The sequence below is a fragment of the Lissotriton vulgaris genome, chromosome 1_1 (assembly GCF_964263255.1).
Source record: "Lissotriton vulgaris chromosome 1_1, aLisVul1.2, whole genome shotgun sequence".
Taxonomy (NCBI): Eukaryota; Metazoa; Chordata; class Amphibia; order Caudata; family Salamandridae; genus Lissotriton; species Lissotriton vulgaris.
The window spans coordinates 270,051,747-270,123,835 of NC_141685.1; the positions used below are offsets into that span (position 1 = coordinate 270,051,747).

The window sequence follows — 72,089 nt, forward strand, 5'->3', positions numbered from 1 at the left end:
CAAGGGGCGATTTGTATCAACACAACAGGAGTTTGCACTAACCTGTTCTACATTTGAAAGTGGTGGGAGTTTCATGGGTGGAGCATGGCATTTGTGCACCCACCAATGAAATTGTACATAAACTCTGACGTGTATGTGATTTATTATGCCAGTATTTAGGTTTGATAAGTGTCTTTCGCTTCTCTGCCTTTTGGCTAAGATCAAGTGTACACTTGACTTTCCCTAGAGGGAGGACGGTCAGCTGGGATGTAATCATTGCACTTTCTGTGGCAATAAACTCGAGAGCAGTGACGAGAGGAATGACGGTAACGTCATGCGTTTTTAGTAGCCGGATGGCTGGACTGCTGGGCGGCTCTCTGTGAAGGGGGCTGACTGGCAGGCTGGCTGGATGGTGATTTTTTTCGTAGGTCAGCAGGAATGGCTGGACTGCTGTGCAGGTCAGCCATGACTCACAGCCGGGCTGACGTCCTCAGTAGAACGGCGGCTACCGAACAGCATGAGCTGGAAGGCTAAGTCAACCCCCTGTCTGGCAAAGCCCTCCTGGGTCCGACCAGCGCAAGGCTGACCAGCTAATGGCTGACTGCGGATTGGTTCACCGCTTTCAGCTGGGCTGGTCAGCTGCTGGAGGGAGAGCCAACAGACCAGGGTGGCTGAAAAGATAAGCCATGCCTAGTACCCCCCACGCTAGTAGGCCGGGGGAGTCAGCCAGGACGAGAGGCGTGGCTGGCAGGTGTGGCAGACTGGCAGGACCTGCTGACCGAGGGCTAGATGGGTAGGACAAAAAAAAGTGTCTTTTAACAAAGTTGTTTCATATTAATTATAATCTCAACTAAGCACAATATATTATTTAGAAATGTTGCCTGTGAGAACTAACCACTGAAGGACGTAAGAATTATGGCCCTTATTTATGAAAAGTGATGCATCGCTGTGAGAAAACAGAGATGCGCCACTTTTCATTGTGACCCCGATGATGCGTCATATTTACAGTATGACTCGTCATGTGGCAAGGAGTTAGAAATACGTCAGCATTTCTGACGTATCTGTAGGCGGAAAAAAGACACATTGCTGGAGTGTGTCACAAAAGTGACGTAGCTCCAGCAATGGGCCATTACACATGAGCAAGTCCAATGTTAAATGTGCCTGCGTCAGTCTTATGCCAGCCATTAGGCAAGCATAAGATATTGACAAATTTGCATCCTAGAAGTGGCGCAGTAAAATCTTATAGATTTCACTGCGTCACTTCTACAACCCTTTCTTGCGTCAGAACACCCTTCTGCATACATTATACCTGGCACAGGTATAATGTTGCGCAGGGGTTTACAAAGTGGTGCATCTACCTAGATGCGTCACTTTGTAAATATGGTGCAACATGGTCATTTTTTACACCGCTGGTTTGCACAAAAAGTGACCCACCAGTGCTGCAAAAGTGACGCAAGTCCTCATAAATAAGGCCCTATGTGCCTACTTTCCCATGGGTTGGAGGGTTGCTCATGTAGTTACAATCCCGCTAGTCAGAAGCACAATGTGCAGTACCACAGTCATTACTAGATGTCCCTATAGAGCTAGCTGCACATAATGAAGTAGCATAAGTCATTACTAGATGTCTCCCTGGTGCCAGAAGCACAAGATGCAGTATCGCAGGTTGTTACTAGATGTCACTGTAGAGTCGGCATCACAAGCTGCGGGACCACAGGCTGTTACTTGATGTCCCTGTAGTAGAGTCAACAGCAAAGGTGCAGGACCACAGATCATTACCAGATGTACTTGTGGTGTCAGCAGCACAAAGTGCAGTGCAGCAGGTCATTACTAGATGTCCCTATAGACTCAGCAGCGCAAGGTGACGTACTCCAGGTCATTACTAGATGCTTCTGTAGAGTCAGCAGCATAAGAGGCAGCACTGCAAGTCATTACTAGATGTCTTTGTAGAATCAGCAGCACCCCAGGTGGATAAAAGATGTCCGTGTAGCGTCAGCAGCATAAGGTGCAGTATGGTATTTTATTGCAGTATTTATATAGCACAGGGTTCTCCAACATTTTCTATAATGAAAGCTACTTCTGTTCAATAAAACTAATTGAGAACTGCTAATATAATGTGTGTTGTAATAGAGTTCACATCAGACGAGATTACACTAGTGACCACCATAAGCAAGGTTACTACCAGCAATCATTTCAGTACATCAGGCATGGCTGTCAGCAGTAATGTAATAAAGGCTTTGTCCATATGGATTGCCTCTAGTTGGGTAATACATAACTGCCATAACTGCAGTACATCTGACATTCCTCGATAAACGTATTCAACCGGACCAATGTGGGTTTGTGACATTCCTCGATAAACGTATTCACCTGGACCAATGTAGGTTTGTCCCAGTCTGGAGCACTTCATTGAATATCCGTAGACTATAGCACATAATGTGGGCATCCAGGATCATTTTCCTAATGCTGGGTGTCTATCCCTAGATTTACGACAGGTTTTCGATACCCTCAGCTGGGAATATATGCTCTCCACCCTTACTAAATTTGGGAGCCCTGCATAGCTTATTAAGTGGGTGAAAATCTTACACACCTCTCTGACAGTGCAAGCTCGCACAGAGACTCACATTTCAAATCTGTATGCAAGATAAAGAGGGAGGAACACAACAGGAATGCCCATTGTCCCCAATATTATTCGTACTTGCACTCGAACCAATAACACAGAAGTTATGTGGTGATGTGATGGTGTGCAGATTACCAGCTCAGTTTACCATACTCACCTGGTCCCATAAATATACACACCATGAACAGGTAATCCAGCTTCTACCTTCCTGCCTATGTATTTAATTTAGGACTTTACCTGTACACCTCGATTTACCAATCCTTTTCACCTGTACGTAATGTCCTAAGGGATCAAAGGGAGTTAGAATAATAGGTAGCAATAAAACATTTGCCTTTCATAAAATAACCACAGACTCGAGAAAAGTTTAAACACTTTATCTATGTAAAGTCTTGTTGGCATGAGTCCATACAAGTGCAATTAAAGCCTTTTCAAGTAAGAAAATAATAATTAAAGCAATGATCCGAAGGAAGGTGATGAAATGTCTTTTAGGCATGAATACCTGGGAAGGGTGAGAAAGGGAAACAGTACAAGGACATACCCACTCAGAATATATTTACCTAGAATGGTGTGAAGACCAACCCTGGCCACGGGCTGAGACTAAGACAGGGCTCCTGACTAATCCGGTGCCAACAAGACAGGACAGGTGCAGATAAGGACAGAACAGGTACAGGTCAGGACAGGTTCCCTCAGCTCAGTGCAACACCAGGGTCACATCCCTCTCTCTGTCTGCGGCTAACACTCGGACCCCGATTGGGTCATCGATTCTTCTCCCTCAGCAAATTATCAATTCTTCTGACAGAGTGCTCAACTAGTACTCTGCTCGCGATCTCCTCCAGCATTGTTTTGGTCAGTGACAGGTCTGTGACAAGTCAGACAATCTAACTGACTAAACCTACCTCAGTTATACTATTTTCCAGGGCAATGTACCACCCCCCAGTGTTGCAAATTTGTATATTCCCTTCATTTGATTGGTCAGAAGGCGAGAAGAGGTCATCACACCATACCAGTATGAAGTAATTTTTCTTTCTATAATAATGATCAATGTTCCCGCCCATGAATTCTTTATTCCACCCAGCAATATTAGTTACAATTTATACAATGTTAAAACAATTTTGCAAGTTGTCTTCCTCTTGTAAGTTCACAAGGTTGAGTTCCCTGGCGCATCGCAGGCAAGACTGTCATTGGCATTAGTTCAAAGGCACTGCTCGAGGACTATTGGTATTTTGCTCATGCGCAGCCGTGGCTTCAATATGGCGTTACAAATCATTCTTCATGCCCAAATACGAGCTAATAGCAAAGTCAAAGAGAAACATCTTAGAATGCGAAAATAATGAATGCACTGTATACCACTTATCTCTACTCTATTCCCATTACTTTATTGTAACTATAACGTTAATAGTTAAGCAGAACAAACAAAGTTTAGTTTAAGCAGAAGCAGGTGTATTAGTGTGTGAGACATGAAGCGGCCATCTTGGCACTAGTGCGCAGCTGCAAAAAATTCCCACCAAAAGCAGAAAGTACATCACATCATGTGGATGTGGCAGACGCATGCGCAGATGATTTCCAGCGTTTTCGGCAGCCATATTAAGTCATTCGAGTTACTGTTAGTAAAAGCACATAAGAAAGCTTCCCCTAGATACAAAAAATGTCGTGTGGAGCAGTTATTAGTAATACAAACATGTTGATTAATACGTTATATATTATTTCGAGAGGGCTGAGTCCAAGCAAGTTTTGTTACGTATGAACCTTGCATCAATCCCCTCTTTGATGGTATTTTATACCATCACAAATGAAAGAACCAGATGCCAACTTCAACACTCTCCCAATTCAATTTCTTCTATTACTTTAGAATGTCCCTATTCTTCTGAAAACCCCTCATTCTTTTGTATATATCCCTTTTCATTTCTTCAAGCTGATTTTCATCGAACGTTCTCTTCTTTCATCTCTCATTTACTGCATACCACTTTTTAGGTTTTGCCTAGGGCACAGAGCTTTAGCTCCGCCCCCAGGAGAAATCTTTAGTTTTCAGTATGGGTGCCTTGAATACGCCCTCTGTTCCATTGGCTAGCTCCATATATGGAGGCTAGCCATTGGAACAGAGATCTGTCCGTCAAGGCCGGACCAGATTCGGGGGCGTTCCCGAGATTTTTTCCCTCTCCACCCTTTTTGCCTCGTCATCGGGCGGTGGGCGGGGTTTATTTATTTTTTTTGTCCACGTTTGTTTTGGCCATTCTGCGGCCGTAAGAAGTCCAGGTGAGTGCTTTGTTTTTTTCTTGTTTCTTGCCTTATGTCTTCCCGCCCCCCTCCCGCTCTCCGTGCCTGTCCGTGTGTCTGTTCCCGCTCCCCCCCACCCGATTGCTCGCAATGAAGCGTACCCCTGGCGTTAATATCTCCTTTTCACGAATTGTCCCCATCGCCGCCCGGCCTGCGACCAGGAAGTCAGGCAGGCTGGGGGCGGTACTGCGGGACACTCGTCATTCCCCGGGCCGCGCTCTGATTGGCTGCCGGCCCGGGACCTAAGTGGAGGAAGAAGCAGCCTGCAACCGGCGCCTTCTACGCCGCCGACCGGAGACCGAGGAGAGTCCCGAGGAGCGGGAGCTCTCCAGCCGCCGACGTGACCCGGTGAGTGCCTGAGAAGGAAGGGGGATGCGTCGGGGCACACTGCCGGTGCCCGACCCCCCCCCCCACGGCCGGTGCCAGCGAGAGAAGGAAAGAGGCCAGCGGAGACTACCATTTCACCCCAGGACGAGTCGTAGAGGAGCCCTCGCCAGCAGCCACCTGGTGAGTGCGGGCATCGGGGAGAGAAGGGCACCACTGTTCCATGAAGGCCCTGTCACCCGAGGCGACCCTCGGACAAACTTCACCCGCCTTGTTGGATGTTAAAATGGGAAAAAGGTAAAGGCAGGGGGCTGCTCCAGGGGGACAAGTTGGGATGGCAGAGTGGCGGAGAGGGGCGGCTGAGTCGGGTCTGGCTGCAGGAAGGGATGGCTGGTGTGCCTGGGAGGTTGTGTGCCCTGGATGTGTGTATTGTGCCTCTGCGCTGGCAATGTCTCCCTGTGTTTTGGGAGAGGGCAGCTCGCACCTTGGAGGGGCTCCACAGTGAGGGGAGGCAGGTCGTGAAAGTTGAGCTGGTGGGGAGCCTGAGCCGTGGATTGTTGCCCTCAGCAGCAAGAGCAGGTCCCCCGTCGCACTCCGGGGCTCTCCTGCGGCCGGAGCCTGCTCTTATCATGCCACAATGACCTTCATACAGCTATGAATGCCTGTGTCAAAGATGGCTGATTAAGTGTCACACATTGATACCTGAATGCCCCTCGGGTGTGTTTTTGGATTGCCACTTACAATGTTTACTGAAGGTTAGTAGCTGGGTTGTGAAGGACGCACTTGGCCTGATTCCACACAGTGCTCCGGGGCACAATAGGCATTTCCACCACATTTTGTGACCCCAGGCCACTTCTGTATCACACAAGGTACCACAAATTCTAGCTTGACCCCTCCCCCCTTTTTTAGTTTGGATCAGGTCAGTACAAAGTGTGCACCTTGGAATCCCAAGAGATAATTGCCTCATTTGCATACGTCTGCCCCCGAAGTAATAGAGGGTATGCTGTTGCTCTTGTGTCTGTGGCATATTACAGATGTGGGCTATGTGACAAAGAATTTGTTGGGAGGGGCGCTCATGCGCAATGTACCAGGTGGCACTCGTGCTTGCCTTGTTTGCACCATGACATATGGAAGTGTGGTCCCAGTGAACCCCACCCAACGCAGAGACGGATGAAGTTTCATACGGTGCCCACTTGCCCAGGGACCCCTCACGTCTCTTGAAACTAGGCTGGGTACACCACCCAAAGGGAACAGCTGATCCGAGGGTTCAAACAGTTGGTCCCCCTTGGTTTACATTCGCTCCTGCACTAACATATACACATTTTATGTGACAGATTTTCCCTTTCTTTTCAAAATCCAGAGACATAGCAGCATGAGGCTTGCCAGTTGCCATAAAATCTTCCCTCTCTGTTCCCTTGGGTATCCTGGGTTTTGGTTCAGTGGCTTTTCTATGGAAATCCTGTCTACATTTCTCTACTAAAATCAAACACACTTTTTCTTGTTCATATAGCTTGCATGTTAGATTTTCGTTATGTGCTTCAGCTATATCTATTGTTTTCATTGTTAAGAAAAATTCACCAAAGTACTGTGCATGTTTTGCACTAAAGATAGGGTTCATGTTTCTACGTATAGGGATCCCAGAAAAAATCACATCTATGTTAGAATATTAATACTGTAACTTTTCATTTCTGTAAAATAAACTAGCTAAAATACTACATGAAATACAAAAAGTCAGGGGTAAATGATGGTATGCCACCCCTTCTGCTACTGACGTGGGCAACTTCATGCACACGTAACAATCACTAATTTCCATAGTGTTTACATAATGCACTAATAGATTTGCAAATACATTTAGGTCTGTCTCCTTTCTATTTCTATTATAGTGTAATTCTATCTCATCTGGTGCTTCTAAGTCTTGCAATAGATTTTCTACGTTTTCATGTGTACTAGTGTCATTTCGCTGTATAGCAGCCATCAAGTAAGGTATTGCTACTGTCAGTGCTAACCATGCTATGAGTACTATCAATATACTACATATGCAAATCCTACAACATGTCTTTATACAATTTATTTTCGAGTTTCCAGGAACTCTATTATCAGCCATTTTGAATAAGGAGAGTCAGCCCCTCTCTGTAACTTTTACACAGAATAAACTGTGATTTAATTTTCAAGTTGGTCTCACTTCTTCGTCGACTGGATCAGTAATCAGTTCTTCATCACTTTCATCACTGATATCCAGATTTTCAAAGTCCTCAAGTCACATAAGTCCATTCGGGACCCCTGAATTTAATATTCAGGCTTTTCAAGATTGGACTTTTCCTTCTTGGTTGACTTGTAGAAGGTTCAGTTTGACTTTTTACTTCGTCTACTTGATCAGGCTCTTCATTTATTCTCTTAAGGTGATATTTTAGTCTTTTGACGAATCTTGGCCAAACATCACCTTTTCTGAGACTCTTAGCTGGCACTGTGCTCTGGTTTTCTTCAGATGTTCTTTTGTTTTCGTTTAGTTGTGGCACCATTTCTTTATGTTCATCTTCTGTTTTCCTCTCTATTTGACCTCGTCCAGGGCGTATGACCTCTGTTGTTTCTACCTGGATGAGTTCTTCTACAATAATCTGACCTTGTTCAGGATTTTTGCTGGATTTGGCTTTGACTTTGTTCACTTTCTTCTTCCTGAACACATTTTTCTATACCTGTCTGGGCCTGCTCAGGTCTTATAATCTCTTGATTGTCTTCTGCCTGAGTGTTTACTCTAGTACCTGTCTGTCCCTCCTCAGACTCAGGAGTGCTGTTGTTGTTTTCTTCTGTCAGAGTGTACTGTTCTTTCCTTATCTGGTCCTCCTCAGAATTACTATTGGCTTTGATTTCTGTAATCTGAGTGCGTTCTTCTATTCCTGACTCGTCCTCACTATCACTCTGTCTATCTAGATATGTTTGACTTCTGGTTCTCACAATCTCTTCAGGTATGTCAACTACTGGGATCCACTCATCCTGACTGGTGCTCGGTTGTTCCTCAGTAGCTACTTCAGGATTGACTTCTTGGGACCCGTCAGCTGTACAACCTGCAGCCCCTACTTCATCAGGTTCAATGAGCCTTTTGGTATGACTGGCATGAATCCAATTTGGAATTCCTATGTACTTTACAGCTGTGGTGGTAACCAATATGGTGGTTTTTCCCCATCTTGGTGCTAGGCACGATTCTTGAGTGAGTTCCTTTATCACTTCCCAATCACCTGGATTCAAATCATGTGCTGGAGTTGATTGTCTGGTTACAGAGTCTTCCCCAACCTGGTGAGAGACTGAATGCACTTGATCAGCCAGCTCTTTGCAGTACTCCAATACCAAATCATCAGTTATGTTTATCAGCTTGTGTCCTGGTACCTACGCCTGCCTCATTGCTCTTCCCATGAGTATCTCATTGGGACTCAAGCCTGTGTTTTTGTCTGGAATGCTTCTGAGTCCCATCAGAACAAGAGGTAAAGCATCAGGCCACTCCAATCGGGTAGATTCATACATCTTTCCCAATCTTGATTTGATTGTGCCATTCACTTGTTCGACCATGCACAGTGTAGCTTTTGCTCAATATTGAATGCTACATAGATTAGATGAATTATTTCATTATTAAAATGAGACCCTCGGTCTGATTCAGTCGTTACTGGAAAATCAAAATGAGGAATGAGTTCTCTCAACAGAAGCTTGGCCACAGTTAAGCTATCATTTCTCCTTGTGGGGTAAGCTTCCACCCATTTTAAAAACAGGCAGACAATGACAAGGACATATTTTAATCCTCGTCAAGCAGGTAATTGAATGAAGTCAACTTGTAATCTTATAAATGGGCCTTCTGCTTTTCCAATTTTCCCGGGGCAAACTACAGTTTTTCTACCAGGGTACATTTGTTGGCAAATTAGGCATCTCTGGCGAAGACTCTCTGCTACATTTCTGAACTTCGCATTAAACCAAGTTTGTCTGAACAATATTATCATAGCATCTCTACCCATGTGTGTCTCCCCTTGGTAAATCCTAGCCATAGGAGCAAGAATACAGTCTGGTAACATAGGTCTTTCATCTGAGTAAACAATGACACCATCTTCAGCACTTTTTTGACAACCTATTTTTGCCCATTCATCATTTTATTTTTGTTCTGCCTCATTCTGTAAGTCTCTCACTTCCTCCCACGTTCTCACACCTTCTAACAACATAAGTTGGCAGCTGATTCCACATGCATCGATTTTCTTGTTTACTGCTATTCGAAGTTTTGCACAATATTGGGTCACTTGGTCAGCATATCGGTTACCTGCTGTCACTTTGTCATTTCCAGATTGGTGAGCAGCACATTTGACCACGGCCACTTCTTTTGGCAATTGAATTGCTTCAAGTAATTCTTTTACAAATTGCCCATTTTTAATAGGAGTACCTGAAGAAGTCATGAACTCCCTTTGCATCCAAAGTTGGCCAAAGTTGTGCACAACCCCGTAACAATACTGACTATCAGTGTAAATGGTTACTTACCAATGTTGCCCAATTTTACAAGATTTTATTAAAGCAATCAATTTGGCTACTTGTGCAGACTTGACTCCTGGTAACTAGGATGCTTCGACTATACCGGCCAATGTGCACACAGCGTAAGCAGCACTCAGTCCTCCTTCCTCAGGTCTCATGCACAAGCCATCTACAAACAGCTCATATTCTGAATCTTTTAGTGGGTTTTCCTGTATGTCTGGACGTGGTTTAGTACTGTATTCTGTGAGGTCGACACAATCATGTTCAACTTCTTCCCTTACTTCCTCAAAATGTGAGTTAGGTAACAGGGCGGCTGGATTCAAACCAGTACATCTTGTTATTGTCACGTTTTCTACACCTACAATGATTCGCTCATACTTAGTCAGCTGACTAAGAGTTAGGTACTGAGTATGTGTTTGTGTCAACAGAATCACAACTGCATGTGGGACATATACGGTTACAGAATGTCCCATCACAATGTACTCACTTTGTTCTAGGCTCATGCAAGTTGCAGCTACTGCTTTCTTGGCAATGCAGATGCCACTGGGTCCAAAGTGGCAGAAAAATATGCCGCAGGACGTCGCATTAGACCATGGGTCTGGGTTAGGAGTCAAAGAGCACAATTGTCTCGTACATCACAGAATAATGCAAATTCCTTTGAATAATCAGGCATCCCTAATGCTGGAGCTGAGCACAGACTGTTTCGTAATTTTACGAAGGCAGTCATGCTTTCTTCATCCCATTCCACTGGATCTTTTGCTCGTTTCTTTGTCATTTCGATTAATGGCTTTGCTAAAACTGCAAATCCCACAATCCACTGCCTGCAATAACCTACAGCTCAGATAAACATTCTAATTTCTTTTTGTGTCAGGGGTAAGTTCATGTTTCTGATTATTTTAATTCTTTCTGATGTTACCCATCTGACTCCTCTTTCTATCTGGTGTTGCAGATGTTGTACTGATGTGGTACAATATTGCAGTTTCTCAGGTGACTCTGAGGTTCTTTGATTTCTGACTTCGTCCCTTATTTAGCCGCCATTTTATGGTTCGTCGCCATTTTGTGTTGCCCTCACTCAGGCAGCACAGCAAACGAAGAGTTTCTGCTTTTCTCAGCTGCTAGGCGTCTCTCCAGTTAAAGAGTAACTCCTTTACCCTTGTTTACGAAACTGATGTCAGGGTCTGGTCGAGTTCGTTAATCCATGTCTGGGTAGATTGATCCCTGTCTTGACTGACTATTTGCCTTCCCCTATTCTTTCCTTACATTATCTTATCCGACTGGCCTTCGCTATTCTCTCCTTGTGTTCTCTTGTTACACAGCTATCCTTTGAGGCATAGGAATACATCCTGCCACCTGATTTTTGGTCCTAGCACTGATTAATTTGTTGGGAGGGGTAACACACGCGGTCTGAGAAAGGGGCGTATTTGAGACACCTGATAACTTGTTTTCCAACTTTTCTCATTGGTCCGTCTTGTATGCGTAAGGAGTAAATGTTGTAAATATGTTCGTATAAAAGATTGTGCGCCAAGGATTTAAGTGGCAGTCTCCTCAGAATCCATCCTGTGTGTAACTTCTAGGATAACTGTGCTTAGCTGCAGCTAATAAACCTGGATTCCACGCCCAACGGATTGTCTCGTGTCTCTGTTCGACAAGGCAGGTGAATCCGGGGATTTAAGGCGTGTCCTGCGCCGCCAGGCCCATAAGGCCCGGTTCTCCAACACTTTATGTCCACCTACAGCCAAATGATTCAGTAATGAAATTTTATCAACAACGCAATCATTTCATGTTTTAGACGCCATCTTTTCAAAATCTGATTGAAAATCGATGGATTTTCTGTGTACCCTTGAGGAAAACGATTCCAGACATAGACATGCTTGTCAAACTTAAATGAGAATAAATATTTACTATCTGGATGCAATGGAATGAAGAAAAAGGTGTGACATATATCAATTACAGTGAACCATCAAGCACTCCACGGTACCTGATACAAAATCACTGCTGGATTTGGCACTACTGGGCAACATGGAAAAACAATTTTATTAATTTTGCGGGGGTCTTGCAAGACCCTATATTTTCCACTCGGTTTCTTTGTGCCAATTATAGGTGAATTACATGGACTTCTCATTACTTCTTTTAGAATGCCTTGTTCAACTAATCGCTCTGTTTCTGCTGTAACATCTGCCTTTATTTCTGGACTCATTTTGTACTGTTTTGTTTTGGGTAAACTGCACCTTTCCTTACTGTCACTTTTATTGGATCAACATTTGCCATTAATCCTACATCTTTTCCGGTAAAATCCCATATGTCAGGATTTACAGTATTTTGCAACCCGTCTGGTAAATCATTTAGGGCCATCTCTTTAACTTCAATTTCTTGCTTGGCTAACATTATTTTATAAATGCCATCTTCACCTGGTGTCTGAATTTCAAGACCGCTTGGGGTGCAAAAGATTGTGCAGTTCATTTTGCACAGTAAGTCCCTACCGAGCACGTTTACAGGACTGGAATCACACACTACAAACTTATGCATTTCTTTAAACTTTCCAAATTTACCTCCATTCGTTCTGTAACAGGGGTCCTAATCTATTTATTAGAAACGCCCACTACTTGGATCACTTCTCCCGAGAGGGGTAGGTTTGGGAGGTCTGGTGTTCTCACAGTAGAACGGGTAGCACCAGTGTCCAACAAGAAGGTGATGTCATTTCCCTTAACTTTGCCTTCTACAAAAGGTCCTGACTGGTCTACCAGTAAGGATGCGCCAATTACGCACTCCTCTTCGCCCCCGCTCAGGCACCGTCAGTAACTATCTTCTTTGAAAAATGTGTCTTGCAAAAGAAACTGTGCTGTCAGCGTATTTTTCTAACTCTTTCCCTCCCAATTAGTATCCACACTGTATTTGGCTTGACTCCCAAAATCTGGCATAGGGGCAGGTGGTAACTGGTTTTGTTTTACCAGTTGCTGTTGCTTTCTTCACACCTCATTCTGCATCTGTGGATTAAAATGTTCATTTGGACATTATTACTTTGTGCAGCTTTACACTCGTTCTTCCAATGCCCCAATTTTCCGCACCCAAGACAGGAAACTTTTTATTTGCCTCTTCTTTGCTCATTTTCCCCTTATATCTGCCCCCACTTCCGTCTCATTGACGATCTCCTTTTATTTGATTATTTCTTAGCTGACTTAACTAAATTTCCTGTTGCTCTGCTAATTTTACTTGTGCCCACTTTACCTTTTGTTCTAAATTCTTTAGCTTATTATCAATTTCATCCCCACAATACTTTGCATACTTAAGGATCTCGTCAACAGGTTTTGCCTGCCAATATATTTTATGGTCTTTAATCATTTGTGAAATCTCTGGCTTTAAATCTGACACAAAACGATAAATAAAATGTGTCATGTCCTTATTATCAATGGTTTCCAACCCACTGTACTGTAAACACTTGTAAAAGGCGCTGATAATATGCATGTGCTGATTCATCTTTATTTTGGGTTGTTCTGTCTATTTTTGTCCAATCTGTCTCTTTCAGGGGTACCTTTCTTTTCAAATAGGTTATTACCTGATGATCCTTTTTCATGCATTCTTCTGACGGAGTTCCTGTTTTTGGATCTCTAGGGTACTCATCATTAGGCCAATCTACAGAATTTTACATTCTGTCCACAAATCTGCAGGTACAACTATGTCGAATAAACCATCTAAGGGGCATATCAGCAAGACAATTATCGCCGCTTTAGCGGCCGTTTTCGGCCGGAAAGCGGCGATAATTGTATCGCCCTATTTGCAAGGTCATGCTATCGCGTGAATCCTTGCCTCAGCGCCCTTTCCCTTAATGCCCAGATGCAAAGTGGGCATTCCTCCCCAGAATAATGGGGGAAATGTCACTGAGGCTTGGTAAGCAACATTTCTCCTATTATCAAGCCACCCGCTAACCTGCAGAGCAATAAGAAAAGTAGTGCTAACCTAGGTTAGTGCTCCTTTCCTTACGCCTGCTTTTCATCTGACTTAGCCATGATATCCAATGGAAGGTGGACATCATTACTAAGTATGCCCTGTCCTATCACCAACGTAGCGCCAAAAGTTGTGCGATTATCGCTGGAATCCCAGCTATAATTGCACATTTGTAAGCTAACTTGGTTGTTTTTATCGCTCTGGAGATAAGCGTTGCTGATAGCGCGCTATCACCACGATAAAAACAAGCGATAGCTGGTGATAATTATCCTAGCGCTAAGTGCACTTAGCGATAATTATCACCAGTTGCTGGTGATATGCCCCTTGATCCTTTAACAATACTTTTGAAACTTTTACAAATCTCTCGACTTGCCTGTACCATTCTACAGGTTTTTCTCTGAGCTTTGGGAACTCATTTCTAATTGATAAAATATCCTGTCGAGTCCATGGACATGTACATACCCTCTTCCTGGAACTTCGATCATTGGGCACAACCTTTCAACCTTTCTGTTTCTTTTAGTATCACGCTACGCGTTGCTTCTGCGTAACCTCATTGCTATATAGACTTCCGGGTCACAACCGCGATCGAACCCGGTCACAGTTAAGAGTGTCGACGTTTGGGAATCTATCTTTGCACGTTTACGGTAAGCTACCCTGCGGCATAAGAGAATGGAATTAATTGCATGCATGTATTGTAATCAGAGCACGATGGCTTGAATCGTAGCACTTAAAATGCACCCGTTCGTTTTATCTATTCCCAGAGCGATCCTGCACAACTTAGATACCCACTTTTAAAAGGTTCACTGAAATGCATGATGCATGCACGAGTCGGTCGTGATACCATTCTCACGGAGCACAGTTTTCCAATATCCGGAGCTTTTCTTCATTTCCAGCATGTTTGATCTTTCACGCTTCCATTTCACAGTCCACTCACTTTATTATATAGTTGCTGAACACTACGAACTCGATGTTAAGTACAATTACTTTTTCTTCATTTATAGAATATATCCCCAGATGAAGGCATGATTTGAATGCCGAAATGCATTGGGATGATTTGAGTGCACTAATGGAATTTTGATGATGAAATACATTCTTGTGAATGCAACGAGAAGTGGAATAAATATTTGAATATCTTTCACGTTCAAAGTGTCATATTTACCTTTCAACTAATCACTCAAGAAACCTTCTTGTAAGGACTTTTTTGGAACCCGGAGGACACATCTCATGGTTGAGAGTGCTACCCCCTAGTATTTTCCACGCCTCCAGACAGAAGGCGATACTCTGGAGTTCCTCACAGACTATTTAAAATCACTAAAACAGCTGTGCGCCCAGTTCAAAACCCTTTGTTTCTTTTAGTAAGTACTCAGATGTAGTTCGATTTGCCTGAGCTTCCTCTTTTTTCTTTATCCATATAGCTTTCCATCTGTCTATGTCTCCCCATTTTTGCAATAACGACAATAAATCTTTTATTTGCAATTCCAGTCCTGACACATTCATGTTTTCTAAATCTTTGTCGGAAAGTTCAGCTCGATATGGTTTCTGAAATACTTTAGATTTACCTACGTCAATTGAATTCTCATGTCAGAGGCCAGATTCATTAATTTCTCTTGAAATATTTTGGTATTTCGAGTGATACTTCTGCATATAAATAACAATTCTTCTTCACTGAAAATGTTTAATCTTTCCAATCTTACATGTCCAGCTATCATTTCTTCTAGTTCGACTCTTAATTTAAAAATGTCCAACACCTTTGGCTGTGATTTTGGCTTATCTATGAGTCTGGACCACCTCTCTGTTCTTCTGGGGTTACTGCAGTAGCGTTAATATTTCTGGTAGACGTTTCAATTTGTACCTCTCTTGAATATCCAGGTGAACTTTTCCCAATTCAGTCACCCACTGGTTCTCTTATGGGTAAATCCATCAGGGAATTACTGACTCGCATTCACTTGCTTGATCATCGACTATTATGTTTTCTTTCATAGGTTGTACTACAGGTGTGGTCAGACATTAGTTTTAGGACTAGGTTGCTTATCTCCATACAACAGGACCTATAGTTACTGGTATCGTTAGGGCTTCAGGACTCGTATTCAATTGAGCGATTTTCTGAATTAACTCATTACGCTGTTTATTTGTAGCTTCCCTTTCTTTTTCTTGTAATGCTTTTTCTATACTGGCCTCCTGTACAATCTGTGGAAATTAAAGGTGGTTTTAAGAACGGAGCACTAGGGTTAACTCTATTTGTTTCCTCCTAAAAGGTGGCGGATTCTTCATTAATAAATCCTTAAGGTATTCATCTTCTGAATCACCACTAGTCATTAAGTTCTTTGTTTTCTCTGTACTCTTACTTCCTGTCGTTTCATCTGAGGTTAATACAGGATATAATCCTTCCACTAACATGGACTGTCTCCAGTGTTTCATCTGCTTATCTCTTGTTTCTTTAGGATATCTTGGTTAGAATCTACAAATACTTCTATCACACCTAGGTCTGTCTCTCTCAAAAGCCTCAGTCTCACACTCCTCTAAAGCTTTGTACTGCGTTAATCTTGGTCTGGGGTCTAATTCATTCATGCGAGTTCACAAATTGTGCACAATTCTACCATTAAAGGTACCATATCCAGGAAATGCCAATATACCATCATCTTTGGTGTACTCTAACCATACACATGTGTGGTAGCCCCTTTTTATCATCATATATATTATGCGGGCATATTGGGTGGCGGAATAATAATACCTTCTCTCGTTTTTACGTGTTTGTCTTTTTTTAAATAATTCATAATTTTCTGCAAGAATTACATGTTTCTTTTTTCTCCATACATGATATAGAGTCTTCCTATAATTTGCTGCTCTTTCGCAAACCCTAAGTATTTTCTATCAGGGTGATTTTCTATAAATGCTGGATCTAGATGCCACATATATTTACCGGGGTTCCAATTTTCACTTTTAATCACTTTTTTACTTTACTTAAATGCCTCTCCAATACTAGTGCAACTCTTATTATTCAATGACCAATCAACATTTAAGTTTCAAACCAATTTAACCAATTATTGCGCAGCTTTTCTGTGAGATGAGTTTCTCACGAGCTCCGCACTCACCCCCCCTTACAATTTTACCTCAGTCACACGCCCGCTGCCTCTACCAATCCCAGTGCTGCTCCTTGTGACGTCAGTGCAGCACCGGCGACTGACTCCCTCCTTTGCATGGTAATACAACCACTTAATTTCTTAATTTAAATGCATATTTCATTAATTAACAACATAGAAACATTCGCTAATGTGTCTGATTGACTAAATTCAAAGAAAAGACAATTCCTTTCACTGCGAGTAAAACCCTTCCGCTTACTCTTCACTCACTGCGAGTAAGACCGTTTCCGCTTACTCTTCACTAAAGCATAAAAGAACCTGTTACTCCTTCAGACTTATCTTTTCTAGGTGATATAAGACTAAAGTTTCACCAGTGAACCTCTGCTATCACTTATTCTCACAAATACACCAGAAAATATTCCCTAGCCAGTGCTTCAAGTTTTACCTAACTATCTGCACTTACTCCATCAAACCAGTAACCTCATTGCAGTGTGGCTTCCATTTACCACCCGCTATTCAATATCCCCGGCGCTTCCAGACAAACATGAAACAATACAAACGGGTTTTGGTTAATACATAAAATCAATACAAATCAATATAATCAATACACAACTAACTACCTATCTATACTACTATTATAAAGAGAGAACTTGCACCTTTTGGCCAGGTAAACTCAGGAACCACAGCACCAATCACAACACCCAATACAGCGTTGGAAAGGGCAGTTGCAGCAGTGTTTGAATTTACACGAGACCCCCCTGGTACACTCATTTCTATTAAACTGCCAGCAGGCCTGTTTTTTCTCACCGACCCCTTTGTCAGTCCAAAAGGACTGGCTCTGAGTTGAGGGTACCGGGGTAGGCGTCGAAGGGGTGGAATAGAAGACTGTATGCCACAAATTAATCTCCCGCTGGTCCCATGCTATACCCGGGTGAACTGCCTTCATCTGCCTGAACATTTTATCGTATTTCAGCCACCCCTGGCCTGGAAACTCTGTTGCCGCTCCATGTATCAAGGATATATAGCTCATCATTTGCGGGCCTAAAACCGGATATTTCTCAAGCATAACAGCGGCATATATTGCAAATCCCGTGATCCAATTCTTCATGGACCATTCTACCCATGATTTCTTCTGATTGTAATCTCCCTCCTTTCCGGCTTTGGGTTTTCCCGCCGCCACCCCCACATTGATAAGGTCGAACACTTCTATGTATTCGCCTCTGAGTATCCTGTCCTTCATATCTGCAGGCACATGCCAAGTTATCCCCGCGGATGGCGATAAGGTCATTGAGGAAGAACCGAACATTAGAGGGCTGAAAGCTAATAATGGGGAACCAGCTGGTTGCTCCCCAAACCCCCCATGCATCTGGCCATTAGAGGGACCCGCAACATCAACCACGGCATTCGCCATTGAGCCCTGACTTGGACCCCCTAGATTAGAGAAAGCAGTCATCGCTAAGGGGGACCCGTGAGCTGTGTAGGCAGGAAACATTGAGCTTACCGGGCTGCTACCTATCGCTTGACCATGCGACCCATATAATTGCATCCCTGGTAACTGAGCGACCCCCCCGGGCTGAACCAAAACTTGCGACACTCCGCTACCCGGCTGTGCCACTACTGGCGGTAACATACCGTGCGGACCGGACCCCCCCACAGAAGTGACGGGGAACCCTCCTATCTGCGTAGGCCTAGTCGCCTCATACTGCCCATCGGCGTCATCTGGGTCGTTATCTGCGCCTGAGTTCGAATCAATTGTCTCTGGCGCCTCCTCCTCACCTGGTGATACTGGTCGTGAATCCGTCGGCCTAGACCGCTTGCCTCTTGCCGAGCTTCTAAGCTTTTCTGGGGTCTGCTTCGCTCTTTTGCCTCTCCCCCTCTCCTCCTGAGAGTTCGCATCTGCTCTAGCCCCGTCTCTCATATTCTTTAGTACCCAATCCATGCCTTTTTCTCTTGTGAACTCCAGCAGTTCCGTGAAGGCAAGGAATTCCTCATTCTTGGCTGCGGGTTGTTTACCCTTCGGTACCTTCTTCGACGGCATCCTGCACTTAAAGAAAACAACGTTAAAAACTTATCGAGAAACGCAAACGACTTTTTTGGCCCACCGCGCCGCGGATGGGCCCGGACCCAGGGAATCAGATGATCGAGCGCCAGCGCTCGCCCTCCCCCTGGACACGAGGATTTACCGCGGCAACCCCCCCCCTGCAAACAATATTTAAATTAAGAAAAATAAGCACGAAAGCTGTAAAGATAAAGAAATCTAGCACACACTGCAAGGCCCGCTAACCTAGACCACGAGTCGGATTAACTCTCGCTGTACACTCCAACGCGATGCTCCCACGATGTCTTCTCTTGGAGACGTCCGACTCCTGGGTGATCAGCGGACAAAGAAGGGGCCTCTAGGCTGGTCGCGGGCTTTTAAGCCTCGCGCCCTACTAACACTTCCGGGGCGTACCTCGACCTTTGTTCCCATTGGTGCTGACGCGACGCTCACTTCCGGGTCACGCAAACCGGAAGTGATCCGGCTCCGGGTCGGCCCTTTGGCTGCCACTAACGACGCCATTCCCCGATGGGGTTGGCGCCTTCCAGGACATAGGCTATGCAGACGCCCACCATATACATTTAAAATGTAAAAGAACAGTGCCAGCAAAGTAGTCCCTTGTGGGTGTGTCTGCATTGTGCTGTGGTTGTGTGCTGGGGGCGTGACAATCGCTGGGGGCATTCCGTCACGAGTGTTGTTTTTTCTTCCCAGGTTCTATACATTCCTGCTCCCTTTAAATAGTAATTCAGTGGAGGTCCCATTCTCTTAGAACCACCCCAAGCACAGTTATGGGCAAAAATACAACTAAAAGGCCCTGCAAAGCATTATGGGATAAGCTTAGCATAATTTTTAGCATTCATGAAAGGGTTTCAATGTTTTTGAATTTTACTCATCAGAGACATCTTGGGACGACGAGGTGAACTGCAGCTTGATGTATAATATTTTAAATGCTATTGCATTTGCCTCATCAGGGACATCTAGGGAAGGCGAGGTGAACTGCAGCTTGATATATAATATTTTAAATGCTATTGCAGTTGCATCACCAGGGACATCTAGGGACATGAGGTGAACTGCAGCTTGATGTGTAATATTTGAAATGCTATTTCATTTGCCTCTTGGGGACAACTGGGGAGAACGAGGTGAACTGCAGCTCTTTGTAGAATTATTTGGATACTATAATATTCACTTCCCACTGCTAATCTCGTCCCATAATGGTTTGCAGGGCTTGATCTCAAAATCATCACCTCTCTCACTGCTTGCTGGAAGCTAATTTCACTTTTGTGAAATGACTATATGCATTTTAGCATGTAGAAATACTTGTTATTTTACCTTGAATATATGAGGTTTCTGTTTTAATAATTGGAAATCTGACGGAACGAAATATTGCAGATTTATTGTACCAAGTTCGCGCCAATTCCGCCCACCCCTACTTTAAATACCTCTGCACCCCATAATCATAGCCCACCCTTACTCTATAAAATACCCCAACACCCATAAACACTAACCCATCTTAACCATATAAATCTACCCTGTACCCTAAAACCCAAACCTATCCCTAAACCCTAAAAATACCCCTGTACCCCAAAACCAAAACCTAGCCCTGAACCCTATAAATACCCCTATACCTCAAAACCCAAATATACCCCTGAACCCTAAAAATACCCCTGTACCCCAAAACCCAAAACTGCCCCCTGAACCCTAAAATAGCCCTGTACCCCAAAACCCAAACCTAGCCCATAACCCTTAAAATACCCCTGTACCCCAAAACCCAAACCTACCCCTGAACCCTAAAATACCCCTGTACTCCAAAACCCAAACCTAGCCCAGAACCCTAAAATACCCCTGTATCCCAAAACCCAAACCTAGCCCTGAACCCTAAAAATACCCCTGTACCCCAATACCCAAACCTAGCCCTGAACCCTTAAAATACCCCTGTACCCCAAAACCCAAACCTACCTCTGAACCCTAAAAATACCCCTATACCCCAAAACCCAAACCTAGCCCTGAACCCTAAAAATACCCCTGTACCCCATAACCTAAAACTATGTCTGAACCATTAAAATACCCAAACACCCCAAAACATATACCTCAGTACCCCAAAACATATACCCCTATACCCATACTTGCCTTATCCAAACATTTTGAAAAATCATGCTTTTACCATTCATGCATTTACAACAAAATTCGTTGTAAATGTATGCGTGGTAAAAGCATAAAAAATGTAATGCCATGTGTTATAAAGGCACTGCGGAGTCATGGTACTTTCATAATGAAAGTATGCGGAGTGATGGTCTGCGGAAAGAAAGTTGCGGAATAATGGGTGTTTACCCTACCCCGGTAAGTACATTGGTGGCACGGCGGCCCACATCTCCAGCAACATACTCATATTTTTTCCCCACCGATTTGAAAAATGCACAGGTCTCTCTTATTGATGGCCAGCACCGACATACACTTTTAGACACACCTCCCGCCACAAGTTCTAGAATTGCGAACTTTAGAGCTGGGGAGCTACGGTCGAATCTCGGCATCAGGTCAACATCCTGTGATTCCAGCCAAATTGCTTTGTCTCCCCGTGCCTACCACAAATGAATGTGTTCTTCTGTAATGTAAATTGTGCTCATGCCATGTTGTCGAGTTCGCGCTATATAATATTGCAAGGAAAAATAAAGTAGGGAAACTGGAGTTCACACACTACTGAATGCGCACTCTTAAGTGCATCAGCAGTGCACTGTGAATCGGAGCGTTTCACAGGCCTGTCACAGTTAAGAAAAGCTATCAAAACGAAATCCTACAAAACAATATACTACTGGCCGGCAGCAATTCATACCCGGACAACGTCGGGACGGGCTGCTAGTCTTAAATAAACCCTAACCACTAATCTGCTACCAAAAAAATACTGATGGCGCGTGGATTACCAGCTCAGTTTACCATGCTCACCTGGGCCCATAAATATACCATGAACCAGTAATCCAGCTTCTACCTTCCTGCCTATCAGAAATGTATTTAATTTAGGACTTTACCTATACACCTTGACTTACCAATCCTTGTCACCTGTATTTCAAGTCCTAAGGGATCAAAGGGAGTTAGAATAATAGGTTACAATCAATGTTCCCTCTAATTTTTTTCCTCTGGGTGCGGCAGAGTAGGGTCTCTGTGCGCTGCAGCCACAGCTATGTGCGCCAACAACCCGATCGCTCTTGTAGACCATGCCTTTAACTGGGATGAAAAAACTGGGTGTCTCTCAAAGGGGCATGACCGATGCAATTAAGGGCATGGCTTAAAAGCAATTAAGCTAAAAATCTGTGCTTAGCATAGTGTGCCACCCGACTGATATTTGGCTTCTTCTGTCATTGCATCAGATATTTAATACAAGTAACATTACACCTACAAAAAGCCGGGACTATTAGCGTTGTCAACGGTTGTTTGTGGCATGAAGTTATATATAATATTGATAATGCTTCTGCTCCTGTGATAGAGGTTCTGGCTTAATGCTCGAGCTGCTGACTTAGGGGGTGAGATTTTGAGTCTCGGGTCAGATTAGCATCCTGTGATCCTCTGCAAATCAATGAATCTCCCCATGAATACAAATAATGAAATAAATCATGTAAATAGCTCCAATACCTTTGGGGTGAGTTAGCACTATATAAAACTTGCTGAATTTCTTATCTAAATGCAGGGCTGGTAGTTTGCCTTTAGAAAGAATTTATGTTAAATGCAGCCAATGACGGACGCTGTGATCAGGGGAGCAACTAGACCCAAACTTGTGTGGAAATACATGGGGTGTTTGTGTGGAAACTAGTGCCCTAGCCTTGTGCTGCACCTGCCTCCCCCTGCTATGCAGAGGTTAGCTGCTGTTCTAAAAGAACTAGGGCGCCAGTCATGCTCTGCTGACTTTTGGGAAACAGAGGTAGTGAAAGCTAGGGCTCTGGTCTTGCGTTACACTTGCCTCGCTCTAGTGTGAAAGGGTTAGCTGCTGCCCAGGGTCTAGCTTTTGTGCAGAGTTTAGCTGCTGTGCTAAAGAGAGAAGGGCACTAGTTGTGCTCAGTCGACTTGTGTGGAAAAGCAGGTGGTGAAAACTAGTGCTCGGTCTTGCATTGTACCTCTCTCGCACTGCTGTGCAGTGCTGAGTTGCTGTGCAGGTTTTAGCTGCTGTGCTAATGGGACCGGGGTGCTAATAGTGCTCTGTAGGCTAGTGTGGAAACAGAGGTAGTGGAAAATAGGGCTCCGGCCTTTCGCTGCACCTACCGCACTCTGCTATGCAGTGCATGGGATAGCTGCTGTGCAGGAGTTAGCTGCTGTGCGAAGGAGGCCAGTGCACCAATCATGTTCTGCAGACTTGTGTGTAAACAGGTAGTTAAAACTATTTCTCAGCTTTGTACTGCACCTACCTGGCTTTGCTGTGCAGGAGTTAGTTGCTGTGCTATGGGGACCAGGCCGCTAGTCGTGCTCACAGACGTGCATGGAAATAATGAAGGAGTGCTTGTGTGTCAAAAGAGAGGTGCCCAATACCCAACCACTGACCCCCTGATCCCAGCCCTTCCAGTGAACTAGAGTTGCACCTACACTTTGTGCTACTGAAGGGGTTAACTATTGAAGGGCTTTTATCCCTATGGGCCTTTCAGCAAGTTTTAAAGCATAACACGTGTTTCAGGATCCAGGATCATCTGAAAGCTCTTGTTCGTGCTTTTAAATTTGCTGCATTTCTTTTCTTTTTTTTGTAAATACACTGTTTGAATGTATTTGCCTCCCTCTTATGAGAATCAAAAGAAGAACACAATCGATTTGTCTTTGACTCCACGTTCTCTCCTCCTCCCAAGTCCCTTCTGTTGAAAGCCAGGCGATGCTTGGGTTTTGTAGACAACCTCAGTGAGGATGACAAGTAAAAGACGAAAAACAGCAGAGTCCTGAACAGTAATAATATTAACATTTATAAGTTCCTTGTGACTCTGCGGGCTCCTGCTCAGGGATTTAGATGGAGATGAAAGGCTTTATATAGGCATCTGCACCACCGCGTTGTAACCAACTGCATATGGCGCCAAATAATGAAGCATTTGCGTGCTGAGGTGGTGTGCTTGGGACGTTTTACTTAGGCGGCCTATATTCAATCTTCCTGCTCTTCAATACGGACCACTTGTCTCTTCAAAAAGTACTCCATGGAAATAAGGATTGCACCTTCAGTCCCATGCGCTTGCGCTGGTCATGTTCTGGCTCAGCTGCCCACCTAAGGAATGTGCATACGTCCTTAGCGACCTGAGACATGGTAGCTGTAGTGCCATCATCAAACTCCAGGATCTCATTGTAAATAGGCGTTGCCATGCCAATAGCCTGGCCAGGAAATTAGGGGTTGTAATACAAGCCATTTTTTTTGGTGACCTCTGTGGGAGCATCACAGTAGACAGTCAAAAGAGAGAAAACGTAATCCTCACCACCGTGACTAGCATTGACAATGTAACTTAGATAAGGGGGCAATGCACCATTGTTCGCAGTCCGTGATGCCTTCGCATTAGGATATGACTTGGGGAAGTAATCAGACAGCATGCCTGGCCGGGTAAACCTATCTCCATTTTTATCAGGGTCGTCTATCACTTCACACTCCTCTGCTTAAGCCTTTGCTTCCGCTTCTGTGTGACTGACTTCCACCAGATTTCGGAAGGCCACTTATTCCATGCTGTGGCAGGCAGCACACACCTGTTTGTATACCTGATAACCACGACGAGCACTGCTGTGATCCAAGGCGGAAAAAAAGGACAGTTGTGGCTCCAAGGATACTTTGGAGGACGCAGCTCTAAATCACTGGCTTTTAACGATCTGTGTACAGCCAGGGCTAAGCCCGCCCCTCCAGCAACAAGCACGCCCAGCGTGGACAGGGCCACCTTTCGGCCTCTGGACAGACTGGAAAATGACATGGAAGCCCGGGGCTGCGAAGACCAAGCCACCTCGCCCCCAGTGACCCTCTGAACCGAGCTCCGCGCTGCTAGGCCACCACCCTCATCTTTGGCTTTCCCGGGACGTAAGGACTCTCACCTTGTATTTCTTTTCTTAATGCAGTGCAACTGCGGGGCTGATTGCAGGCCTTTTGAAAGTATTTATCACAGCTCCCATCAAGGGCTGCATTTAACAAATACTTTCAAAAGGCAAACAATCAGCCCCACAGCTGCGCTTTCTTTAGAAAAGAAATGCAGCAAGTTTAAAAGCGCGAACTTGTGCTTTCAGATGATTTTTGTAGACCTGTTACATTTTCTAAAGAGGGCGCAGCTGTGGGGCTGTTTGTTTGCTGGTTGAAAGTATTTATGTTAAAAGCATCCCTTGATGGGCGCTGTGATTCACATAAATACTTTTGAAGGTACCACAATCTGCCCGGCAGCAGTGCTCTAATTGGAATAGAAATGCCACGGGATAAGCATTTTCTTCCTTTCGGCGCAGAAATGCTCTTCCGGGATGTGCTATGTGTGTGCGCGCTTCACACACAGCACTGCACACTCGGGAGAAGAGAGGTGCGCGGCCGCCTAGCCGCGCACCTTGCTGGGAACAATGGTTACAATAAAACATTTGCCTTTCATAAAATAACCACAGACTCGAGAAAAGTTTTAAACACTTTATCTATGTAAAGTCTTGTTAGCATGAGTCCATACAAGTGCAATTAAAGCCTTTTCAAGTAAGAAAATAATAATTAAAGCAATGATCTGAAGGAAAGTTATGAAATTTCTTTTAGACATGAATACCTGGGAAGGGTGAGAAAGGGAAACAGTACAAGGACATACCCACAAAGATTATATTTACCTAGAATGGTGTGAATACCAACCCTGGCCACGGGCTGGGACAAAGACAGGGTTCCCGACTAATCCGGTGCCAATGGGACAGGACAGGTGCAGATCAGGACAGAACAGGTACAGGTCAGGACAGGTTCCCTCAGCTAAGTGCAATGCCAGCGTCACACCTCTCTCTCTCTCTGCGGCTAACACTCGGACCCCGATTGTGTCATCGATTCTTCTCCCTCAGCAAATTATCGATTCTTCTGTCAGAGTGCTCGACTAGTACTCTGCTCTCGATCTCCTCCAGCATACGTTGGGTCAGTCACAGGTCTGTGACAAGTCGGACAATCTAACTGACTAAACCTACCTTAACTATACTATTTTCCACGGCAATGTACCACCCCCCCAGTGTTGCACATTCATATATTCCCTTCATTTGATTGGTCAGAAGGCAAGGAGAGGTCATCACACCATACCAGTATGAAGTTATTTTTCTTTCAATAATAATAATCAATGTTCCCGCCCATAATTTACTTTCCCATGAATTCTTTATTCTACCCAGCAATATTAGTCTCAATTTATACAATGTTAAAACAATTTTACAAGTTGTCTTTCTCTTGGAAGTTCACGAGGTTGAGTTTCCAGTCACATCGCATATACGACTGTCATTGGTATTAGTTCAATGTCACTGCTCGAGGACTCTTGGTATTTTTCTCATGCGCAGTCGTGGCTTCAATATGGAGTTACAAATCATTCTTCAGGACCAAATACGAGATAATAGCAAAGTCAAAGAGAAACACCTTAGAATGCAAAAATAATACCGAATCGGTAATGCCCATTCATTCCTATGGGCATTAAAGCCCATAGGAATGAATGGGCATTACCGATTCGGTATTTACCGAATTGGTAAATACCGATTTTCACAAGGGTGCAGGGGGTGTCACTTTGACACCCTCTGGCACCCCCAAAACAGGCTCGGTGCCATGTGGCAGGCATACATGCCCTAAGGGCAGGTCTGCCTGTCACATGGCATTGGTGTGCATGCACACATGTGCATGCACACATGTGCATGCACACCGGAATCGGTATTTTACCATCAAATTGGATTTGATGGTAAAATACCGATTCGGTAAGGCCTCTGGGACTCTGAAGAGTCCTACCTGCATCTGGATGCCTCAGAATCGGTAAAATTACCGCATTTTTATTTTACCGAATCAGTAAAATTACCGAATCGGTAATTTTACCGATTCGGTAAAATAATGCCCCCTACATACCTGTCACCCATTTACCGATCGGTAACGGCCAAAATCGGCCGTTACCGCTCGGTAAATGGCCTCAAACAGCCACCTACATCTGGCCCTCTATGTAGTAATTTGATATTTTTAGCAATTATGGTAATATATATTTCTGATAAAGACACAATTCAGGGGGAAACAAATACGAAAGTAAAGATTTGGCCACTCCAAAATTAGGGGGCATAAACCCAGCCTTCATTGCCTCAAATGACAGACACAAGAATCCGAATCTAAAAACTTGAATGTTGTGATTTATACTCTTAATGAACATGTTTCTTTCTGTGAGAATGAAACAGAAGCTTTGTATGGCGTAAAGGCATGTGGGGGGTCCGAATATTCCACGAAAGATTGTGAGCCCACCAACGTCATTTCCAGCGCCGCCGCCCTGTAGCACTGGCCCGCATCTCCACGCAACGCCTATTGGACTCACAGGTTTTTCGTCCTGGATGAGACAGCTTCCCAGGCACACACACAGCCGCACCGAGTACTTCACAGGTCTTTTAAAGACCTTTTCCTCGTTAATGAGACTTTGATGTCCCCCCCTGCTTAGAGCCCATACTGGCTGTCCGTAGTTTCTGTCAATCAGTAGGCTTCACAGGCAGTTCTGGGAAGAAACTCTTAGAACATGGAGCATTATTTTCCCACTGCTGCAAATCATGTGCGGGCCACTGCCTATATAAACAATGTTTTGTGCCCTCTCACTTTTCTGCTAAGCCCATCTTCCTGCAATAGATCCCTGGGGCCTCATTTATGAGTCACAAATGGCTCCAGAAAAATCCCATCAGACCACCCTTACGGCGGAGTATCGTCATGTGGGAGTTGGTCGAATGATCCAAACACCGCCTGGACCATCTGGTAATGGTGCGGATAAACATCCTGTAGCCAAATTGTTGCTCAAGGAGTGGTGCTTATATGGTGCAGTGCTTAAATAATAGTGAGGGATAAAACTAACTACTTAGGCAGACCATGTTCTACTTGAGATCTATCTAAGTGTCAGGGTTAAAACTACGCCTAGTAGCTGAAGAATTGGGCTACACTATGGCGCTGTGCAGATCGGTCGACATGTTTCAGCCAATAAGAGAATTGCTCTGGCTTTCTTCAGGACCTTAAAAAATGTGTGGCTACTGCAACTAAAAAATTATAAGTGCAGACATTGCAAAAATGATATATATAGTGATACATATAACTACCAGTAACTTGGGACACCAATGTGCACTGGAGAAAGAGAAAAATCTTCCTCCTGGAAAGAGACAATAGACAACAAACATTTGTTTAACACGCATGCACACCCCACCTCCATATAAACTGCATAGACAAAAACACCTGCAAGACCTCCCTGCTTCTTAGACACTAGTATAGCTTAACACCACCTTGACCTGGTCTTCTCTTTTGTGTTTCACTAGTATGACATTAAGGGAGTGAGTTGACAGGTCGGTAAATATTTCCCTTTGAACCCCCACACATTTTTTTGATTAGCCTCATTTATGAGCCCTTGCGTCACTTTTACGCCGCCAGTGCGTCACTTTTTGTGACGCACCAGTGGCGTAAAAAATGCGCCTTGTTGCGTCATATTTACAAAGTAACGCATCTAGGTAGATGTGTCACTTTGTGAACCCCTGCGCCACATTATACCTGCGCCAGGTATAATGTATGCAAGGGGGGCGTATTGACGCAAGGAAGGGTCGTAGAAGTGATGCAGTGATGCAACCTCCTGGGGTATCCCACTGGGGCAGACAATACATGCCTTCTCTCTGTATGCGGATGACATGACACTCTATGCCAGGGATATCTGGTGTGAGTTCCAAACAGTCGCTCAATTATTTGTACAAATCCACATTATTTCGGGGTTAGCCATTAACTTTGACAAGTCACTTGCGTTCCCCTGCAAAGAAAACCCTATGCCCAAAACGATCCATTTTGGAAAAGAGAAACTGACAGTGGCCTAAGTTACCGACAAATACGTGGGAGTGCGAATATACAGAGGGCAGCACGACACCCTTGATGGAAATGTACAAAGAGGGATTACCTTCCTGCGGTTGCAGACTGCCTTCTGGATATCGCTTCCGTTGTCAATGGCAAGGCGCCTGGCCAAAGCAAAAATGGTTATGGTGCCATGGATCCTATACTATTTCCCTACACTTTCAATAGTGATACATAATGCGGTGTTTAAACTATTGAATACCATATTGACAGAATTGATATGCAGCACAGGGAGAAGCTGAGTCAGTCAGGAAAAACTTCAGCTACTAGTAGATGCAGGAAGAATGGGTCCCCCTGATTTCAAGGCCTATTGCATGGCATGCCAACTGCTGTGGCTCGCATATTGGCTAGCAGGACGTAACCTACATGAGGTAGCATACACCCCTGCCATGAGTGGGGTAGGCACGAGGCGCGCTGCACACCCTGTTGTGTCCTGGAAGGGATGCACTACCTGCAACCCCACCGCTCTTGAGAGAAGCGTTAACCTACTGGAAGCAAGCCTCACACTACACAGCATCCAACGTGCCATACGCACCTAATATTCAATTTCTGGGGCTTACTACCCCTGCTGGAGTGTTGACGCCACTGGCTCGCCAGATGAGAATGAGATGGAGTGACTGAGGTTGGAGCATTATTTGGAGAGGGATCCCTGATGAGTGAAATGGATTTTTTTACATGAGCAAGGCTTCACTAGTGCTCTGTTTTTTTTTTTTTTACAAGCTAGCATAACACAGTATATTAAAGAAGTATGGGCTCGAGGGGTCTGAGTCACCATTCTACAAACTAGTGCACTTGATGGGTACTGGCAGACACCTGACAAAGTGGCTATATCAGGGGATAAGTAGACGCATATATCCCCTACCCTCCCTAACCATGCTACGCGTGAAGTGGGAGGCAGACATAGGTAACGACCTTTTAGATAAGTACTGGACATCTCTACTGGCCAATCCTAGGGTGGTCTCTCGCAAATCACGCTTTAAATTCATACAATATGTGGTCACACAATAAGCATTCCTCACACCACATCTATTGCATATAATGTTCCCAGCGGTAGTGGTGAACTGCCCTAGATGTGTAGAACAAGATGCTGATTTTTTGCATATGATGTGGTCAGGTCCCACCCTCTCCACTTATTGGACACAGAAAGCACACTCAGGGGTATATTTACAAGAGTTGCTGCTAACCATTTTTTGTGTTAGTTAGCATTAATTGAATTTTCTTAACGCTGTCTATCGCTGAAAACTATCGCCCTGTTATCGACGTATTACTATTTACAATAAGACGCTACATGGCAATACTCAATAGTATCAGCTAACTGCGGCGAAAACTGTCACTAACACTAGCGGCAAGGCGATAACATTTTTTACTTTAGCGAGAGAAAAGTGATGAAAGTGACGAAAGGCCAATTAGCCTAAAAAAAATTGTTAGTCAGCCCAACATCAAATTACTATAAATACACACCTAATAAAAAAAAGAAAAATAATGCAATGCTGAAAGGAGCAGCCACGGCCAAGGTTAGCACAACAACAACAACAACAACCCCATAAACCCCTCAACAGCCAGAATGACCAGCTGAGGAAAAAGTGATGCAGCACTTTGCATAGCGCCATTCTTGCCACACTATGGCAGCCGAAGCCTGGAAGCGCGGACAGTCTCCAGAGCCCGGAGGCCTCGCTGGGCCTTCACCTGAGACCTGGGGTGGGAGGCAGCTAACTTGTGGAGTTACTACGGCCTGGCGTTGGAGGCGGGCCACATCGGTTCAAGCCTGTGTGCTGTGGCGGTAGACACTAAGGTGTCGGCGATCGCCCTTACCTGGTGGCGAAGTCTGGCAGGTCGCATGAAGACATGTTGCTGACCCTTGTGAGAAGACCACCTGGTGCCCCTTGCAGCTGTGATCGGTAAAGGCACTACTGCGCACTAACATAGGGACATCTGCATTGCATAACGCGCCACCGCTACACCGCGGTGCAAGGAGGAGATTGTCAATGGTGGACCGCGCCTCTCTGCATTACAGGCGGGAGGATGTGGTGCTGCCCGGATGCTGTGGAGGGTGAGGACCCTGAGCCGCCCTGAACTTGTATGGTGGGATCACTGCAACTTCACGCCTAAGGGGGCCATGTTGTATCAGCTGCATTGGAAGGTTCCTCAGTGGACTTGGTGGCGACTCCTGTACCCAGGCTTGTGAAATCCCACCTGGCTGAGGCTCCTGCTGGGTGAGTCACAGTATCGGAGAGAGCGTGGTGGATTGAGCCCCGGTGTCACTGTCCAGGTAAGGAGAAAGTGGGACTAACCCCGGGCCGAGTACTTTGCTCTGCCAGCGGAGTTTTACCAACTCCGCGTTCCGCTGGGAACGCGGAGTTGTGGCAAAACACCGACTCTGTGGCGGAGCGGAGTACGCCTCTCAGCCCGCCCAGCTGCACTTACATTTTGTTTTTTAAAACCACTTACATTCTCTGCGGGCCGACCTCCTCCTCGCCGCAGTTCACGCAAGTCGTAATACCTATAGGGACGCGAGGAGGAGGACGACCGAAAGAAGGAGACACGGCTGCGGGGAGGAGGGCAGCCACAGTGAAGGTTAGTTAGTGATTGATACCTAGCGTGTTTCCTGAGGCGAAAAGCCGGGAAATTTGTATTTGATTATTGTTTGTGCTACTGATGTATTTTTAATTCTGATTTTAATTTTGCTCAATTTGCACATTTGCACGTTGCTTCCGCTACCCACCTCAGACCGCACAGCCGATTTCTCGCTGTCGCGGATCCAGCCGGGGGTCAGCCGCCATCTTAGGGAGGTGCAGGGATCGCGGTCTAGGCTCTCAGACCCTCCCGCCCTCCCGGGGTATTTAAACTGCTCATTCAGCACGGCTCGGTTGATTGATACCTAGCGTGTTTCCTGAGGCGAAAAGCCGGGAAATTTGTATTTGATTATTGTTTGTGCTACTGATGTATTTTTAATTCCGATTTTAATTTTGCTCAATTTGCACATTTGCACGTTGCTTCCGCTACCCACCTCAGACCGCACAGCCGATTTCTCGCTGTCGCGGATCCAGCCGGGGGTCAGCCGCCATCTTAGGGAGGTGCAGGGATCGCGGTCTAGGCTCTCAGACCCTCCCGCCCTCCCGGGGTATTTAAACTGCTCATTCAGCACGGCTCGGTTGATTGATACCTAGCGTGTTTCCTGAGGCGAAAAGCCGGGAAATTTGTATTTGATTATTGTTTGTGCTACTGATGTATTTTTAATTCCGATTTTAATTTTGCTCAATTTGCACATTTGCACGTTGCTTCCGCTACCCACCTCAGACCGCACAGCCGATTTCTCGCTGTCGCGGATCCAGCCGGGGGTCAGCCGCCATCTTAGGGAGGTGCAGGGATCGCGGTCTAGGCTCTCAGACCCTCCCACCCTCCTCCTGTATAAATGTGTGTCATTTCCCGTCCGCGCAGCGGGCGGGCGCAGCGGGCGCGCCGATGGCGCGCCGAAGGCGCGCCAAAGGCGTGCCCGTCTGCGCCCGTCCGCGCCCAACCGGGCCCCGGGGCCAAAACCCCTGGCTCTTTTTCTATGGTGTCTCATTCGTATTCTAGCAGACAATTACTCGACTTAAGACCTTCTAGTACGCATGAAATGCATTCACTTGATATGCTTGACCGTTTTCCTCAGCACTGCCCCGAATGTCCATTTCTGCTAAATACTCCTTTATTATGCAATAGTCAACGTCAATTAGTGACCACTCCTCCTGGATTTTCATTTATTAGTCATAATTGTCGTTCTTTGCCAAAACATAAGCGTAACATTTTCGATCTACTTCAAGATGAAGCGCCTGACGTATTATTCATCACTGAATCCTGGCTTCATGAGAGCTCCGGCCCTGACATCGCCGAAGCGCTGCCCACTGACTACGCCATTGTTCGAAATGACCGTCCTAAAAGGACGGGGGGCGGTGTGGCGATTATTTTTAATAAAAAATATCAGTGTCACTCGGACCCTATCACCTTAAACGGATGTTATGCTTTGTCTTTTAAGCTTACTTTAAATCCCAAGTTTACTCTTACAGGGCTTTTACTGTATTGCCGGTAAATTCTTGGTATACCCAGTTCTTGGACTACTTATCATCTGTGCTTATTTCTTCCAGTAACTTTCTGGTTATCGGCGATTTAAATTTACATTTGGACAACCCTAATGATCACTCCGCTGACAATTGCATTACTGACCTTGCTGCTATGAATTTAATTTTACTCAACAAGGGCCCTACCCATAAGGGTGGACATCTATTGGACCCCGTTTTCTCAAATTTTTCACAGATAACATGTTTTCCTGCTCTGCCCGTCTCCTGGTCTGACCATTACCTCGTGAAATTTACTATAACATATAACAAAACACAGACGATACCTATTTCTGCGATGAATCTTAAAAAGAGAGTTTGGAAAAATCTGGACATAGCTGCCTTCAATAAAACACTGTATGATCTTATGTCCAAATACCCATTCAGTCTAGACAACATAAATGCTTTTGCCGACTCGGTAAATTCTTGGCTCTCCGAGGCTATAAATATTTGCCTCCCTCTCTCAAATAAGAAAAATATTGTCCACAATTCCCCTGCTCCATGGTACAATGAAACCCTTCGTGTTCATAAATCTCAATGTAAAAAACTTGAGAGAACTTGGAGAAAAGATTATTCTATCACTGCTGGGCTTGCGTATAAAGCTGAACTAAAACTTTACCATAAGGCCTGTGCTCTCACCAGAGCCACCTATGTCAACAACCTGATCACAGGAGCCATAAATAAGTCCAACGTCCTATTCAAGGTGGTAAAAGACCTTGCGGGTTCTCAGACAGTTGCTACACCCCCTCCTCTCTCCAACACGAAATGTGATGAACTGGCACAGTACTTTACATCTAAAATTGATAAAATGTATAAAGACATAGCAGCCCAGGAGAAATCCGTCATTAGCGTATTTCCATCCTTTGTTACTCCTTGTCCTCAGGCTTCAATAACGACTTGGCCTAATCTTGTACCCGCTACCCTCCTGGAAATTTTAAACAACATTAAGTCTGGCTCACCGATGGATCCCTTACCCATTTCGGTTTTACGTCAATTTGAGCTTCCTCAATTAGAGGCAATTTGTACCTTGTTAAATGCTTCTCTTGATTCAGCCACGGTCCCTCAGAGCTGGAAGCATGCAATGGTGACCCCACTTCTTAAGAAACCCAATGCGGACCCTAATGTTGCTGCCAACTTCCGTCCAATCTCGTTGCTGCCGGCTTTTTCGAAAATTTTAGAACGGCATATTCATCTACACCTATCTCGTTTTGTTGTCACCAATAATCTCCTTCATCCCTCCCAGTCTGGCTTTCGTCAAGGCTTCTCCACTGAATCCACTCTTTTAGGAGTAACTGAGAATATTCGCCAACTACTCGATCGAGGCGAAACGGCTGCACTGATATTGCTCGATCTCAGTGCAGCCTTCGATACTGTCTCGCACAGTATCCTTCTCAGTAGCCTTGCCTCCTTTGGTATCTGTGACAAAGCCTTACATTGGCTTTCGTCCTTTCTTACCGATCGGACTTTTCAAATTTTTTCCAACACCTCCACTTCCAACACTTATCCTTCTCCTTATGGTGTTCCCCAGGGTTCTATTCTAAGTCCTCTTCTTTTTAATCTATATGTTGTTCCTTTAGCACATGTTGCTTATCACTCTGGTCTTGAACTTTTCACTTATGCTGATGATTCACAGATTGTGTTTTCCCTATCTCAAGCTGACCCTTCATCACCTTCCTCTTTACAATCTGGTCTTAGCGACATCTCCCGCTGGATGAGCTGTAACTTTCTTAAGCTCAACAGCGATAAGACGGAGGTGCTTGTCTTCGGTAACAAGCCTGACCTATGGAGTTTGAGACATTGGCCATCAACTATGGGAGATTTACCCATTCCATCGGAACGAGCGAGAAATCTCGGGGTCATTATCGATAGGGAGCTATCGATGAAGGATCAGGCAAATAAGGTTGCAGCCACCTGTTTTACTATTCTTAGGTGGCTGCGTAAAATCTTTTGGATCCTGCCTTCTGACACCCAGAGATCCGTTGTAACGGCTCTGGTGACCTCCAGATTGGACTACAGATATGTGCTCTATCTGGGGGCGACCAGGGAGGTTATGCGCCGTCTCCAATTAGTCCAGAATGCCGCTGCTCGGCTTCTGTGTGGATGTCGGAAATATGACCCAATTTCCGAACGCATAAAACAACTCCACTGGCTCAACCTTGATAAACGAGTGAAGTTCAAGACACTATGCTTTGTGCATAAGATAAAGATTGAAGCTGCCCCCGCCTATCTCCAGTCTCTCGTCAAACCCTATGTTCCTGCACGCCCTCTTCGCTCCTCCTCCCAACATTTTTTCTGTGTGCCTAAGTTTAGGCTCACTAGAATGGGCGGTCGTTCCTTTTCTGTACTAGGACCCAGACTTTGGAATTCTCTTCCTTTAGACCTTCGAGTGGAGCACTGCCATCTTCGCTTCCGCAAAGCCGTTAAGACCTGGCTTTTTGCCCAATAATTCCCTTCGGAAAGCTGTTAACCTTTAAGACCTGGTCTGTTGCCCTTTAGTTCCCTCTGGATTATTATGCTATAATGTCAATTAGCGCCGGGAAACCCTCACGGGTAGCTGTTCGCGCTCTACAAGACTAATAATAAATAAATAAATAAATAAATAAAATAAATTAGTGGTTTTAAAAAAAAAATTGAAAACTTTCGGAGGGCCAAGGGCGTAGCATAGTTCGACTGAGTTTTTAAAAAACTATGTGGAACTACGTGGAGCACCACTCTGCATACTCCGTCCAGGGTTGGGTGGGACGCGGAGCAGAGGAGGCCTGCGAGTACAGTCGAGCCAGGTCTAGTGCCTATGGGTGGCAGGCACACACCATGCCCTCAGCAATCCCTGCACTGCGGCTGACCTTCATCACCGAGAGCACCGCACTAGATTGGCGGAGGACTCCACTAACTTTCTCTAGTCGCTGATATTGGTTGTTGGTAGTGGCGGGTTCCAGGGGCAGAGGGGTCAGTTCAGGCCCAGGTCCTTGGGCACGGTGCTTGATCTGCCATCACTCACTGGGTACTGGGGAACACGGAATCTGGTCACCACTGTTAGAAGGGAGGAGGTGACCGTGTGGTGCTGCCTTTCCTCAAGTCCTGGTAGTGAGCTCTTGGGTGCTTGGCTGTTTTCCATTGGTGCCGCCCAAACGAAGATTTTTGGCTAGCATACACCTGACTGGAGGAGAGGGGCCGGCTGGCTACACTACACTGCACCGCCTGCCATACATAGTGCCTGGGTGTCTAGCGCAATGATGGCCCGCCTGCAGATGGGGCGGCATCAACATTTGGCCGCTCCTCCTTGTCGGTGAACTGAACTACTGGTTATCGCTGACCGCCGGGGTGGGTGACAGTGGTTATCCTGTAATCCAAACTAGACTCTGTACTCGCAGTGGGTACCTCCCTCAAACAAACGGGCACATAGACAAAATCACAGTCCACTTCATCCAGGAGTACACAGATCATCACAAGCTGACTTACAAGGTACACGACATTGAGCAAGAACTGGCCAAAGTACCCCCAAGTACCATGAGCGAAGCCTTGGAGGTGTATCAGCTAATGTCACATGTGAAGTCTCTAGCAAGAACAGCTGAGGATGTGGATGGTCGCTCCCAGTGTAACAACGTGAGGGTGTTAGGGGTTGATTGAGGGAGCAGAAGAGGCTGATGCAGTGGCATATACTGAGACATGGTAGCATGACCTACTGCCAGCAGGTGCACTCTCCCCATTCTTTGTTGTGGAGCAGGCCCATCGAGTGGCGGTGAGCTTCCGGTTGTCGGGTACATATCCTAGACCCTTTCTTATCCTTCTCCTACAGGGATCATGATGCTGTCCTTACGGAGGTACGCAAGCTGGGGAAGGTGAAAGTGGATAAAGCCAGGGGTGGGTGACAGTGGTTAGCCTGTACTCCAAACTAGACTCTGTACTCACAGCCCTCGAACAAACGGGCACTTCCTTTGAGGGCTACATAGACAAAATCAGAGTCCACTTCATCCAGGAGTACACAGATCATCACAAGCTGACTTACAAGGTACACGACATTGAGCACGAACTGGCCAAAGTACCCCCAAGTACCCTGAGCGAAGCGTTGGAGCTGTCTCAGCTAATGTCACATGTGAAGTCACTAGGAAGAACAGCTGAGGATGTGGATGGTCGCTCCCAGTGTAACAGCATGAGGGTGTTGGGGGTTGCCTGAGGGTGCAGAAGGGGCTGATGCAGTGGCATATACTGAGACATGGTAGCATGACCTACGGCCAGCAGGTCTACTCTCCCCATTCTTTGTTGTGGAGTAGGTCCATCGAGTGTAGGTGAGCCTCCAGTTGTCAGGTACATAACCTAGACCCATTCTTAGAGGGGATCAGGTCCAGTTGTCACCCAAAGGAAATGGAGCAGTTGTTTAGGTGAGCGATGCATGTCAGGGGTGATAGTGGTGGTCTCCTTGATGCTTCGAGCTGCAATGGCAGGAGGTCCATGGCATCATTGACCTTGCCAAGGATGACTTGTGGGAGTTCTTCTATTATCCAAGGGCCTCATTGCAATGCTGTGACATCATGTGTTTGACGATCCAGTTGCGCAATGTGCCACAGCATGTTTACAAGGCCACGCAAAGCCAGTTTATATGGCTTTACATGGACTTGTAAATATGTGCCCTTTCACACATTAAACAGTGTAAAGGGGTCTTCAATGTGTGTTGCTGTGGATGTTCTCACACCAAACCCAGGGAATCTAAAGCATTCACAGGTTTATGAGAAACCATAAACCTTCGGAATGCATCAGAATCTAATACCACCCCAAGGGTGACTTTGGGAGGCGCTGAGGATACATGCTTTTGTTTCTCCTCTTTCTTTCACTTTTTCTATGTGTGCAGAATTCTGCAGCACATGGAGAAAGGGGAAATATCCTGGATTGACAGGTTTGTGCAGGTAGATGTCCCTTCCTGCACAGCATCAATCAACTCCGCAACACAGTCACCCTTGCACCATGGCACAAGGTGCCTGCATTAGTGCATGGGAGCCATTGTACGTCAACGTAGAGGAAAAATATAGGGGGGCTTATTCATGAGCCCCTTCGGATAGTTTAACTCCGCCGGTGTGTCATTTTCTTGACGGACTTGCAGCGTGAATTTTTCACCCCATTGCGCCATATTTACAAAGTGACGCATCTAGGCATATGCGTGACCTTGCGAAGCCCTGTGCCACCTTATACCTGCGTCAGGTATGATGTATGCAGGGTGGGCGTTCCCACACACCAAAGCCTCTTAGGAGAAGCGCAGTGGAATCTATCAGATTTCACTGCAACAATTCTAGGACGTCACTGCGTCAAAACCTTACACCTGCCTCATGGCAGGCAAAAGGGTGATGCAGTACCATAGGGATAGACACAATGCATTACTGGAGTTGTGTCATGCTTGCAACACAACTGCAGCAATGCATGACTTTAGCACTGACAGATATGTCAGGATTCCAGACATATCTGTCATTGATTGCGACATGGAGCGCCGTACAGTAAACAGGGCGCAGACATGGTGTCGCAAGTAGGGCGCATTGAAACGTGTCCAAGCGCTGTTTTATCACACTGATGCGATACTTTTCATGAATGGGGCACAGGAACGCGCCCTATCTTATTGATAGGGCACATTCCTGACCTTTTGTTTTGGCGCAGGGCACTGCAGCAATATTCCTTGCATTGCTGTCCAGCACCCAGACATCTTATATGTGGGCCCAAATGTTAGGACCAGCTATCTTCTGGCCTTAAAAAACTACCTCTAATAGGACATAGCAGCATTGTTTATGGTTCATTGACGTACTGGGACTTCCTTGTAAATATTGCGTCATGGGTTTAGCAGCAGTTTTTTCAAGGGACCGCCTAATTTGCATTTAATTTTCGCTATTTCCCACGAACAGAACTGGCGATCTTAAAAATTTCCGTTTACACCGGAAAATTGCCTCTAACTGAAGTTAGCCGCAACTTGTAAATATGGCAATTGAAAAAAGCTGATGTAACATGAAAAAATTGATGCTACAGCGGCGTTAGGTTCTTGTAAATATGCCCCTCAATACTGGAAGTTGTTGGAGGCAATGCATGGACCATGGTAGAGGAGTGTATCCTAGGTCACTATTCGTGCCCTAAGGGATACAAGGTACAGGTGCTGTTTGCCTACCTAGCACTCATAACAGCGAAATGCTTCTGTACCAGGCGTTAGAAATCAGCGAGACCGCCAACAGAATGGTCTGGAGGGAGGAAGTGGTATACTGGGGATGGGGGGAAAGCGGTGCAAGACGTAGGGAGGAACAAAGAGGGCTACGCAAAATACCTATCGCTATGTCCTGGGATGGGCTAATGGAATCGTTCAAAGCTCTGGATATAGAGGAACCCCGTAGGCCAGTAGATGACACACCTGAAAATGCCCTTGCGAATTAGTGCTGCTGTTAGAAATGGGATTTCTGGTTGGCTAATGCTTGCGCCTAAGCCAGGCAGAAACCACCACTCCAGTCAGGGCAAGGGAGTTACACGCCAAAGATAACCCCTGCTCACCCCCTTGGTAGCTTGGCACGACTAGGCACACCACAAAAGGAACTCCACACAAGGTTATATCAAAAATAGCCTTTGTACTATCATAGAACACATTAGAATAGTAATCACACAATATATACTGTGCAAACTGGCACTGGACAATATTTACAGGGGATTATATACACATGGCAGGGCCACTTGGACCACTGTCAGAAACATCACTTAGTAAAGATAGTAAATGGAGAATATATGATAGGCATAGAACACAACCAGTAATTACTGGCAAACACTGGACTCAGCCTCATCCTGTAACATAAACCATATTATGCACAGTATCACATTAGGCGGGAAATATATCCTGCGCCAACCTCATTAGCCTTAACATATTAGACCATAACCTCCTAAGCATAACTCACCTTAGGAAATAATCTCACTAGCATAAACCACAGTAGGGGATAACTCACAAACATAAATACAGTATGCAAAACTTCATAATCATAAACCACATTTCGAGGCATAAAACAGGGTGCGTAAATCATACTACATAAATCACATTTCCTAGCACCACATCCATCACATTAGGGTCTCGCGCCCTACAAACCTAACAGTCCCCATGGCCAACTGGCCTTCTCAAAGGGGCTCAAAATGTCCTCTGTCCAAAGTGTCTAGACGGCTGCTAATGCAGCAGAAGCCATGTGTGCAATTGCGCAGACCTAAACGTTGCGGCTGGAACTAAGTGCCGCACAGCTGTAAAATTACAGGGCTTAAAGGCGGGCACTCAGCGGCACAGCTCCTCAGTTACTGCAGCCTACAACAGCGATAGCGATGATTTTCGTAGTACGGCAAATGCGGGTACCCAGCGGCACAACTCCTCTGCTGCAGCAGCCCACAATAGCGGTAGCGATGATTCTCGTAGGACGGCATATGCGGGCACTCAGCAGCACAGCTCCTCAGCTGCAACGGCCCACAATAGCGATAGCGATGATTCTTGTAGGATGGCAAATGCAGGCATTCTGCGGCCACAGCTCTTCAGCGGCAGCCGCCCACAATAGCGATAGCGATGATTCTCGTAGGACGGCAAATGAGGGCACTCAGTGGCCACAGCTCCCCAGCTGCAGCGGTCCACAATAGCAATAGCGATGACTTTGGTAACACAGGAAAATGTGGGCTCTCAGCGGCCATAGCTCCTCAGCTGCGGCGGCCCACAATAGCGATAACAATGACTTTAGTAACACAGGCAAATGCGGGCTCTCAGTGGCAACTGCTCCTCAGCTGTGGCGGCCCACAATAGTGATAAAAATGACTTTGGTAACACAGGCTAATGCGGTCTCTCAGCGGCAACAGCTCCTCAGCTGCGGCGTCCCACAATAGCGATAATGATGACTTTCAGTCTACGTTCCCCGCAGTAGAACCAGAGGCTCTGGAATTCTCAACAGAGGCCTCAACTGCGAAGAGAATTCCCCTCAAATAGGAATACGGACGGCTGATGGGTGAAGTCTAATGACCCTGAGACTTCAGCAGGAGGCAAGCTCAAATCAGGCCCTTGGGTGGTTGCTTCAGCAAGATGGATGAAAGTTTCAAAGTACTTTCCCTCTAGTTACATGGACAGAGGTTCGACTTGGCATCCAGGAGTAACACATTCTTCCTCCAGGAAAAAATTTAAATATAGTGTTCGCAGGGTGCAAGGAACTATAGCTCCAAAAGCAAAAATCCACAGCAATCAAGGGGGTAATGCAGGACCGAGGGAGGCAAGCCCTCATGGCAGTTCCACCTGGGCCCCAGCAGCAGGATGCCCCAGCAGGATCAGGAACAGCAACATGGAACTGAACAATTTTTTGAAGTCACAGCCCCTTTACTTATACCGCCAAAAGACTTTGGGGCATATTTACAAGGGCTTTATGTCCACTTTTTTGGCTTAAAAAGCCAAAAAAGCCAAGATAAAACAATCACCCTATTTACAAGAGGGTGCTGACATGCATAATCACATGTTAGCACCCTTTTTCCCAGCGCCTCCCTTTGCATCTCTAATGAGATGCAAAGTGGGCGTCACTGGCTGTACACTGGATGGACAACCTTGCAAATATCGCTGATGTTCACATCGTGATATTTACAAGGCTGCCCCAGCATTTTATCAGACGTTAGTTTTTGGAGAAAACCACAGTTTTCTCCAAAAACTAACGTCTGCTAAAATGCAGACTTACCTATCCATAACATTGGGGTGGATTATGCTGATACAACCTTGTGGGTCATATCAGCAAGGTTATCGCCATTTTGCAGGGAACATTGCTGGATCGCTGGTGTTCCCTGTAAAACAGCGATAACCCCACTATCTCTGGAATTTTTATCGCCCTGGGGATACGCGTTGTTAATAAAGCGATAAATTCCAGAGATAGCCTGCGATAATAAAATTATTGCTAACCACGGCCAGTGATAATTTTTGCAGGCCGTTGATAATATGCCCCTTTGCTCTCAAAAGTTACAAGTTACTGAACCCAGCCACAACCAGTTTGGTGTGGTCCAGGAGTACTTTGTTTACAAGGCTGCATCCTGCCTTTTAGGAAGAGGGGGTCTGCTTTCAGACACACAGTGGGAGGTGGAGCCATCATTCACCTTGCCAGGCACAGCCCTGGTCAGATCAAAGGGTCACCCCTCCCCATAGTGCAACTGCAGATCTCTCTGTTCAACCCACGTCTGGCTCAGCCTGCCCTGTCCCTCTAAAACCAGACATGCATTTCACATCAGGCAGGCAGACACATAGCACACCGAAAGGACAACTTCTAAAAGTGGAATTTCTAACATAGTCATAATAAATCTGCTCTCACAATTGCATAGCATTTATTTTCACAATTTCATACATATCAGAGTTGACCATACTGCTACTCTCATAACAGGAATTACCACTGACACACAATGTGCAGGGAATCCCACATGCATTCCTATGGGAGGGCAGGCCACTCTCACTCCCACTAAATGTAACACAGAGCGCACGCACTTTACACTGGACCACAGGGCTAAAGTGCCCAGCGGCCTAAAACCACTAACAGTACACAGAGAAAAAGGCTGGGAAAATGCAAAAAGTTTAGGGGTGAACCTGCAAAAAGGACCAAGTCCAACAGCTGCCCTAAGAAATGTGTCGCAGTATAACAAAACACTTGATAAAGGGTGGAGAGAGTCACAAATAAATGGAAAAATAGGGAGGGAGAACAGAGACATTCCTGACACACAGAATTGATGCCTCCCTTGGTTGCCATGCTTATATGTGAGAAATAATAATAGACCATCTTGTGATCCCTTGTACGTATGGATGTTATTAATGCTGCACCGATTGTTAAATGAGTGGGGAGGTGGGGTAGTTACGCTTTTAATATTCTCGCTCACTAGAGTTGCAAGTTATAAAAATCCTTATGAGGGACAAGGCTGTTTGAACTAGATCTTGAGGATTATATTAACTATCAGATGCACTGAAAGTCAAAATGTACTGACCCAGATATACTATTATGTAATGTGCACAATACCTTGTACAACAGATGAAATTATATTTTTTATGTACCTTCTGCAATATACTGCACTGCTTGTAAAACTCAATAAAATGTGTTTAAAAAAACTACAATACATCTGGGACCAATGTAATAACATTTGTAAAACGGCTCCTCAATTACACAAGATTTAGCACTCAAATGTAAGTGGACATAATATAGATTTTTTAGTATCGACATGATTTAATAGCGAGTTTAGTACATTGACAGTACTAAATATCGATGTTAAGTATATCAATGTTAAAACTATCGATTTTTTGTGTTGTAAAAAATATTGATGTGTGAAATATAGTCTGTTAAAATACCGATATGTCAAAATATCGTTGAAGTCATTGTAAAATGTTATATGTTTATTTTGGGTATAATATGACTTAATTAATGTTATAACATTTTTAATTTGAATTAGAATTTTTAGTAGTGGGATAATGGGTTCATAGGGGATAAGGGTGGGGAGTGTTTTAAAAATGTAAGGGCCGATTAGATGGTGGGCGGCTCGCCCCCGCAAGGCCAGCGGTGGTCACTGCCTGCCCGGTGGGGGCGATCCACCCACCATCCTGACAGCAAATACCCCCCTCCATATTATGATGGCTGGTGTTCAGCGGCGGACGGAAAGACCGTGTTTCACATGGTGGCGTTTCTGGAAGACACCTCCATCCATATTACAATGCAGGCTCAGAGCAGCCTTTCCATGGCTGCATTGCCGTCATGGAAAGGCTGGCGGTTCCTGCTGTTGGGGGCCCGTTGTGGGCCCCCAGGGTGTTGGGGGGTGGGGGTGCACATATGGGTTATCTATGGTACCCCCCTGCATTTACATGTACAATGTGGCAGGCACCGCGCGGTGCCTGTCACATGTAAAAGCACAACATGTATATTTTACAGTGCAGCGGGGGCTCCTTGCAGCATCGCCCGCCACATTTTAAACAGGATGCGCACGCCAGTGTGGCGGTTGCATCGTAATTTGTATAGCGGGACTGCCGCACCTATTGCGGGCGGTCCCTTTTGCCAATGCGATGGCGGGCGGACAAAGTCGTAATTGGCCCCATAGTTCGGAAATTAAAAATATTAGATATTAATACATTTATTTTCAAATTGTTGTTTTCGGAGTAGGATGGTGGGTTTATAGGGGATAAGGGTGGGGAGTGCTTTAAAAATGTAGTTTTTAAATTTTTTAAATTTTAGAAATGTTTATTTTTAATTTTAAATTGTTGTTTTAGGAGTGGGATGTTGGGTTCATAGGGGATAAGGGTGGAGTGTGTTTAAAAAGTTTTTCTAAAATGTAAAAAAATATATACATTTATAAATGTAATTGCTAATTGTTGTTTTAGGAGCAGAATGTTGGAATTATAGAGGATAAGGGTGGGGAATGTTTTAAATAATTTGTTTTAATTTTTTTATAAATTTAGAAATTTTTACATTTAATTTAAAAATTGTTGTTTTATGAGTGGTATGTTGGGTTTATAGGTATTAAGGGTGGGGAGTGTTTATTTTTGTATGAAATAAAAAAATGGAAATTTATAATTTTTATTATTGTTATGTTGTCTTCATTTTGAATAAAAGTGTGCATTTCCATTTATTTTGTTTACATTTTATATAAAATTTAAAAAAGTACTACTAAAATAGTAGATGACTTTTATTAATTTGTTTACAAAAAACGCATTCCTAGTATTTTTAAATATTTAATATTTTCAAATATTTCAACATTGTTTAGTGTCCAGCACCTTTTTTAATTTAATATTAACTGGAGTGAAAATAGAAAATAATATAAGTTTAGTGTCCAGCACCTTCTCTGATTTAATACTAACTGGAGTGGGTATAGTAAATTATATATGCTTAGTGACCAGCATCTTTTTTTAATTTAATACTAACTGGAGTGGGGATAGAAAATAATATATGTTTAGTGTCCAGCACCTTTTTTAAATTTAATACTAACTGGAGTGGGGATAGTAAATAATATATGTTTAGTGTCCAGCACCTTCCCTGATTTAATGCTAACTTGAGAGGGAATAGTAAATTATACATGTTTTGTGTCCAGCACCTTCCTGATTTAATATTAACAGGAGTGGGAATAGTACATTATATATGTTTAGTGTCCAGCACCTTTTTTAAATTAATACTAGCAGCCCGTCCCGACGTTGTCCGGATATGAATTGCTGCCGGCCAGTAGTATATTGTTTTGTAGGATTTCGTTTTGATAGCATTTTTTATCTGTGACAGGCCTGTGAAACACTCCGATTCACAGTGCACTGCTGATGCACTTAAGAATGCGCGTTCAGGTGTCTGTGAACTCGAGTTTCCCTACTTTATTTTTCCTTGCAATATTATATAGCGCAAACTCGACAACATGGCATAAGCACAATTTACATTACAGAAGAACACATTCATTTGTGGTAGGCACAGGGAGACAAAGCGATTTGCCTGGAATCACAGGATGTTGAGCTGATGCCGAGATTCGAACGTAGCTCCCCAGCTCTAAAGTTCGCAATTCTAGAACTTGTGGCGGGAGGTGTGTCTAAAAGTGTATGTCGATGCTGGCCATCAATGAGAGAGACCTGTGCATTTTTCAAATGGGTGGTGAAAAAATATGAGTATGTTGCTGGAGATGTTGGCCGCCGTGCCACCAATGTACTTACTGGGGGAGGGTAAACACCCATTGTTCTGCAACTTTCTTTTCGCATACCATCACTAAGCAAACTTTCATTACGAAATTACCATGACTCCGCAATGCCATTATAACGCATGGCATTACATTTTATATGCTTTTACCACAAATACATTTACAACGAAATTGGTTGTAAATGCCTGAATGGTAAAAGCATGTTTTTTTTTAATGTTTGGATAAGGTAAGTATGGGTGTAGGGGTATATGTTTTGGGGTACTGAGGTATATGTTTTGGGGTGTTTGGGTATTTTAAGGGTTCAGATATAGTTTTGGGTTATGGGGTACAGGGGTAGTTTTAGGGTTAAGGGATAGGTATGGGTTTTGGGGTACAGGGGTATTTTTAGGGTTCAGTGCTAGGTTTGGGTTTTTGGGTATAGGGGTATTATTAGGGTTCAGGGGTAAGTTTGGGTTTTGGGGTACAGGGGTATTTTAAGGGTTCAGGACTAGGTTTGGGTTTTGGGGTACAGGGGTATTTTTAGGGTTCAGGGCTAGATTTGGGTTTTGGGTACAGGGGTATTTTAGGGTTCAGGCGTAGGTTTGGGTTTTGGGGTGCAGGGTTATTTTTAGGGTTCAGGGCTAAGTTTGGGTTTTGGGGTACAGGGGTATTTCTAGGGTTCAGGGGTAGGTTTGGGTTTTGGGGTACAGGGGTATTTTGAGGGTTCAGGGATAGGTTTGGGTTTTGAGGTGCCGGGGTATTTTAGGGTTCAGGGGTAGGTTTGGGTTTTGGGGTACAGGGGTATTTTTAGGGTTGAGGGCTAGTTTGGGGTTTTGGGGTGCAGGGGTATTTTTACGGTACAAGCGTAGGTTTGGGGTTTGAGGTACAGGGGTATTTATAGGGTTCGGGGTTAGGTTTGGGTTTTGGGGTACAGGGGTATTTTTAGGGTTTAGGGATAGGTTTGGGTTTTGGGGTACAGGCTATATTTGTAGGGTTAGGTTGGGTTAGTGTCTAAGGGTGTTGGGGTATTTTAAGGAGTAAGGGTGGGTTATGATTAAGGGGTGCAGGGGTATTTAAAGGGTGCAGGGTGGGATTAGCACACAATATGAGACATGGCATGAAGGGCGGAATGTAACAAACGCCCCCAGTATTTGTCCCGCCCCCAGCACACGCCCATAGCACAACACAGACACGCCCACAAGGGACTACTTTACTGGCACGGTTCTTTTACCTTTTAAATGTATATGGTGGGCATCTGCGTAGCCTATGTCCTTCTGCTGCAACTGCCCTTTCCAACGCTGTATTGGGTGTTGTGATTGGTGCGGTCGTTCCTGAAATTACCCGCCTCAAAAGTTTGGGCTCTCTCTTTATTATATTAGTATGGATTAACTGGAGTGGGAATAGTAAATTATATATGTTTAGTGTCCAGCACCTTCCCTGATTTAATACTAACTGGAAAGGAAATAGTAAATGATATATGTTTTGTGTCCAGCACCTTCCTGATTTAATATTAACTGGAGTGGGAATAGTACATTATATATGTTTAGTGTCCAGCACCTTTTTTAAATTAATATTAACTGGAGTGAGGATAGTAAATTATATATGTTTAATGTCCAGCATCTTCCCTGATGTAATAATAACTGGAGTGGGAATAAACAATTATATATGTTTAATGTCCAGTACCTTCCCTGATTTATTTGAACACAAAGAGCACATTATTCTGAACGATTTGTGGTGGTCCCATCCTCCTAGGACCACCCCAAGCACAGTAATGGGCAAAAATGCAAACCCAACCAAAGGCCCTGCACAGCATTATGGGAGGAGATTCCAGAGTGCCGTGAATATTACAGTATCCAATATCAAAACATTCCTCAAGGGGCCGGCTCTCCCCGGTCAGCTGAGAGCTAATACTATAATATTCACTGCGCTCTAGAATCTCGCCCCATAATGCTTTGCTGGGCCTTTGGTTGGCATTGCATTTTTGCCCATAACTTTGCTTGGGATGGTCCTAGGAGGATGAGACCATCACCGAATCGTTCAGCCTGATATGTTCTTTGTGTTCAAGGCATTTGCTTGCCCCCCCCCCCTAGGTTGGGGGGACCCCAAACTCACAACTTCTCTCATTGCCCAATATTTTTCAAAGTTCACTTTTGTCAATTTGTTATGTGTTTGTTTTAGCATGTGAAAGTTAAGTTGTTTTATCAAAGGGTTATGGGTGCATGGCTAATTTTACTACGTGTTGCTGTTTTCATTTTCAATGTAATGTGTAGTTAACAAATTTAAGCAGAGTCAAATTTAGCATTGATCTTTTTTCTGTTTAGGTTGACTTATGTCGTTCACCTTCTGGAGATTTCTAGCAGCAGAGCCATTGGTCTTAATTGACACGTATTTCTCACTGGCATGTATGGAACATACAAATGTATTCCAGTAGATATGTTTTCCAGGGGGTCCCCAATAGAACCTGTCACATTCACGGCCGTATCAGTCGGGCTACTGCTTCCATCACCATGGAGTACTGAAATTGAAGGCAGTGGTCAAAAGTTTAAGAAACCCAACAAAATAAATTCAGCATCACAAATTAGTAGATGAAGAATATCACACCAGAAGATACAGGGCTCTGGATAAACCTCCTGCTGCGCAAGAGTCAAAAATAGATGTCCCCCTCTCTCAGGGACCTTAGGAATCACATTACTCATATGATGCCAACAAAGATTGTAATGGATATGGGATGGACAATGTTGCACCGATTCAGGCATCGTACTCAAAGTGCATGAGATCTAGGGAACTGATAGCATCCATGTTTTGAGGAAGGCTCCATACACTTCCAGCGGGTATATCAACCACTGCAACCAGACGTTAGATAGGAGGCACCACTCCTGCCCATGGACCGGCAGCCACACATCAATTGCTAACACACTATATTCATATATTCATATAATATAATTTCGAGTTGATTTCTGGTTGCTCGCGTTCAAACACTACTGCTCACATTTGGATTTGTAGTTTTGTGCTAAAAATGTACTTGTCTGCTCGGGTAAAATATTTACCTAACATATTTGTTGACCACCCATATTAAAGGTACTGCCTCTCAGATTAAGAACACTGCAGTTTGTGTCCGGATTTGTAGTGTTGTGCTCACAAATTACCCGAATGGCCGGCTTGGGACACAAAATCTTCCTGGAATGCCACCCTCATTCCAAAATTACCCGAGTAGTAGAACTTGCGGTTAAAATATATCCCCACAATGACATGAAGGGTGTAATGGCGTAATCTTGGTAATTTCGCATAGTTTTTGTGGACCACAATTATGCCAATTATTAAAGCATAATTAAAATATCGCCCTGGCCTTCACATGATTTGAGCAAAAGACACACAATTGATGGACGAAATGCAGAACAAATCAAAACATTCACCCTCAGTCAAGAGATCTGGGTTAAATCCATCTTTCTTTTGCTCACCATGCCACCCCTGTTTAGACCTGGCCGCATGCATATCAGTCTTGACCCTGTGCCTCATGGGAACAGTGCAGCCCGAATGCCAAGCCAGGTCCTCCCTGAACCGGAAACAAGCATCCTAGGACCGGTTTTGGGGTTTCACCCCTCTTCAGCCAGGATAGCTTGATTCCAGTGACAGCTCGGGCTGGACTGTTCCCATGAGGCACAGGGTCAAGACTGATTTGCATATGGCTGGGTTCAACCTGGAACAGCATGGTGAGCAAAAAAACGATGGATTTAGGCCCAGATCTCTGTACTAGGGTTAATGTATAACATTGTTCTGCATTCTGTCCATCAACTGTTGTTTTTGCATTGTTCACATGAATTGAGGCATTGGAATAAGGGCCTGGGGTTCAGCAGCGACATCTCCCTGTGACCTCAACAGGCCATAGGTCCAGAAGGGAAGAGGCCACACTGCATCCACTAAGGCTGAACTGTGCAACAGCGCCCAATCCCTGCCAGCCACTTCTTCACAACTGCTCTGGGTGATATTACAGTGCTGCCAGTGGGCTAGGGTGAGGGGGTAGTCCAGTTGACCAATGGCGCCCTCAGCAGGTGATGATTGGGATATATTTGGGAAATGGGGCTCAGGGGTCCGAGTCAGATTACCACCGTCTTGGCTATCATAGCCTCACCCCATTTGCAGCTCTTTTCATACAATGAATCAGCATTGTATCGATTAAAATAACACAGTGACAGTATGTAAATACCCTTCTGTAAAGCTTATTGTCAGTATCTACAACCTGGTTAGTGATATTTATCTCCTGTGTGTTTGGTGGGTTGTGTTTAGTTTCGTTTGAGTTCTATATTTTTTGATAAGCCAAGTATAAACTAATTAAAACTTTAAACGAAAAACAAATGCTCTTCTCTTTTCAGTAGATGCATCTACTTCAACAAGATAAAATGAAGAAGGGTGTCCAAGAGAACAAGGTAATCTCATACGTAGCTATAGCAGTCCACAACTGCTGGTGCCTCCACACGGTCATCCAACACAGGTTACGGTACAGCACATTTGTTTCTGCCTCCACAGGGTCATCTAACGCAGTACGGGACAGCACCAGTGTTTCTGCCTCCACAGGGTCATCTAACGCAGTACGGGACAGCACCAGTGCTTCTGCCTCCACAAGGCGATATGACACAGGACAGTAGAGCACCTTTGCTTCTGCCTCCACAGGATCATCTAACGCAGTTCGGTACAGCACCTTTGCTTCTGCCTCCACAGGGTCATTTTATGAACTACAGTACAGCACCTTTGCTTCTGCCTCCACAGGGTCATCTGACGCAGGACGGTACAGCACATTTGCTTCTGCCTCCACAGGATCATCTAATGAAGTACGGTACAGCACCTTTGCTTCTGCCTACACAGGGTCATCTAATGAAATACGATACAGCACCTTTGCTTCTGCCTCCACAGGGTCATCTGATGCAGGACAGTACAGCACCTTTGCTTCTGCCTCCACAGGGTCATTTTATGAACTACGGTACAGCGCCTTTGCTTCTGCCTCCACAGGGTCATCTGACGCAGGACGGTACAGCACATTTGCTTCTGCCTCCACAGGATCATCTAATGAAGTACGGTACAGCACCTTTGCTTCTGCCTACACAGGGTCATCTAATGAAATACGGTACAGCACCTTTGCTTCTGCCTCCACAGGGTCATCTGACACAGGACGGTACAGCACCTTTGCTTCTGCCTCCACAGGGTCATATGATGCAGGACGGTACAGCACCTTCGCTTCTGCCTCCACAGGGTCATCTGATGCAGGACCGTACAGCACCTTTGCTTCTGCCTCCACAGGGTCATTTAAAGCATTATGGCACAGCACCTTTCCTTCTGCCTCCACAGGGTCATCTAACGCAGGACGCTACAGCACCTTTGCTTCTGCCTCCACAGGCAGAAGGGGGTCGTGATGGACGGAACATCTGAATCAATCAAACACTCACACCCAGTCAAAAGATCTGGGTTTAATCCAACACCGTTCTGTAGCCCACTCTGCCACCCCAGCTCAGACATGGCTATATGCAAATCAGTCTGACCCTGTGCCTCATGGGAACAGTCCAGCCCGAACTGCCAAGCCATGTCTTCCCTCGACCGGAAACAAGCTTCCAAGGACCGGTTTCTGGCATTCCAGCCATCTTCAGCCCGGCTTGCTTGAATCCAGTGGCAAAGTGAGCAAGGGACTCACATCTGAGCATGCCCTGCCACACTTATGGCGGCCAAAAGCGGTACAAAAGGGGGTGGTGATGGACGGAGCATCTGAATCAATCAAACACTCACACTCAGTCAAAAGATCTGGGTTTAATCCAACACCGTTCTTTAGCCCACTCTGCCACCCCAGTTCAGACATGGCTATATGCAAATCAGTCTGACCCTGCGCCTCATGGGAACAGTCCAGCCTGAACTGCCAAGCCATGTCTTCCCTGGACTGGAAACGAGCTTCCGAGGACCGGTTCTGGCATTCCAGCCGTCCTCAGCTCACTTTGCCAATGGATTCAAGCAAGCCGGGCTGAAGGCGGCTGGAATGCCAGAAACCGGTCCTCGGAAGCTTGTTTCCGGTCCAGGGAAGACATGGCTTGTCAGTTCGGGCTGGACTGTTCCCATGAGGCACAGGGTCAGACTGATTTGCATATAGCCATGTCTGAACTGGGGTGGCAGAGTGGGCTAAAGAACGGTGTTGGATTAAACCCAGATCTTTTGACTGGGTGTGAGTGTTTGATTGATTCAGATGCTCTGTCCATCACCACCCCCTTCTGTACCGCTTTTGACCGCCATAAGTGTGGATGGGTGTGCTCAGACTTGAGTCCCTTGCTCACTTTGCCATTGGATTTAAGTAAGCCGGGCTGAAGACGGCTGTAATGCCAGAAACCGGTCCTCGGAAGCTTGTTTCCGGTCCAGGGAAGACATGGCTTGTCAGTTCGGGCTGGACTGTTCCCATGAGGCACAGGGTCAGACTGATTTGCATATAGCCATGTCTGAACTGGGGTGGCAGAGTGGGCTAAAGAACGGTGTTGGATTAAACCCAGATCTTTTGACTGGGTGTGAGTGTTTGATCGATTCAGATGCTCTGTCCATCACCACCCCCTTTTGTACCGCTTTTGACCGCCATAAGTGTGGATGGGTGTGCTCAGACTTGAGTCCCTTGCTCACTTTGCCATTGGATTTAAGCAAGCCGGGCTGAAGACGGCTGTAATGCCAGAAACCGGTCCTCGGAAGCTTGTTTTCGGTCCAGGAAAGACATGGCTTGGCAGTTCGGGCTGGACTGTTCCCATGAGGCACAGGGTCAGACTGATTTGCATATTGCCATGTCTGAACTGGGGTTGCAGAGTGGGCTAAAGAATGGTGATGGATTAAACCCAGATCTTTTGACTGGGTGTAAGTGTTTGATTGATTCAGATGCTCCGTCCATCACCACCCCCTTTCATACCGCTTTTGGCAGACACAAGTGTTTCAGGGTATGCTCTGACGTGAGTCCCTTGCTCACTTTGCCACTGGATTCAAGCAAGAAGGGATGAAGACGGCTGGAATGCCAGAAACCGGTCCTCAGAAGCTTGTTTCCGGTCCAGGGAAGACATCGCTTGGCAGTTCGGGCTGGACTGTTCCCATGAGGCACAGGGTCAGACTGATTTGCATATAGCTATGTCTGAACTGGGGTGGCAGAGTGGGCTAAAGAACGGTGATGGATTAAACCCAGATCTTTTGACTGGGTGTGAGTGTTTGATTGATTCAGATGCTCCATCCATCACCACCCCCTTTTATTCCGCTTTTGGCCGCCACAAGTGTGGCAGGGTATGCTCAGACATGAGTCCCTTGCTCACTTTGCCACTGGATTCAAGCAAGCCGGGCTGAAGACTGCTGGAATGCCAGAAACTGGTCCTCTGAAGCTTGTTTCCGGTCCAGGGAAGACATGGCTTGGCAGTTCGGGCAGGACTGTTCCCATGAGGCACAGGGTCAGATTGATTTGCATATAGCCATGTCTGAACTGGGGTGGCAGAGTGGGCTAAAGAACGGTGATGGATTAAACCCAGATCTTTTGACTGGGTGTGAGTGTTTGATTGATTCAGATGCTCCGTCCATCACCACCCCCTTTTATACCGCTTTTGGCAGCCACAATTGTGGCAGGGTATGCTCAGACGTGAGTCCCTTGCTCACTTTGCCACTGGATTCAAGCAAGCCGGGCTGAAGACGGCTGGAATGCCAGAAACCGGTCCTCGGAAGCTTGTTTTCGGTCCAGAGAAGACATGGCTTGGCAGTTCGGGCTGGACTGTTCCCATGAGGCAAAGGGTCAGACGGATTTGCATATAGCCAAGTCTGAACTGGGGTGGCAGAGTGGGCTAAAGAACGGTGATGGATTAAACCCAGGTCTTTTGACTGGGTGTGAGTGTTTGATTGATTCAGATGCTCCCTCCATCACCACCCCCTTTTATACCGCTTTTGGCCGCCACAAGTGTGGCAGGATATGCTCAGACGTGAGTCCCTTGCTCACTTTGCCACTGGATTCAAGCAAGCCGGGCTGAAGAAGGCTGGAATGCCAGAAACCGGTCCTCGGAAGCTTGTTTCCGGTCCAGAGAAGGCTTGGCTAGGCAGTTCGGGCTGGACTGTTCCCATGAGGCACAGGGTCCGACTGATTTGCCTATAGCCATGTCTGAACTGGGGTGGCAGAGTGGGCTAAAGAACGGTGATGGATTAAACCCAGATCTTTTGACTGGGTGTGAGTGTTTGATTGATTCAGATGCTCCGTCCATCACCACCCCCTTTTATACCGCTTTTGGCCGCCACAAGTGTGGCAGGGTATGCTCAGACGTGAGTCCCTTGCTCACTTTGCCACTGGATTCAAGCAAGCCGGGCTGAAGACTTCCGGAATGCCAGAAACCGGTCCTCTGAAGCTTGTTTCGGGTCCAGGGAAGACATGGCTTGGCAGTTCGGGCTGGAATGTTCCCATGAGGCACAGGGTCTGACTGATTTGCATATAGCCATGTCTGAACTGGGGTGGCAGAGTGGGCTAAAGAACGGTGATGGATTAAACCCAGATCTTTTGACTGGGTGTGAGTGTTTGATTGATTCAGATGCTCCGTCCATCACCATCCCCTTTTATACCGTTTTTGGCCACCACAAGTGTGGCAGGGTATTCTCAGACTTGAGTCCCTTAATCACTTTGCCACTGGATTCAAGCAAGCTAGGCTGAAGACGGCTGGAATGCCAGAAACCAGTCCTCGGAAGCTTGTTTCCGGTCCAGGGAAGACATGGCTTGGCAGTTCGGGTTGGACTGTTCCCATGAGGCACAGGGTCAGACTGATTTGCATATAGCCATGTCTGAACTGGGGTGGCTGAGTGGGCTAAAGAACGGTGATGGATTAAACCCAGATCTTTTGACTGGGTGTGAGTGTTTGATTGATTCAGATGCTCCGTCCATCACCACCCCCTTTTATACCGCTTTTGGCCGCCACAAGTGTGGCAGGATATGCTCAGACGTGAGTCCCTTGCTCACTTTGCCATTGGATTCAAGCAAGCCGGGCTGAAGATGGCTGGAATGCCAGAAACCGGTCCTCGGAAGCTTGTTTCCGGTCCAGAGAAGACATGGCTTGGCAGTTCGGGCTAGACTGTTCCCATGAGGCACAGGGTCCGACTGATTTGCATATTGCCATGTCGGAACTGGGGTGGCAGAGTGGGCTAAAGAACGGTGATGGATTAAACCCAGATCTTTTGACTGGGTGTGAGTGTTTGATTGATTCAGATGCTCCGTCCATCACCACCCCCTTTCATAACGCTTTTGGCCGCCACAAGTGTGGCAGGGTATGCTCAGACGTGAGTTCCTGGCTCACTTTGCCACTGGATTCAAGCAAGCCAGGCTGAAGACGGCTGGAATGCCAGAAACCGGTCCTCTGAAGCTTGTTTCCGGTCCAGGAAAGACATGGCTTGGCAGTTCGGGCTGGACTGTTCCCATGAGGCACAGGGTCTGACCGATTTGCATATAACCATGTCTGAACTGGGGTGGCAGAGTGGGCTAAAGAACGGTGATCGATTAAACCCAGATCTTTTGACTGGGTGTGAGTGTTTGATTGATTCAGATGCTCCGTCGATCACCACCCCCTTTTATACCGCTTTTGGCCGCCACAAGTGTGGCAGGGTATGCTCAGACTTGAGTCGCTTGCTCACTTTGCCACTGGATTCAAGCAAGCCGGGCTGAAGACGGCTGGAATGCCAGAAACCGGTCCTCGAAAGCTTGTTTCCGGTCCAGGGAAGACATGGCTTGGCAGTTCGGGCTGGACTGTTCCCATGAGGTACAGGGTCAGACTGATTTGCATATAGCCATGTCTGAACTGGGGTGGCAGAGTGGGCTAAAGAACAGTGATGAATTAAACCCAGATCTTTTGACTGGGTGTGAGTGGTTGATTGAGTCAGATGCTCCGTCCATCACCACCCCTTTTTATACCGCTTTCTGCCTCCACAGGGTCATCTGACACAGGACGGTGCAGCACCTTTGCTTCTGCCTCCACAGGGTCATCTAATGAAGTACGGTACAGCACCTTTGCTTCTGCCTCCACAGGGTCATCTGGCACAGAACGGTACAGCACCTTTGCTTCTGCCTTCACAGGGTCATCTGATGCAGTACGGTACAGCTCCTTTGCTTCTGCCCCCACAGGTTCATCTAAAGCATTATGGTACAGCACCTTTGCTTCTGCCACCACTGGATCATCTGATGCAGGATGGTACAGCACCTTTGCTTCTGCCTCCACAGGGTCATATAATGAAGTATGGTACAGCACCTTTGCTTCTGCCACCACAGGGTCATCTGACTCAGGACAGTACAGCACCTTTGCTTCTGCCTCCACTGGATCATCTGACGCAAGATGGTACAGCATATTTGCTTCTGCCTCCACAGGGTTATCTGACACAGGACGGTACAGCACCTTTGCTTCTGCCTCCACAGGTTCATCTGTTGAAGTACGGTACAGCACTTTTGCTTATGCCTCCACTGGATCATCTGAAGCAGGATGGAAAGCACCTTTGTTTCTGCCTCCACAGGGTTATCTGACACAGGACGGTACAGCACCTTTGCTTCTGCCTCCACAGGGTCATCTAATGCAGGTTACGGTAAAGCACCTTTGATTCTGTCTCCACAGGATCATCTAACGTAGGTTACGGTACAGTACCTTTGCTTCTGTTTCCACAGGGTCATCTAACGTAGGTTACGGTACAGCACCCTTGATTCTGTCTCCACAGGGTCATCTAACGCAGGATATGGTACAGCACCTTTTTGCTGCTTCCTCCACTGGGTCATATAATCCGCAGGGTCATATAACACAGGTCACAGTACAGCACCTTTGATTCTGTCTCCACGGGGTCATCTAACTCAGGTTACGGCACTGCACCTTTGCTTCTGCCTCCACAGTGTCATATAATCCACAGAGTCATATAACACAAGTCACAGTACAGCATCTTTGCTTCTGTCTCCACAGGGTCATCAGCAGGTTACGGTAAAGCACCTTTGATTCTGTCTCCACAGGGTCATCTTACATAGGTTACGGTACAGCACCTTTGCTTCTGTCTCCACAGGGTCATCTAACGTAGGTTACGGTATAGCACCTTTGCTTCTGTTTCTACAGGGTCATCTAACGTAGGTTACGGTACAGCACCTTTGATTCTGTCTCCACAGGGTCATCTAACGTAGGTTACGGTACAGCACCTTTGCTTCTGCCGCCACTGGGCCTTCCTACGCAGTTTGGCATACTGCACCTTTGCTTCTGCCTCCACAGTGGTAATCTAATGCATGTTACGGTACGGCACCTTTGCTTCTGCCTCCAAAGGGTCATCTAATGCAGCCTATGGTACAGCGCCTTTGCTTCTGCATCCACAGGGCCATCATGTAGCAGGCTATGATACTACCTCCAGTGGCACAGCTTAGCACTGATTATGAATCTGCACCTTTGCTGGTTGAAGATTATGCATTTATATTTGCATAATTAACACATTCACTAGTAAAATTTGATTTTTCCATAGTAAAATAGTATGTGCATAATAAATTAGCCATTTGAAGCAGCACCCGACTTAACATGCGGTGTAACTTAAGTTAGCTATAATTTTACCGCCATTTTGAATATTGTCTCTTACAAGCTGAAAGGCCTGCTCATTTCATTCGTGCTTGTTTTGCACTTTAGGGCCCTCAGGTACAAACTTTTGACATTCTGCAGCACAGCAGGCCTTGCGTCAATAGAAAAGGGCAGGAATGCACCATAGCTATAAGATACAGCGCATTCCTGTCCTTTTCCCCTGCCCCAATGCAAAACAGGAGCTGTGCGCCAACGCAGACACCCTCCCTTGCGTCATTTTGCAAGGGTGCCAGCGCTGAGGGGATTATTGTTTTTTTGCAGGAAGGGACCCCTTCCTACACAAAAACAATAGTTGAAGGCATTTTCCTCTTCTTTAAAGTCCCCGCTGAATGCAGCACGCTTAGAAAGCAGAAAAGAAGCCGAGAAATAAAAGTATTTATCTTTGTTGCGTTGTATTTCCCTTCATTGCGCCATTCCTATGCCTTTCCTGGGGCAGTGTAGGAATGTGACGCATTCCCAGGTTTACGATTCCTCGTAAATCTGGGAATGCTTCAGAGTCTATGGGTGTTGCGTAGGAACAGTGGGCGCAGTGTTCTGTGTAAAAGAGACACATATTTAAAAGGCCATGAAAAGCAACATAAAGTTGCTTTGTGTGGCCTTGGAAACAAGATGTGGCACATTGCACCTTTGGAGCGTATCAAAAGTCACGCTCTGGCAGCGCAAAAGTGCCTATAGGGCGTCGTAAAGGAGGCCACATGTGTTTTCCACTAAAGATGCTGTTTTCCACACCCCTTGGTTAGCTAGTGAGTAGTTTTGAGAAGATGTGCCAGGGTGGGAGAGCAACTCATGGGAAGAACTCCCTTGAGCCAGCAAGCTGACGAGCTTTGGAGATGCACCTGTGTGTCTGTGAGTGGTACTGTGACCTGAGAGGAACTTGGCAGCCTTTCCAGCAACCCCAGATGATTTTTCTTTGCTCTCTGAAACTGCTGCTCTCTACTGATGAAGGGCTCAACCCAGAAACACGTGTCTAGAGATATACAGAAATGTCTGCACCCACTTTGGTTGGTGAAAAACTCCAGCTATTTTTGTAGTAAGTTTGAACTGTGTACTGCATTTAGCAGGATGCAAAGGGGCGAACTGTGCTGGGACTGTGAGGCAGTGTGCTCCAACCCCCATCATGGGAAGAGCTAACTGTACTATACAGTCTTTCTGCAATAACATCTCAAGGACGTTGTAATGCATGGACAATTGTGTTGTTCTGAGAAAGAGGGAAGTTCACCTATTTACAGGTGGGGAAAAGCTCATATTGATCATCAGGTGTGGAATGATTGTGGCAGAAAATGATTGAAAACCTTTTGTTTCCTGAGACTAAATCGGAGAAGCTAATTGACTTTAAGATGAGAAGACCTTTCTTGCCTCTGCTCGTCTCCACTGTCCGAGTATAAAGGCTTCATGCCTTAGCATTTACTTGGGTTCTCCAACTGACACCGTAACTTATTTGTCTAACCAATTAACCATTTCTGACCTATACCTACTTTATTTAAACTAGGTAAATTTCCTTTATTTACAAGCCCCTTTCGTAATTTTTGCACTGGTGTTGCATCACTTATGTGACACAGCAGCGGTGTAAAAATGCGGCCCATTTACAACGTGACACATCGTGTCACGTTGTAAAGTCATGCATCACATTATACCTGCGTGCAGAGTGGGCGTTCCCACGCAAAAAAAGCTTAAAAAAGCCTCGCAGAAGTGGCGGTGTGAAAACTACAAATTATCACGGTGCCATTTTCTGGACGCCACTGCGTCAAAACCTTACGCCTGCTTGGAGCAGGCGTAAGGAGTGACGCAGCACAATGAGGATAGGCCTCCCCATGCATTGCTGGATTTGGGTCATGCTTGTGGCACAGCTCCAGCAATGCATGACGTTTCACCAACAGATGCATCAGAATTTCTGATGCATGTGTCAATCCGGCACATTCATGGTGGTGCAAGGGTTCCTCAGGGTGGCGCAGGGAAAGTAACGCATCTCTACAGATGCGTCACTTTCTTGTAAATCTGCCCCATTGTTTATATTAAAAGCTATTTTCATTTAAATTTACTAATTGATTCGGACATTATAAAAGACACTTTTATGTAAGTCACTATATTCTTTCATCATTTTAAATAGAGGGGTTTGGAGATGGCTGTGCATCATTAAGTGTGTTTTCGACATTAAAAAAAAATATATACACCTTTTTGGCATCAAGTGCAGTCCGGGAAAATGGATGTGCATATGTTTGGCATTGATGAATGTATAACAAAGGACCTGTCATAGCTACTAGGCAGCAGTGAGTGAGTTATCTTTACACCGTAGCGCCGATAGACACTATTAGGCAACAGTGAGTAAATAATAAATCACTTTCACACAGTAGCCCCTAGAAGCACTGATGGGCAGCAGTGAGTGAACAATAACTCAGAGGTACTGAATATGTGTCAACCAGTGAATAGTAAATTTCACACCGCCGCACTAGCAGCCACCAACAGAACCTAGTTCTAGGACACCCCCGCGCCGCACGGCCACCAGCTGCTGCGTGTGCCTCCCCGCCTGACTGCCTCACTGACGCTGCGTGACCACGCCCCCTGCCTTCGAGATGCGTGGTCCGTGCTCGCCTGACCTGCCCCTGTTGTCATTGCTGTTTTAGAATTGTATTTTGTCTTTCTGTATTGCCTGTTTTCCAGTTAATTGTAGTTTCCTTCCTGTATTGCCTGTTTATTAGCTGCCCTTCGTCCTCCCTCCCGCTCCCCGCTTCCCGCCACCGCCGCTAACCCCGCCCCTTTTTTCCTTCTGTACCCTCCCCGCTCCCGCCTCCCAGCTGCTCCGCCCCCTTTTGCACTTGGCCATATATGGCGACCGTGCGACGCAGGTGAGTGTGACCTAGTTCTAGGACACCCCCGCGCCGCACGGCCACCAGCTGCTGCGTGTGCCTCCCCGCCTGACTGCCTCGCTGACGCCGCGTGACCACGCCCCCTGCCTTCTAGCGGCGTGGTCCATGCTCGCCTGACCTGCCCCTGTTGTCATTGCTGTTTTAGAATTGTATTTTGTCTTTCTGTATTGCCTGTTTTCCAGTTAATTGTATTTTCCTTCCTGTATTGCCTGTTTATTAGCTGCCCTTCGTCCTCCCTCCCCGCTCCCCGCTTCCCGCCACCGCCGCTAACCACGCCCCTTTTTTCCTTCTGTACCCTCCCCGCTCCCGCCTCCCAGCTGCTCCGACCCCGCGCACTTCGCCATATATGGCGACCGCGCGAACGCGCAGCGGTCACGCGCAGCGGGCGCGCCGTTTGTGCGCCGAAGGCGCGCCCCGCGCCTGGACCGCGCCCAGTGCCAGGACCCCTGGCCCTCGAGGACCCCCGCCCACCCGCCTGACGTACACCGCCGCCACCCTCATTGAACTCAACACCGGCCGAATCCCAGGATGCTACCGAGCCACCCCACGACGCTCCCACGGACCCTTCAGCTGCCTCGCCTGCAAGTTCACCTGCATCCGGACCTGCCCGGCACCAGCACCTGCCAAGCCGAACACCAGCAGCAACCACCTCAAGTGCATCCTGCTCAACACCCGCTCCATCCACAGACACGCCATCGAACTCTGGAACCTCCTCGACACCACAGCCCCTGACGTTGCCTTCCTCACGGAGACCTGGATGAACGCCTCTTCAGCTCCCGACATCGCCATCGCCATCCCAGAGGACTACAAGATCACCCGGAGGGACCGCACCGCCAACCAGATGGGAGGAGGCATCGCCATCATCCACAGGAACACCATCCGCATCACGAGCAGCACCGACGACACCCTAACCACCGCCGAACACCTGCACTTCCAGATCCACACCGACCCGAAGACCACCCTCAGAGGCACCCTGATCTAACGACCCCCGGGGCCACGCACACAATTCAGCGAGGACATCGCTGACTTCGTCAGCCCGCATGCCCTCCCCTCCGCTGACTACATCCTCCTGGGGGACCTCAAATTCCACCTGGAGAACAACAACGACCGCAACACCACCACCCTGCTCGACAACCTCACCAACCTTGGACTCAAGCAACTGGTGAGCACCCCCACTCACCTTGCCGGACACACACTCGACGCCATCTTCTCATCCAGCAAGGACATCGCCTTCAGCCACGCCACAGAACTCCACTGGACGGACCACAGCTGTGTCCACTTCACCTTTGATAGAACGACGATCCACCACCACCAGCAACAGGTTGCCCGCAGAAGCTGGAACAAGATCACGGCCGACCAGCTCGCCACCTCCCTGAGCCAGCACCCTCCTGCCAGCTCAGCGAACCCCAGCCAGGCCGCCGACAACCTCGCGAAGTGGATCAGCAACTGCGCGGACGAACTCGCCCCCCTGAGGACCCCGCCCAGCAGACCCGGCAGCAAGAAAGCCCCATGGTTCACCGACGAACTCAAGAGCTCCAAGAAGAACTGCCGAGCCCTCGAGAAAGTCTGGAGAAGGGAACCAACACCGGACAACATGACCACCCTCAAGCTCGCCACCCGGAAGCACCACCAACTGATCCGCACCGCCAAGAAAACTGCATTCAAGGACCGGCTGGACAACAACGCACACAACTGCAAGGAACTCTTCAACATCGTGAAAGAGCTCTCCAACCCCAAGGCAGGAAACAACGACATCACCCCATCGCAAGACCTCTGCAACTCCCTCGCCTCCTACTTCCACAACAAGATCGCGGACATACACAACAGCTTCAGCATTCAACCGACGCACGCCACGACCGCACCAACGCCGCCCACCACCACCCTCCACGCCTGGACTCCGGTCAGCACCGAAGACACCTTCCGCATGATGAACTCCGTCCATTCCGGATCTCCGACCGACCCCTGCCCTCACCACGTCTTCAACAAGGCCGACGCTGTCATCGCACCCCACCTGCGGGACATTATCAACACCTCCTTCGACACCGCCACCTTCCCTGAGAGCTGGAAGCACGCCAAACTCAGCGCTCTACTCAAGAAACCCACAGCGGACCCCACCGAACTCAAGAACTACCGCCCCATCTCACTACTCCCGTTTCCAGCCAAAGTCATCGAGAAGACCGTCAACAAACAGCTGGCCGCCTTCCTCGAGACGAATGGATCCCTCGACCCCTCACAGTCTGGTTTCCGAGCCAACCATAGCACCGAGACCGCCCTCATCGCTGCCACCGACGACATCCGAGCCCTGATGGACAATGGAGATACAGCGGCCCTCATCCTCCTAGACCTCTTCGCGGCATTCAACACTGTCTGCCACCGCACCCTAGTGCAGCGACTCAACAACGTCGGAATCCAGGAGAAGGCACTGGAATGGATCATCTCCTTCCTCGACGGAAGAACTCAGAGAGTCCGCGTACCACCGTTCAAGTCAGTGGCCACCGAAGTCATCTACGGCGTCCCTCAAGGATCCTTGCTGAGCCCCACCCTCTTCAACGTCTACATGAGCCCCCTCGCGGCCATCGCACGCCAACACAACCTCAACATAATCTCCTACGCCGACGACACCCAGCTGATCCTCTCCCTGACCAACGACCCCGCCGCCGCCAGAGCCAATCTGCACGAAGGGATGAACGACGTAGCCGAGTGGATGACGACCAGCCGCCTGAAACTGAACTCGGATAAGACGGAAGTCCTCATCCTGGGCTCCTCGCCGTCCGCCTGGGATGACTCCTGGTGGCCCCCTGCCCTGGGCACCGCACCCAAACCGACGGACCACGCACGCAACCTGGGCTTCATCCTGGACTCCTCCCTCTCCATGACCAGGCAAGTCAACGCCGTCTCCTCGTCATGCTTCAACATCCTACGCATGCTACGGAAGATCTTCTGGTGGATCCCCACCGAGACCAGGAAGACCGTCACCCAGGCCCTCGTCACCAGCCGACTGGACTACGGCAACGCCCTCTAAGCCGGTACCACCGCCAAGCTCCAGAAAAGACTCCAGCGGATCCAGAACGCCTCAGCCAGACTCATCCTTGACATCCCACGAACCAGCCACATCTCCGGACATCTGAGAGACCTGCACTGGCTCCCCGTCAACAAAAGAATCACCTTCCGTCTCCTCACCCACGCACACAAAGCCCTTCACGATCAAGGCCACTGCTACCTCAACAACCGAATCAACTTCTACGCTCCCAAACGCTACCTCCGATCAGCCAACCACGCCCTCGCCGCCGTCCCCCGCATCCGAAAAGCGACAACAGGAGGAAGGTCCTTCTCCTACCTGGCCGCCAAGACCTGGAACTCCCTCCCTACCGACCTGCGCCTGACCCAAGACCACCTCTCCTTCAGGAAGAAGCTCAAGACCTGGCTGTTCGAGCAGTAACGCCCCCCCCACCCCCCGCCCAAGCGCCTTGAGACCCTACGGGTAAGTAGTGCGCTCTATAAATGTCTTGATTGATTGATTGATTGATTGTCAGTGAGTGATTAATAAATAACTCAGAGACGCTGAATATGTAGCAGTCGGTGAATAGCACACTTTCAATACTAAGGGTCTTATGTACAAGGAGCTTGTGCCTATAATGTGTCAAGGATTTTGACGCATTGGCGGTGCAATCACTGCTCCATATTTACAAATTGATGTATCTCTGAGGATATGTTACTCTCCGGACCCATGCAAAAAGAAGAGCCTGCATTGGATTTGCCTATGTCACATAAGTATTGAAATATGCAAGGTAGGCGTTCCGTCGTAAATTCCAGCGTAAAAATGACACATTGTTTTTTATAATATTTTCTAAAAGTGACGCAGCAGCTGCAAAAGTGGTGCAGTATCTTCAAAATTTCTGCCCCTGTGGAACCCACGCACAGGAAATGATGCCACCTACTTTGCAATATAAAGAGAAGCTGGATGGGACCATTTTGCAAACCGATTTTCACTATGGAGGTCGTTTTCTTGCAACTGAGAGCTGCAGTGAGACAACCACCAGAATCCACTCCACTCCAACCACCCACTCCACCGCTCACCACCATGAGGGCAACTCAGGAGGAGAGAACGCATTTATTACCAAGGGACCACTCTGATTAGACTCAGGGAGGAGGAGGTCATCACTCTTTATTGGCTGAGGAGGCAGTCCATAGTAGATCTGCTACACCTGATTGCCCCAAGGCTACAGCATACAACTGACAAGGCAAACAACATACCTCCACAGGTTAAGCTCATGGCGGTACTATATATGCTGGTGTCTGGATCATTCCAGACATCTGTCACAGTGACTTGAATATCCCAGTCATCTTTCTCCTCATTCCTGCCCTCCGTCCTGGATGCCATCATCTGGCTGACACTCCGCTACCGTCTCTTCTCCAGCACACAGGACCTGCAGTTGGAGATCAAGCAGGGAATTTATACCATTGCTGGGTTTCTACACATGCTGGGAGCCATGTACCGCACACATGTGCAACTGGTATCTCCTGCAGCCAGTGCACATCTCTACAGGAACGGGAAGCACACATACTCCATAAATGTCCAGGTGATTGTGGACCATCAGGGCCTCTTTACCAACGCGCTGGCCAAATACTCCGGCAGTGTGCATGATGCCTACATATTTTGACACTGCATTATTAATGAGCGATTTCAGAATGGTCAATATGGGAATGACCTACTTGTAGGTAATCTAAACTCCAATATCTACACACACACCAACAGGTAGAAATGGATGGCATAATATCCATGAGTGTGTCTGTTGACGCAGTTGAAAAATGTAGTAAGAAGTGTGTGGCTCATACATGCACCATGTATCTGGTACATGTATCAGGCAAACACACACGCTAACAATGTCAAGATACTCAACTTCACTATGGCTTACATTTAATGGTGGAGGGGTACTAAGAAATGAATTTGCTGGCCAAATTGCAGTGTACCATTGTTGTGTGTAAGGAAGGTTGCAATTGTGGTTGTGAGGATGTCTACATGCCACTTCCAGTGGTCACCAGGCATGTCATGTATCCCAACACCAACATCTGTAGGTTACCATGCACATATGCATGTGTCAGTGTAATATATGTCAATGATGTCAACATCTACCTACGGAGAACCAAGTTACGAAATATGTACCACCATCGGAAGGCCCGGCTTTAGGGTGGTGCAGAAGCTGCAGTTGCATTACCTGCTGACCTGGAGGGGGCACTCACCTCAAGGTGATTGCAGTGTTTAGCAATGACTTACAATGTAAACAGACAGATGCTGCAGTGCAGAGTTCCTTGTTGGACCATCTGTTAGGCAGCAAAACAAATGTCAAGATAACTATTGGGACTAATGTTCCTGCTGGAGAGAGAGCTGGGATATTTATTCAGTGAAAGTATCTATTCGCCCTAAAGTAAAGCAGAGACTCAAATGAGTGCTGTAAAGAACAGATCTGTATTATGTCTGGATATCTGGTTGATTAAGGCAAGCCAGCCTCTACCAGCGAGTTAACACAAAATAAATGTATGTGAGAGAGGGGCCATGGAGAGATCATGAGGGGCACTTTTTCTTGGTGATAGGTTGGATTCTGAGGAGAATTTCATGGGGGTGGGGAGAGCATACAAATGAGTTTTACCAGCGCACACCAGCCCTAAAGCCAAAGCGGACAATCGGCAAGTACACACATCTTGTATGAGTACATAACATAGAGTGGTCGCCAGCTACTCCAAATATACATCCCAGAAAACAACAACAGGATCAACATCACAGACATGATGCAAAAGTTTACGATCTATCAGTCCATGCTCAGTATTTCCTATAACACAGAGCAATGGAAGAGGAATGTGTCAAGCTAACACCAAAAGAAAGACTAACACATACTGTGAAAACAATGTTCGAGATATGTATGACTATGTAACTAGATGCATTGCACATGGCCTGCAATGTATCAGTAACAGTTCTCTAAAGTATTAACACTTGACCGTTGCTTCTCTTTCAGCTGACCAGGGATATGGCGTCCAGCCATGGGTTATGACACCCCACGCACACCCCAGATTGAGCGAGAGAAGGCCTATAACCAGGCTCACAGCAGGAGCCGACACATAGTTGAAAGAACCTTTGGACTGCTGAAGGCCAGGTTCAGCTGCATTGACATATCAGGGGTTAGATTGCTCGACTTCACCCAATGGCATGCAAGATAATACTGGTCTGCATAATTCTGTAAGTTTTTTGAGTGCAGACAAATGTCCCATGGGACCTTGAGATAGAACTACCCAACTTGCTGGAGGATGATGAAGAGGACGATGCTGAGGCTCGGTACCACCAGGACACAGCTGCAGGCAATCGCAGACGTGAACAGATTGTGCAAAATATTTTCACATTAAACAAATGTATGTGAATGGACACTTAAATCTAATGAATGAACGTTTATACTTGATAAATGACACAACCTTTTACTTGTCATTAGGTCTATGTCACATTTTGCGTAAATATCAACTGCAACACATTCTGTCAACTAGGACTAGCCTTCAGAAAAGTAGATTCTTGTCGTGTGCCAGGCATCAACATCACACACCCATGAACAATGCACCATGCTGTGTCACGTGTTGGGTGGAACTTGCACTTTGACCAATTCCATAGTACTGTGTCAGTGGACAAAGATGTATTAACAAACAATATATATTCCCCCTTGACCTCTATAATTTTAATGGAATAAAGCCAACAATTTAGTTTTTGTATTTTAACACATAAGGGCAAAAATCATGAAAAGAGTTTTTTTTGGGAATTTATCCTTTTATTATTTTTTTCTTTTAGTTATATTTCTTAGTACAAAAGTTTTTTCATTTATCAATATATCGCATCAGTTTATATGATTTTCAAAAAACACATAGTATAAAACACATCATATTATAATACCATCAGTAAAAGGCTATTACATGCAAGGAAAACAATATACAAAACAATAAACATTCTCACAAGTACATACACCCCTTTCTTCTCATACATACTGCATTCATTCTTAATTCTGCGTCTGAGGGATCGCAGATGAAATTGCAGATTAATACGCAAGGACAAAGATGTTTCATTTGTGAAGTCGACAACCTATTAGGAAAGATAACACCTCACAGTGAAAGCTGACACTATCGTATGAAAGGTAAGATTTCTGTAGTGAATGTGACCGTTTGTCATGCAAAGTCATGCATGGCCATTAACACTGATGTAGAACTCTGTAAAATAAAGGAATCAAGGGAATAAAAGTTGCCTTCATGGTGATAATAATAATTCCTTCTTTATTTGGAAGGCAACACATCCATAAAAGGATACAATAATCCGATCATACAATATAAAAGTCACTATAGACAAATAAAACAACATGACTGATTAAAACATAACAGGATACTAAAACCCCAGAAATGTATGGCTATATACCCTATCACACCAATAGTAACCCCATGAATACAAAGAAGTGGGAGATCAATCAATTCTTGATAAATTGGACCTGTAAACTGCCTGCAAAAAAACTAATCACAGCAAGGAGGGGATAGGGCACTATCCCCTGTAGGTGCAAAAGTGCCACTTTTGCCTACCTGAACTTCAAAATCTTTAGTAAGGGCCGGAGGAATCGTGTTCTTAGCACTGAGAACAATTTACACAATAAAACAAAATGAAGCATGTCCTGGGAAGATATAAGATCACAGCCACAGTAGCCTCCTTGGGATAAGGGAAGCAATCCAGCTGGTGCTGCTAAAAGGTGGTGAAGTTGATTAAATCTGAAGCGCGAAATTAAAAATCTATCATGGGCGCTAGAGAGTGCAAAAATATATGTTTCCATACCCGGCACAGACTGTAGCATTACATAAGCCCTCACTGTAGGTTTACTGAGCTCATTATTTTCGCGCTGGGCAGTGACAAATTTATGATGCAACTCTTTTGTGATGCTAAGATCCCCAGGGCATGAAGCGTCATGTGCAAAAAAAAGGTGTGGCCTTCCTATAGCCTGTACGGATTCCTTAATATAACATACCCAGGGGTAGTGCCCTGATCCTGGGCCTGACAATCCTCTAAAATCAAGTGGTTTTGAAATGACCTCTGGTGCCCATGAGCCCAGTCTGCTGGGAAAGCTGGTACTCAATCAATCAATCAATCAATCAAGCATTTATAAAGCGTGCTACATACCCGGAAGGGTTCCAAGGCGCTGGGGGAGGAGGGATGGGTGGGGGGGGGGTTGCACTAGTGGTCGAAGAGCCAGGTCTTGAGTAGTCACCTGAAGGTCTGAGGGTCTTCGGTCTGCCGAAGGTGGAGAGGGAGGGTGTTCCATGTCTTGGTGGCGCGCTAGGTGAAGGACCTGCCTCCGGAGGTGGTCTTGTGGATGCTTGGGACGGCAGCCAGGGAGAGGTCGGCGGAGCGGAGTCTCCTGTTGGGTGCCTAGAATGACAGTCGGTTGTTGAGGTATGCTGGGCCGGTGTTGTGAAGGGCCTTGTGTGCGTGGGTTAGGAGCTTGAAGGTGATGGTCCCCACGGACAGATTCCTACGCCTTCCCAGGGTATGCGTAAGGGAGACTCAACAAAGGGAAATACCTAAATGTTTGCTTTTTATTTAACTACTAGCAGCCCGTCCCGACGTTGTCCGGTAGCAAAAGGCTGCTTCTAGGCCCCTGCCCGCCCCGACGTTAAGGCTGCTTCTGGGCCCCCGCCCGCCCGACGTTAAGGCTGCTTCAGGGCCCCGCCCGCCCAACGTTAAGGCTGCTTCAGGGCCCCTGAGCAGTGGGAGTCTTTCTTACCTGCTCCTGAGTTCTCCGCTCGGCCGCTCCTTGCCGGTCATCACCCCACCCGCCCCGACGTTAAGGCTGCTTCAGGGCCCCGCCCGCCCTGACGTTAAGCCTGCTTCAGGGCCCCTGAGCAGTGAGAGTCTTTCTTACCTGCTCCTCAGTTCCCCGCTCTGCCGCTCCTCACCGGTCGTTACCGCTCCTCCCCGCTTGTCTGCCAGTCCTCTCCGATCCTCCCCGCGCTCACGTCCCCCGCTCTTCCTCTTGCTCCTGTACGCCGCTCCTCCCCGCGCTCGTGATGTCAGCACGCATGTCGCGGCCGGCGCTTCTTCCTAGAGACTACTTTTTTTTATATTAATTTTTTAAAGAACGTTTTTTTTTTTTAATATAGCCTATGTCCATCTGCTTGCCCTGACGTTTTCAAAGATGTTTTGGGTGTTTGGATTGGTGGTGTAGTTTTCGAGTTTACCTGGCTCAAAGGACACACTTCTCTCTTTATAATAGTAGTATAGATAATCCCCCCTAGAAGTTATCCACTGTGGTCACTATAGTCGCTGAAATTTCATTACTTTCTCAGTAGTGAAGGGAAGATCAAATATTTCTTACAAACACCTATGGGTATTGTCTTGGGAGAGCAGTGTGGATGAGGGAGGTGTTATGTTTTGAATATGTGAAATCATGGTCTGAGGGTTTTTTCGTATGAGGCTTTACAGAAAGATGTTAACAGGATATTATAACACATCCTAGCTTTCTTTTCTGTGAACATTTTTTATTTGATTAAGAACATCGAAACATGGCTTATGCCTCAGTGATATTTAGTCATCATGTTCTGTTCCGTTGCTTATTTTGTTCTGCTGTTTACATGGCTGCTGAGAATGCAAAATAATGAAATCAGAGCTGTGTGAATAATAACTGCGTCAGCCCCGTGCTGAGGTGCATCATCAGAGCTGTGTGAATAATAACAGCTGTGAGCCCGTGCCTGAGGTGCATCATCAGAGCTGTGTGAATAATAACAGCTGTGAGCCCGTGCCTAAGGTGCATCATCAGAGCTGTGTGAATAATAACTGTGTCAGCCCCGTGCGTGAGGTGCATCATCAGAGCTGTGTGAATAATAACAGCTGTGAGCCCGTGCGTGAGGTGCATCATCAGAGCTGTGTGAATTATAACTGCGTCAGCCCCGTGCGTGAGGTGCATCATCAGAGCTGTGTGAATAATAACAGCTGTGAGAAACAGCATACTCTTGCACACACTCTCACTGCTCACCAATTGAAATTTTGCTAAAAAAATTATGCAACGCATTGTCATACACAATACCAATAACTCAAACTTTAATGCTGCGAGACTTATTGCATTGTAAATGCTTGTTTTGTTTTTGTTATTCTGCTTCAAAGTACTGTCACTGTTGTACTGGGAACGCAGAGTTCAATAGCTATTTTGTGAAAGTGTGTTAGAGTTTCAAAATCGGCAAATGTGACCTGTTTAATGAAGATGCTATTTTCTGGAAGGGTCTTTCCTTCTTTTACGTTTTGTATCCCTTGAATAATGTTTCCGTTTCGTTTTTCTAATTCTGTGCGCAAGTACTGGGACTGTTCCAGTGATTAGGGCCAGTTGTGTTAATTGTGGAAATTGTATTTTTTTGGTTAAGCTTTTAATATTTTCCGCAACATCCGTAATTAGTCGGGGGCGTGGCCAGCCGGGCAACATGGCGTACGCCACTTGCTAGAGCTCTGCCAGTGAGGCACCGACTTATCCTGCATTTCCCCGGACGGAGTGACCTGTGCTTACCAGTGCGAGGCGGAGCGGTTGCGGGATCGCCAGGGGACCTCATCGGTGTGTCCAAAATCGTGAGGCACGGCCGAGGAGCCGGGAACACGCCGCTGTCTAAGCACTGCGGGCAAACGTGGCGAGGGCGCGAAGGTCGCCTGGATCTCGGAAAAGAGAGGAGGGGCCCTGACTCCGGCAACGCGGAAGCAGCGGGGGAACCCCGGCCGCAGCTGCGGGCTACGGAGCCCTCTGGGGAGGCACTGAGGAGCCCCCGGACAGGGTGATCGGTTGGTCTGCTTAGCCGCCGGCAGGATAGGAGGAGGAGCCCGGAGCAGTACGTACAGGGAGCCGGAAGGAGAGCGGCTGAGCGGCGGCATCGCTGTGGGCCGGAGCGAGCTGGGGAGGTGCAGCCTCGGCCACTGGCGGGGCCCCGGGGACGAGCGGCGAAGGGGGAGAGTCCCGCTCCTCTACTGACGGTCCGGCGCGAGTAGCAGCCCGCGCTTGCTGCAGTCCCTGAGGTGAGCTGCGGGGCCCAGAGGCGGGCGATCGGGAGGCGACCCAGCGCTGTTGCGGAGCCGTGACCGGTGGGAGCTGTGAGGTGCCTAGGGACACAGAACCAGCCGAGAGGCACGGCAAGGCAGCGGTGGACGGAAGGGGCAATGCTGGGGTGAGCTGGCCACTGGACTGCGTCAAAGAGGCGACATTTTGTTTTAGGCGCCATTTTGGGAGCCCACGTAGTGAGAGGCCCCTGCCCCCTTGCTGATCCAACGTTGGGCTCTCCGACCACGAGCGCCGGTCCAGCTCAGACAGAGGGCAATCACTGCAGGGCAGCAGAGCCTGCATGTACTGCTGCCTCAGGGAGCTTCCAGTGAGACGTTACTGCCTGCAGCCCGCAACGGTTTTACAGCACATTCGCCCACGACTGGAGACCCCAAGCGTTCATCAGCGCACGACCCCGGATGCAGAGGTGTGGATTACACGCTTGCCTCTAGTCTGGCTGAGGAACATTTGAGAGTAGCAGAGGTGCGGTGGGTGCGGTAGGTGCAGCGAAGGCCAAGGCAGAGCGGCGAAGTAGTCGAGGCTGGCAGCTGAGCGCGCCGCCCTGCCCCGGGAACCACCTTGGCCGCCCACAGGAGGTGAGGCCCCCGCCTACGGACCGCACCCCTCTGTGTATGTCGCCTGTTGACACATCAGGACACCCAGGCTGAGTCGGTGGCGAGGACCCGAGAGGTGGGGACCCCTCTGCATTGCTGCAGTGGCGAGCCGCCTGCTAGAACCGCCTGCACACCCCCTGGGAGTGAGGCACACAATCTGAGACTCGACGCTGGACTGCCCTCCAAAGTCACAACGACGCGCTTTGCTGAGGTGGGTGCGCTTGGGCCCGCTAATCACTGGTTGCCACGTTACATTGGCCCTCCGGCGAGTGCAGAGAGCCTAGTGGGTTCGTGAGCCCCGCCGTCGCTGCTGCTGGTCCACCGCCGGGAGTGTTGATGCCCACGGTGCAGCAGCTCGCAATGGGCAGGCTTAGAGATAAACCGCAGTCGAAGCTACTGGGCCCGGGCTGCCCCGACCCGCCACAGGCTCAGCG

At 46.7% G+C, this 72,089-nt stretch overlaps 1 pseudogene; it reads right to left on the minus strand.

Annotated features, from left to right (window-relative positions):
- Nucleotides 1-23,833: 23,833 nt before the first annotated feature.
- LOC147746898 (cytochrome c1, heme protein, mitochondrial pseudogene) lies at nucleotides 23,834-24,657 on the minus strand (annotated as a pseudogene).
- Between the last annotated feature and the right edge of the window lie 47,432 nt (nucleotides 24,658-72,089).